Source organism: Callorhinchus milii, unplaced genomic scaffold (assembly GCF_018977255.1).
Source record: "Callorhinchus milii isolate IMCB2004 unplaced genomic scaffold, IMCB_Cmil_1.0 Scaffold3, whole genome shotgun sequence".
In the NCBI taxonomy this organism is placed as follows: Eukaryota; Metazoa; Chordata; class Chondrichthyes; order Chimaeriformes; family Callorhinchidae; genus Callorhinchus; species Callorhinchus milii.
Window position 1 is genome coordinate 52557279 of NW_024704744.1, and position 59330 is coordinate 52616608.

At 40.8% G+C, this 59330-nt stretch overlaps 1 protein-coding gene across 1 annotated transcript; it reads left to right on the top strand.

The window, feature by feature from the left end:
- Positions 1–1639: 1639 nt before the first annotated feature.
- Positions 1640–58899, top strand: slc16a10 (solute carrier family 16 member 10). Its single transcript, XM_007893990.2, has 6 exons — positions 1640–2175; positions 33190–33334; positions 35878–36304; positions 51070–51210; positions 52669–52897; positions 56445–58899. Exons 1-6 carry the CDS (start codon positions 1731–1733, stop codon positions 56681–56683), a joined length of 1626 nt encoding a protein of 541 aa, XP_007892181.2. The 5' UTR covers positions 1640–1730; the 3' UTR covers positions 56684–58899.
- Positions 58900–59330: the final 431 nt, after the last annotated feature.

Here is a 59330-nt window from a genome sequence, read left to right on the forward strand (position 1 = left end):
GCCTCACCTCAGCCCCACACGCCTCAGCCTCAGCCCCACACGCCTCAGCCCCACTCGCCTCACCTCAGCCCCACACGCCTCAGCCTCAGCCCCACACGCCTCAGCCCCACTCGCCACACCTCAGCCCCACACGCCTCAGCCTCAGCCCCACACGGCTCAGCCCCACTCGCCACACCTCAGCCCCACTCGCCTCAGCCCCACTCGCCTCAGCCCCACACCTCAGCCTCACTCGCCACACCTCAGCCCCACTCGCCTCAGCCCCACACGGCTCAGCCCCACACGGCTCAGCCCCACTCGCCACACCTCAGCCCCACTCGCCACACCTCAGCCCCACTCGCCTCAGCCCCACTCGCCACACCTCAGGCCCACCCGCCTCAGCCCCACTCGCCTCACCTCAGCCCCACACGCCTCAGCCTCAGCCCCACACGGCTCAGCCCCACTCGCCTCAGCCTCAGCCCCACACGCCTCAGCCCCACTCGCCACACCTCAGCCCCACTCGCCTCAACCTCAGCCCCACACGCCTCAGCCCCACTCGCCTCAGCCTCAGCCCCACCCGCCTCACCTCAGCCCCACTCGCCTCACCTCAGCCCCACTCGCCTCAGCCTCAGCCCCACTCGCCTCACCTCAGCCCCACACGCCTCAGCCTCAGCCCCACACGGCTCAGCCCCACTCGCCACACCTCAGCCCCACTCGCCACACCTCAGCCCCACTCGCCTCAGCCCCACTCGCCACACCTCAGCCCCACTCGCCTCAGCCTCAGCCCCACTCGCCTCAGCCTCAGCCCCACTCGCCACACCTCAGCCCCACTCGCCTCAGCTTCAGCCCCACACGCCTCAGCCTCAGCCCCACACGCCTCAGCCCCACTCGTCTCAACCTCAGCCCCACTCGCCTCAGCCCCACTCGTCTCAACCTCAGCCCCACTCGCCACACCTCAGCCCCACTCGCCTCAGCCTCAGCCCCACTCGCCTCAGCCTCAGCCCCACTCGCCACACCTCAGCCCCACTCGCCTCAGCCTCAGCCCACACGCCTCAGCCTCAGCCCCACACGCCTCAGCCCCACTCGCCTCAACCTCAGTCCCACTCGCCTCACCTCAGCCCCACTCGCCTCAACCTCAGCCCCACTCGCCACACCTCAGCCCCACTCGCCTCAGCCTCAGCCCCACTCGCCTCAGCCCCACTCGTCTCAACCTCAGCCCCACTCGCCTCAACCTCAGCCCCACTCGCCTCAGCCCCACTCGCCACACCTCAGCCCCACACGCCTCAGCCTCAGCCCCACTCGCCTCAGCCTCAGCCTCACTCGCCACACCTCAGCCCCACTCGCCTCAGCCCCACTCGCCACACCTCAGCCCCACTCGCCTCAGCCCCACTCGCCTCAGCCTCAGCCCCACTCGCCACGCCTCAGCCCCACTCGCCTCAGCCCCACTCGCCACACCTCAGCCCCACTCACTCACTCACTCACTCACTCACTCATCCACTGTCAAACTTCTCATTTTACTGCAAAATAACGGAGGAGGGTGTCGGCCGCGCAAGTGATCTGATTACTGCATTGCAAAGGGGGAAGCGAAGGCACTCACTCTCTCTCTCTCACACACACACACAGACACACAGACAGACACACGTGGTGCTGGTGGGAGGGGAGGGAGGGAGGAGGGGAGGAGGAGACCAGCCCACGGGAAGCCGCCCGATCCCGGATGGTCCGGGCGCCCGCAGTCAGCAGACAGCTGAGACGGGATGACAGACGGGACGATGGCGCAGAACGGAATCCAACCCGAGGAGAAGCCCCGGTCCCTGGTGTCGGCGCGGGAGGACGAGGGGGAAAAGATGAAGGAGGAGGCGGAGGCGGAGGAGGAGGTGGTGGTGGTGGAGGAGGAGGAGGAGGAGAGTGCCCTCAGGAGCCCAGAGCCTCAGCCTCTGGGCAGCGCGCAGAGCGGGAGCTGCACCGCGGCGGCGTGTGAGCCGAAGGCGCCCCCGGGAGCGGGAGAGTGGGACCCCTCCCGCCCCGGGGCTGAGGGCGGTCCGGTGCCCCCCGAGGGCGGCTGGGGCTGGGTGGTGATGTTGGCCTCCATGTGGTGCAACGGCTCGGTGTTCGGTATCCAGAACTCCTTCGGGCTCCTCTACGTCAAACTGTTGGAGGAATTCGGGGACAAAGACGACAGTCAAATGCAGTTTAAAGCAGGTGAGGCGCGTGTTTACATGTTTACATGTTTACCTCCCGGCAGCACCTGCCACTGCAGCAGACACTCAGTCACATTGTTTATATACATATATATATAATATGTACTTGATATAAAAACATCCTGTGGGGGGGGGGGATTCCAGTCTGTAGCTTGTCTTTTTAGATGCTGCAATGCCATGTTGTGTGTGTGTCTGTCTGTACACACGGTATTCCTCGTGTTGGCGGCGCGAAAAAAAACACGACACTAAAGCCTATTTTCTTCACTTTAGCATCCGGCCCTCCAGCGTCCTGCCACGCGACCGCGCCATCCTCCTCCACCGCCTCCTGCCTCACGAACCGCCAGCAGTACATCTGCACAAACGGCTTCTCCTCCAACTCTCACCCGGTTACCTGCGGGGTACCCCAAGGATCCATCCTTGGCCCCCTCCTCTTTCTGATCTACATGCTCCAGCCTTGGGGATGTCATCCGCAGACATGGGGTACACTGCCACATGTATGCGGACGACACCCAACTCTATTTTTCCACCTCTCTGTGCGACCCCCAGTCCCCTGATGTTCTGTCAGCCTGTCTGTCAGATCTCAGGGGCTGGATGAGCACGGATTTCCTTCAGCTGAACCATAGTCTTTGGCTCTCATCAACATCTAAAATCGCACAATTTTCACCTCCTCCACCTACCCGACCTCCCCCTAAAACTCTCCGAACCCGTATGCAACCTAGGCGTCAGGTTTGACCCCCAATTATCCTTCCTCCCCCACATCCGGTCCCTCACTAGCACTGCTTTCTTCCACCTCCGACGCATCGCCCTTCTCCGCCAATACCTCACTCCAAAAGTCGCTGATTCCGTGGTCCATGCCTTTGTCACCTCTCGGACGGACTATTCAAATGCTCTCCTCGCTGGTCTCCCCTCCACTACCATTCATAAAATCCAAATCATACAAAAATCTGCCGCCCGCAATCCCCCAGTCGTTGCCAGACTGCACTGGCTGCCTGTCCCAGAGAGGATCGACTTCAAGATCCTCACTCTTGTCTTCAAATCCCTCCACTCCTCTGCACCCCCCGACCTCTCTGAACTTTCTCCTCACAACAGTGCCCGCTGCCTTCGCTCGACCGGGACTGGCCTCTTCCTTGTCCCCCGAATCCTCCGCTCCACATTGGCAGCTGTGCCTTCAGCCACTATGCCCCGAGGCTCTGGAACTCCCTTCCTCACTCCCTTCCCCTCGCCCCCTCTCTTCCCACTTTCAGGTCTTGGCTGAAGACCTTCCTTTTCGACTGCGCCTTTGATCACCTTCCTCCCCCTTCCCCTGGCTTGGCCCCGGGATCCGTTACTATGAAGCGCTCTGAGACGGCGTCCGGCGTGGAGGGTGCTATATAAATCCAAGCTGTTGTTGTAATAATACAACTGCTTTATCTCAGTCAACGGATTGAGATGAACCATCCATTGGATCGCAGACCCAGTTCAATTTCGATTGAATTCAATGCCTGTGGCGTTTTATAGTCTGCAATTCTGTGTTTTGTTAAACCAAGATTGAAGAGCCCTTCTTTCCCCATTGATTTGCTGTGGATGTTGGTGTCATGGTATAGGTCATGCTGAGGACACAACTGGAATAACCACCACTCACTCCTGTTCTGTTAAGCCTTTCCATAGGGGCATCGATAGCGAGAGTACCTGGCGTCATATGTTTTGATCATTTTGAAAAACTCTTTTATTTCCACCAGGAAATTGGAATGATTGTGTTTGTATTGCTTTCTCTTCCCATTCAGATACTGTCTCCTGACTGTACTGTTCCATGCTCCCATGGCCTGACCTCGCTGTAATACAGATGTGCAGCAGCATTGACATGGACTTACTTTGAGCTAACTTGTAGCTGGTTAAGGAGCCAGTGGTTACACGGTTAACATCAGGAACAAACACACTCACATTTCCAGTGTTTCCCTGAATAAAAGACAGCCCAGAGCCCTGATTCATTCACACCTTTTTGAACCAAATGTCAAGTATGGTTACGTAGATGTTGCATTCAGATTCCTGTCAAAGGTGAAAGTGTGTCTGAATAATGTAGCCAAGAAAATGTGTACGTTTAACGACAAATATCACTGTATTTCATTCTCACCTGATGGATTGTCCATCTCTTGTTTTTTTCAAAAATACACACGTAACTGACAATTGTCAGTTATTGGTTGTGCCACTTTTGTTTTAGTTTAATGTAACCAATTTAATGTCACCTAATATATATAGGATACTGACATATACATATTTGTGATTTTTATGGGTTTGCAAAGTGTACTACTGCTCCAGCTGAATAAATCTCCATTCCTCCAGCATTGAAGGCTTTCTAAATGCCAGTGGAAATGAGTGCTGTGTTTCTTGCAGTCTTGTGCAATTGTAATTTGCTATGGTGATTGTATTTCAGAGACCTGTTCGATTGGTTAGTGGAGCCTTTGAAAACCAAATGCTTTGATCCACATTGTATGTAGCCAAGACCACATTTTGCATGTTGCCTGCCATCATTGGGCTGCACATATCGTCAACCCTAACCCCTACCTCCCCTTATCCCCACCTCCCCTTACCCCAGTGTGTGATGTAATTTATTTGAATATAACTTCTGGTAAATTGCCTGTTTTCTGGTGCACTGTAATGCATATACATATTTAATGGATAATCGTACCTCTGGCATACCTATTTTGTTATCCTTTTCAAAAAAGTTGACTATTTCTCCCAAATGGCTTAATGCACTAACATGAGGAACGTCACTACAAAAATAGTCACTGCGTGACTCTGAAGCACTTTGAGATGTTTCAAATTGATAAGGCTAAATTCTTCTTGGGAATGATATGGATGGCAAATTGGCTTAAACAGAGATTTGTTTATTTTCAAGGGAAATGTACATCAAGATAAGATGCATTTTTAAACTACATTGTGGGGTGAGTGATGTTTATGGCCTAGTTTCTTGCTGATGCCCATATGTTGTGAATGACGGAGTGAGGTTAGACTTATGGCACTGAATTGCTGTTGGCCTGTGTTGACTGTGTTTCCTGGCAGTCTTTACAAAGTTGTGTATTCATACATCACTTTGATAACTGCTGCCTGAACACCAATTAATGTTTAACTTAACTAAAATGTCAGTGTCTTGTTATTTCTTTAACAATGTTCAAAACAATTAAGGGTGATTTGAAAGAAACAGAATTTGTTTTTAACATTTTAAAAGCTGCACCTGCTACAGTTTGATTACATTGTACGTCAGTGTGTGAATTATTTTGAGTTTTAAAATGTAGCCAATTGAATGTTAGAGAATGAACAAATAGGATACAATAAATATTCTGACAGAGTGTGCTGGTCCACCTGAATATATCGTCTAGTAATGACAGCACGTGGAATTCATTTTTTAACTAAGTTGGAATTCTTGGTGTGTCTTTAAAACTGTTAGAATGATTGAACCACCCACAGACCTTTTTTACAATTAAAATTAAATTGCTGCTGCAGTTCTAGTACATTTTGTGCAAGGCTGACTATCGGGCGATCGTATCTCCTCAAGATGGTCTTGTGCTGCTTGATGTTGTTTTAGTTGGCTGTAGGCCTTCTGAGTTTTTAGTTGTACTATGTTAGCCTGACTGTTTTGAATCAGTACAAACTGTAGAACAACTGGCTTATTAGCATCATGCTATATTTTGGATATATGTACATATTTCTTTATGTTCACTTTTGCCTTTGTCAAGGTACAAACTGCTGCCAAAGTGAAAAAAGGAGTGAACTTTGAACTGCCAGTTATAAGAAAGCTGTCTTTAACAGTCTGCAGGAACAGTTTGGTAAGGTGTCAACTGTTAAAAATGAATTGGAATAATAGTAGACTACAGGCATTTCTATTATCTGAAGATAACACTTGTCTGCAGTTTATTTTAGGGTTTAGATCGAAACAGCAAGCAGTTAGATAATTGATGTAGTAAATAGTGCAGTGAATTGTGCATTCACCTGTAAAACACAGTCACTCCACTTTACAATACGTGGTGTGAAGCACTTTGGGATATCCTCCTGACATGAAAGGAGCTATACCAATTGCACTTATTATTATTATATTTAAAACTAGTTATTGAGGTGTTAATCAAAACTGTTCAAACATATCAATGTTTCTTAATATGAAGTGGTCCTGCAATTTATTCAGATAAGTTTAGAGTATTGTTTCCATTTAATGTATTTGCTCTTTTTGTGGAAAAGTAAAAGTAAGTTTTTTTTATCATAATACATTTTACTGTTAAATTCATTACTGGGTAGTATAGCAGCTACTTTGTCACATTCATCAAATGTTATTTTGTTGTAGAAATTTGACAGATTGCTGTCGTATAGGCAGGCCAACATTGTCGAACCCAGAGTGAGTGAAGGAAGGCAACGACACTAATCAATATTATTTTCAATCCTTACCATCACACTTTGCAAAGTTTTTATTTTAGAGATCGATAGCGTGGCTGCTGAATTAAACTCCTTTAAGGAGAACCTTAGTGCTCAAATCAGGCAAAAAAAAAAAAGCCTAATAGTTGATGGAAACTGTTTCTTCCACAAACACAGGAATTTTGTTGTTGAGCTAAGCAATCGGACAATTCAAAGTTCAGATGTCTGTGTTTGGGGAATTTTGTTTTAGCCTAAATGTATTCAAAGTGGATTATACTCAGACAGAGGATATTACCCGATATTTACGAGTTGCATTATGTGTCTTGCCTGTTGACTGAAACAACATTTCAGGGAAGAATTTATGGTTTTGTTCCTGCAAATACTGATAGCTGTGCTTTTTAGCTACTAAACACATAACTTTGTCACAAGAAAACAGAGTTCAGAAGATTGGGTTGAAGAATATTTTGAATCTTCTATCTTATGTTGTGGCGGGTTTATTTGGGGATTGAGTGGACTCTAGGATTCATTAACCTTGGTATCATGGGAAGGAGAAATTCATTACATTGGCTTCTGACAGAAAGAATTCTAAGATGATCATGATAAAATTCTTGTAGGTAGAAACCCGTTTCGAAGCACTCTGAGTCAAGCTATTACTACGGTATTGGGTAATTAAACCCTTAAAAAAGTGCTGAAATTCATCATTGCTACGTTTTTGCTGTAGTCCGCAGACAAGGGGTAAATTTCCACATGTATGCGGATGATGCTCAACTCTATCTCTCTGCCTCCACTCTCAACTCCAGGACTACTGGCGTCCTGACCGACTGCCTGTCCAACATTAAGTCCTGGATGAGGAATTCCTTCCTCCAAATCAACGTCAGCAAGACCGAGGCCCTCCTGATTGGCTCGCGCCAGCGCCACCGCACCTCGCTGCTGGCAGCATCAGCCTCCACGGCTGCACACTCAACCTCACTAAGTCAGTCAGGAACCTGGGTGTCTTGTTTGATGCTGAACTGTCCTTTCTCCCCCACATCCACGCCATGACCGGCACTGCCTACCACCACCTCCACAACATTGCCAGACTCCGCCACTTCCTCACCCCTCAGGCTGCCGAAACCCTCACCTACTCATTTGTCACATCAAGGCTCGACTACAGGAACTCCCTCCTCATCGGCCTTCCCAACTCTTCCCTTCACAACCTGCAGATCATCTAAAACTCGTGTACTCTCTCGCATCAGGCTCCGTGACCCCATCACACTCACCCTCGCCCGACTCCACTTGCTCCCCATCCCCCAGAAGATCGAGTTCAAGATCCTTGTCCTCACTTTGAAGGCCATCCATGGCCTTGCTCCCTCCTACCTCTCTGACCTGCTGACTCCCTATCAATCTGCCCGCTCCCTCCGTTCAGCGGGCTCCGACCTGCTCCATGTCTCCCGCCCGACCCGCCTTACCTTCGGAGTACGGGCTTTCAGCCTCTCTGCCCCCACAATCTGGAACTCCATCTCACGGGCCCTTCACCTCGCTTCCTCCCTTGCCTCCTTCAAGGTTGGTCTCAAGACCCTCCTCTTCTATCGTGCCTTCAGTCGCCCTCCCACCTCTCTGCCTTCCCTCACCCTTACACCACCCCTGACACCTGACTGTCCAGTGCCTTGGGACGTCTTCTGGACGTGAAAGGCGCTCTATAAATGTAATTTTGTTGTTGTAGTCCTGTAGCTCAATGGTTAAGAGTACTCACCTTGCAAGTGTAGGACTTGGGTTCGAATCACGGCAGAGCGAAATGTTGGGCAAGTTTCCTTACTCCACACGCCTCTGTTTACCCAGCAGTAAGTAGGAACCCGGTTGTTAGTCGATTAGAGAATTGCTTTTCCGGGGGTAATGATCCCTTCAAAAAAAACAATAATAATAATTTGGTCACTTAATCCTTGACTGTTTGTGGGACACTGCTGTGCGCAATTGGCTGCCACTTTTCGCCCACAAAGTATACAGTCAATTCACTTTACAATATGTTCTATGAAGCATTTTGAGACATCTCGAAGACTTGATAAGACACTGTATCAAATGCAAGGATTATTATAAATTATTATTATAAAAAAAGTTCTGCAGCAAAATCAGGTATTTGTTTCAAGTTCTCTGAGGGGCAGTGGTAAGTGAGCATTGTGGTCCATATCCTCATGTACTGTCTTGTGAATGATCCACACCCCTAGGTACTGGAAACTTAAACTGCCCCAATGGAAGGAGAATAATTAGTAGGGCTAAGGATCAGCCAAAGATAAAACTTAGGATACCACATGTGGTTAAATATATCCATATGATTACCTGACTAATTACTTGGGACGTCCTCCCGACGTGAAAGGCGCTATACAAATGTAATCTTGTTCTTCTTGTTGACTAACATAATGCTTTATCAAACGTTCAAGTAACTGTGATTTCGGTTAGATATGGAAATAATCTTGTGCATTTCTAACAACTCACCTCAATAATTCAAAAAATGGTTTTTATTTCAGATTGACTGGTTTCACTCTTGTCTTCTGTAGCCTTCAGCCCCCACCTCTGAAAGTCCCTTTCTCTACCTCTCCATCTTGCCCCCTCCCTATCTCATACCAAATGCTGCCGAAACTCAAATTCACACCTTTGTCACCTGCCATCTAGACTTTTGAAAATGCCTTGCTTGCTGTTCTTCCTAGTTCCACTGTCTAGAGGGAGCTTCCTAAATCAGTTAAAAAAAACATTTCTTGAGCAAAGGTCTCAATATGTTTTACATATGTTTTACGACTAAAATAAAACTCACCTTAAGGTCACACCACTAATATGGTCAACTCACTAATGTGGTCAGGTTTTACAGTCCTCTTATTTCATTGTTATTTAGTACGGGCTCACTCGTGAGCTTAACCTGCTAATGTGGTCAAAATTCCTCAGTTCATTTCCTGACATTATTAGTGCGTTTCTACTCTTTTTACTTTCGTTACTATTTTCCTGACTTGTAAATCCTTAAAGCCACCGGACTATTCTTTGCGAGTCAGCCACGTGATAGTTTTCAATTTTATGACTCCTACCCTAATTATTATTCAGCAGCAAACAGCATCTTTCAAAAAAATCAAGTTGGCAGTTTTTAATCTGGATTTGAAATGATTCCAAGTGTTTAGAACAGCACTAAAGTTGCTGACGCCAGATTTTCTTTTGCTGTGTGGTCTGAAGCAAGGGTTGTTAACCTTGACGTTAACCTTGTGCTTTTTATGATGTTGTTTATTCCAGGTAACACCTGTTCAAATGGTATGACCACATGGAGATATAATAATTTCACTGCATGTAGTCTGTACAGATGCTTGTGTTGGGTTGTGATGTTGGGGATTGGTGATCTGTTGCTCTGTAGCATATGTAGAATTCAATTCTAAATAAAAGTAAAGATCTGTACTTTGAGTAAATGGTAGCAGTGGAAGAGGCCGATATCTAGTGTTATAAACATTTAGTGTTATTGTGGAACATAGGTCCATTTAAATGAACAGTGTGCACTGTTATTATCAGAACTGATTTGGATGTTTTAAAGGTCATTGCATGAAACATAACTATTCATATTTTACACAAATCATAAATGCTTCCTCTCTCCCCATCTCAATTTGTTTTCAAATGTCTTGTTTGGAAGGCAGTAAAGTGCCCTGAAGTAGATTGTACCCACCCTCCTACACTCCCAGACAATCTCACCCTGGATTGCTGACTGAGATTGTGTTGAAATTATCACTCCCAACTGAAATCAGCTAACTCAGCATAGATAAAGGATTGAACTTGGGACCTTCCTGATCTTTTAAGGTTTAGTACATCATATGATGCATCTAGTTACAGAACCATCAAATATTACTTACGTTGTCCTTGATATGGTTTTTAATAGAAATAAGTATTATTGTAACTTAAAAAAGGTTACAATTGGAGATTTTAGAAGGCAGATCAAACCTAGTGGTAGAAAGCAAAGCTCTATCGCGGAGGGTGTTTCTAGCTTTACAACCGGGGGAAGCTTGTCTGACAATGCTCACAATTGCAAGCTAGGCAAGCTATGCACTTTTAAATGGTTAAACTCCAGGCGTACCCAAATACACTCTGGGGTCCCCAAATATTTGCTCTTGCCAACCAACACCTAATATCTTCTGGAATTAGGTAAGCAGAATATGCCCCTCCAAGGAGAGAGTGCACGCTGCATTCCAGATAAAGGGAAACATCTATGTTTAGGTAGTGTGAATAATGGAACTGTCTGGTTTGGATACTTCTAGGTATGACAATGGTTTCTGCATATGTCAGCTGCTAGGTTGACGAAAAAAAGTGGTAGAAATTAATGGAGATGTTCTATCTTTCCCATTGGAGAGCACACTGGATGTTGAGTTTTCTGCTGGATGAGGCAGGTGTGTGTCCGTGTGCTGAGACTGTTTCTGCTGTAGTAAGTGCAGAAACATGTAATAGACTTTCTGTCTATCGCTGGGGAAGGATGGGTTTGTAGAACTCTTTATTGCAAGGTGCACGTCTTGGTACTTAGCCATTCAATGCATTTAAAGGAGAATATCGAAATATATCAATAAGGAAGATCTGCCAGCAGGGAATACATTTATTAAACTGGCTATTTCATAATCAAACTGTCAGGACTGCTATTAAAGTGAAAACTGTAAAGAGTATTTTTGTGTGTTTGGAAATAGTTTAGCAGACTTGCTATAACACACAAGTACAGTACTGATTAGTGAAATGTTTTCTGTTGTTAATGCAAGCTTTCAAAACATCCACTGAAATGGGTTGGTGCTGCACATCTCTATCTGGAATGTTAGCAGGTGTTTAGACAGAGATTTGTACAGGACATCTGATGACATATGATGAAACTCTGTCTGTCCAGCGCCATGGAACGCACACTCTGGGGTCCCCAAACCTTGGTTAGCTCTTGCCAACCTTATTCATAGAATCATAGAATCGTACAGCACAAAAAGAGGCCATTCGGCCCATCGAGTTTGTGCCGGCTCTTTGAATAGAGCAATTAATGTCAATCCCACTTCGCAGCCCTTTCCCCATAACCCTGCAAACCCGTCCTCCTCAAGTACTCGTCCACTGTGTTTTTAAAAGTTGTTATCGAATCGGCCTCGACCACCCTTTCAGGCAATGCGTTCCAGATTCGAACAACTCGCTGCGTTAAAAAATTTCTTCTCACCTCCCCTCTGCTTCTTTTAGAGACTATTTTGAATCTGTGACCTCGAGTCACCGACACACCCACTAGTGGAAACAGTTTTTCCCTTTCTAACCTATCAAATCCCCTCATGATTTTGAACCTCTATTAGGTCTCCTTGTAACGTTCCTTGCTTCAATGAGAATAATCCCGGCCTCTCTAGCCTTTCCTCATAATCAAGGTCCCTCATTCCTGGTACCATCCTCTACATCTTTCCAATGCCTTAACATCCTTCCTATAGTGTGGTGCCCAGAACTGGGCGCAGTATTCTAACTGAGGCCTAACCAGTGTTTATATAGGTTAATCATAACCTCCTGACTCTTGTACTCTATGCCCCTATTTATAAAGCCCAGTATTCCATATGCCCTTTTTACAGCTTTATCTACCTGTCCTGCCACCTTCAAGGATTCATATACCCCCACCCCCAGGTCTCTCTGTTCTTTTACCCCCCTTAAGATTGTATTACCAGCCTATATTGCCTCCTCTCATTCTTTCTACCAAAATGCATTACCTCGCATTTCTCCACATTGAAACTCATCTGCCATGTGTCTGCCCATTTTATCATTCTGCAGTTGGCTACTATCCTCCTCACTGTTTATTACCCTACCTAACTTTGTGTCGTCCGCAAACTTGGAAATGGTGCTTGCTATACCCAAGTCCAGGTCATTTATGTATATTAAGAAGAGCAGTGGTACTAATACCGATCCCTGGGGGCGCCACTGTACACTTCACTCCAGTCAGAAAAGCAGCCGTTCACCACAACTCTCTCCTTTCTGTCTCCCATCCAGTTCTGGATCCATGCTGCCACCGTCCCTTTTATACCATGGGCTTCTATCTTTCTTACAAGTCTTTCATGTGGCACTTTGTCAAATGCCTTTTGAAAGTCCATATAAACTACATCAACTGCACTACCTTTATCCACCCTCTCCGTTACCTCATCGAAAAATTCTATTGCATTTGTTAGACAAGATTTGCCTTTAACAAATCCATGTTGGCTGTCCCTAATTAACCCATATTCTTCCAAGTGAAGATTTATTCTGTCCCGGATTATAGTCTCCAGGAGTTTCCCCACTACTGATGTTAGGCTGACTAGCCTGTAGCTCCCAGGTTTATCCTTCTGTCCCTTTTTGTACAGGGGAGTCACATTGGCCACTCTCCAGTCCTCTGGCACCACTCCTGTGTCCAACGAAGATTGAAAAATTGTAGCCAAAGCCACCGCTATTTGTACCTGTGCCTCCCATAGTAACCTTGGTTGCATCCCGTCCGGACCCGGCGACTTATCTACCTTCAGCGCAGTCAACCTTTTTAGTACATCCTCTCTGTTTATACTTATCCTATCCATTTCCTCTACCCTCTTCTCTGATACTGTGGCATTTGGTGCATCCACTTCTTTTGTGAAGACAGATGCAAAGTACTCATTCAGCACATCAGCTATGCCCTCTGCCTCCACAATAAGATTTCCCCCTTGGTCCTTAATTGGCCCCACCCTACCTTTGACTAGCCTTTTTTTCTTGATATGCTTGTAAAATATTTTAGAATTCCCTTTAATGTTACCGGCTAACCTTTTTTCGTACATTCTTTTTTCCCCTCTTATTTCTTTTTTCAAACCTCTTCTGCACTTCGTATATTCTATTTGGTTGTCTTCTGTATCTTGGGTTTGACATTTGTCATACGCCTCCTTTTTCTGCTTCATTCTAGATACAATTACCTTTGTCATCCAGGGAGGTTTGGAAGCCCTACTTTTCGCTTTTGTGGGAATGTATTTATTCTGTCCCCAAGGTATCTCATCCTTGAAGACTTCCCACTGCTCTTTAGTTGTTTTACCTGCCAATCTTTCTTTCCAGTCCACCTTGGCTAGGTCCCTTTTTAACTCACTGAAACTTGCCCTGAATATCTTCACCTTAGATGGTTCCTTGTCTCTTTCCATATGCACTCTGAATCTAATGATGTTATGATCACTATTGCCCAGATGCTCTCCCACTGAAACCTTCTCCACTTGCCCTACTTCATTCCCCAGAACTAGATCTAGCACTACTTCCTTCCTTGTTGGGCTGGAAACGTACTAATCAAGAAAGTTGTCCTGTATGCATTTTAGGAATGTTTCCCCCTCCTTGCCCTTTGCGCTGTTGTTTTGCCAGTCGAGTAGGCAAGTATTGCATGTGCCTAATACTTTCTGGAATTAGGTGATCAGGATGTGTCCCTCCAGGGAGAGAATGAGCATACCATTCCAACAATCTATCTCTGGGATTTGTAGGTGATTGGTTTCCGCATGTTAGACACCCGGCTGAACCCCCCCTACCCCCCCCAAAAAAAACATCAGATATGCAAAAATCAGTAGTTCTAGATGTCAAGGATTCTTTTCTATTCTACTTTAATACCATACCCTGCTTTTTCCTCATCGTGATGGTGCTTAGTTCCCCACTGGAGCTCTTTACTCTAATCCCATTAGCCTTCTTTTTCTCCAAGAACTATTTTTTTAAAAGTATTTATCCAATTCCATTTTAAACACAATTATGTTCCTAGCCATTTGTGGCAGACTTTCCACATTCTAACAACCCTTTGAGTATAAAAAAAATCCACTAGGAAAACTTAACTTTAATTCTTACTTGTACTGTGGCCTCTTGCTAACCCATGTTTTTTGCTTAATGCTATCTGCAAGGTAGCTGTGTGGAGCATTCTTACGCTACCAATCTTATTTTATCAACTTTTTCTCTTTTTCTCCCCTTTTAAAAGAACTGACTCCTTCTTCAGGAAGGAGGCTTTGTGCATAATTGGGATAGCAGAATACTACATAAGCAATGGGACCTCTTATATGGCAAAAATTGTTAAAGGCACATTACCAGCAGTCTGATGTTGATCTGATGTTATGGAGCCTCTGTTGGTCTATCGAACATTGTTTTCTTCTACCCATCTACGGTTATATTTCAGGGTGTCTAATGGTAATTCTTGAATTCTGGAATATAAATTCCACTGGAAGAATTTAGTGAAGAATACATTTAAAAAATAAAAATGTAAAACATTTATTTATAGGATATGATCCAATGACTACTGCTTTCAATTGAAGTGATCACTCACTGATTATTATATCACTGAAGAGCTGTGCCATAAAGAAATTATTGCTGTAAAATAATGAAAACAAAATAATAATAATAACGTGGTCACTCAATCTATGACTGTTTGTGGGACATTGCTGTACGCAATTGGCTGCCATGTTTTGCCCACAAAATATAGTCTATTCACTTCACAGTACATCCTGTGAAGCGCTTTGAGAAGACTCGAAGCTATGATAAGTTGCTATATCAAATTCAAGGATTATTATTACAATTACAAGACTTATTTTTTTGTCACCGTAAAGACTGAGCTCTATTCCCTAAGGGTTAATATTTAAATTGAGATGTGGATTGAGACTTCTCCGTGCAACAGCTATGTATTAGTTTAAAAATTTTAATTTAAAGAGACTTAATCTGTAAACATTAAACTCACAAAATTTCACTCCTAATCCGATCAGCATCATTCATTCCCCTCTGCATTTGTTCATTGTAAAAACAGTGACTATCCTGATGATTAATCTAAATGGGAAATGCAGAAGGAAGAGTGATTTGATCAGCATTCTTTTTGTTCATTGAAGAGGATAAGTGAATTATATTAGAAAAGCTGAGGATAATTGCTGCCACGCTTGAAGAACACCCTCATCAGATGATACACTGACCATGAGCAAACATTACGTCACCTGGAAACTTTCTAGGCGTCCGGAAAGGCAGTCCAGTTTGATTCTTCCTGACTGGCTCCCCTTGAACTGTAATTTGTGTGTGTACATCAAGTTAACCATGAGTGGCTTTTTGGAGATTAGTGAGAGTGACTTTGTAATATGTAAGTGTGCACAGAAGAAGCAAGTTGAGTTTTAGTTTTTTTCGCAAACAGCTTTGCTGCTGATTATTCATGAATAATAATAATCCTTGCGTTTGATATAGCGTCTTGTCACACAGTTGAGATGTCTCAAAGCACTTCACAGAATATATTGTAAAGTGAATTATCTGTAAGACATCTAGGATTTATGACAAAGAAACGTGAGTGGTAATGTTCTTCCTGCCCCCATAATAGTATCACAACTTCTCACATAATTTATTTTTAAGCATATTTTTGATGTATGTTTACGGGAGTGTTGCTTGGATATTTTTGGTCCTGCAACAAGTGTCCCTGTCTAGTGACTATTGATGGACAATTTGCTACATGTAACTATGGTCTGATAATATACATACAGTCAAGTATGCAAGGTAACATAACTTAATATTAGCCCTAACCTACAATAAATACAATTAGCAAATTGAAATAAAACCTTTTTTTAACTATGGAGTGAAAAATAAAAATTGTTTAACATAAGATGTTAAAACCCAAGGCCCATCTGCCTGTTCAAGTCGACATTAAAGATCCTATGGCAAAAAGAGAAAGGAGTTTCTCGTGTCCTGATCGGGAATCTCCCAAATTGGTCATTCACGGTTGTCTGTTGGACATTACTGTGAACAAATTAGTAGTCACTACACTTCACAGTAAATCCTATGAAGCGCTTTGAGATATCCTCCTGATGTGAAGGACACTGTATCTAATGTAAGTTTGTTTTCTATTCTGAGTTGTTCATACATTCTCTTCCTATTCCTCCTTTACCCCAACACTTTTCCTTCTACAATCTACTATAGAGTGGAACCTTAAGTGTCCACCATAATCGTGATGGAAACTTCCTGACCCAAAGGTGCAGGACTAGTGAATATGGTCAACTTGGGGTCATCACTCAGGTTCAATTACAATGTTATCTTGATTTAATCTGTGTCATTATTTATGTATCCCCTCTATTTGCATGGACCTAAATAGATTGATTCTATTTGGACAGTAATTGAAGATTATTTAAAAAAAATAATCAGGCAAAGTACAGAATTGAAAATGCTCAGTATCCTGTTCATCTATCTAAGTTACAGCATTGGAAATGAAACATGATTATCCAATCGCGATTCATTTGATTTCTCATTGGTGACCTTGCACTGTTACAGCTCTTCACTCTGGAGTACTGTCTTGCGAATTATAATATAGTTAGTGTAACTATCAGTAACATTGGAAAATCGTGCTCTGTATAACAGAGTAACCATTTGAAGCAGGTTTGGTCTGTCTGTTTTATCCATACAACTCCACATGAGACTATTATAGTAATAGCTAATTTCAAAGTGTTCAGTCAAGCAGAAGAGGAACATTAGTTCAAACACAGGTCTTGACTGAGAAGCTCAATATGAGAAAGTTAGGGGCATAGTGGCTAAAGCACCAATTAGTGCTGGTGTTTGAGCGGATTGCTTACCAATGGAGAATAGCTGCTGTAGTTGGTTAATGTGAGAATCTCCGCCATTATGGGGTCCTGTAGCATATTGGTTAGCGCACTCGCCTCGCAAGCGAAAGGGCCTGGGTTTGATTCCCAGGTAGGGTGAAACTTTAGGCAAGTTTCCTTGCTACACATTGTTTACCTAGCAGTAAGTAGGAACCCAATGGAATGCTTAAGGAACGCCACTTGAGACGTTGCAGGGGCTAGAGGAGAAACCATTTGTGGAGATGAAGTGGAGACAGTATGAGAGCTAGGATCTGAATCATTGAAGGGCAGAACCATGAAGGTTGAGGTGAGAAGAGAGTCGGTGGAAGAGGATAGAGTGATTAATAGTATTAAAGCAGTGTGAAAATACGGCGAGTTGTTGCTGAAAATGGGTTGTTGTTTTCCCAGTGGCAAAATGTGTTAAATTTCCCAGAATCAACTTGAATTAATGGCACAATAAGTTTGATTTGGCAGTTTTTCACATTGTGGTTCAAATTGCATGGTGCCCAAGGGAGATAAGAGCTCTAAGATCGGGAACAGTGTTTTGTACTTGGACTTTGGATTCCATTAATAAAGTGTTTATGTACCCAAACTGAAATTTGTTATAGATGATTTCCTTGTTTGCCTACAAAACGCCTTTTACAACAAAATTCTCACTTCATTTTTAATTAATCTTATTCTATAGACTATCTTGGGACTTTTACTTGACAGGAATATAGAAACTTAAATTGGTGTTTGATCATATGCTTTCAACTTTGCACTTATAACTTTGTGAATGGATTGTGCATTACCTTTAAAAATATATATTTTTTTAAAACGACAATGTTAAAAGAAACAAACAGGAACTTTTAAAAGAACGATCTCTCTCAATGCATCCCTCCCCAGCGAATTTGGTGTGTATCTCTTTGACACTCTCCTGTTTCTCCTCCCCTCTCCCCCTTCCTGTTCCTGCACAAGACGTTAAACCAAGGTCCCATCTGCCTGTTCAGGTGGATGTTAAAGATCCCTGGCACTATTCAAAAAGAGAAGGGAGTATCCATCTCCCAGTTTCCTGGCCAACAATCCCCCAAATAAAATTGGTTGCTCACTCCATGGATTTGTGGGACATCGCTGTGCGCAACTGGCTACTGAGATTTGCTCACAAAATACACAGTCAGTATAACCTGTGAAGCGCTTGAAGATGTATCAATGAAGTGATAAGGTGCTATATCAAATGTAATGATTAATTAATTACTTTTACCATTCTGCCAGGAACCTTAGCACTATAAAGTATTTCTGCTTAATTTTTTTTAAAAAAGTGATTTCATCCTCTGAAAAATATTCCCAGGCAATGCTGAAATTTTGTGCATCTGTTTTTTTAAAAAAAAAGTCTGGTTTGCTTTTGGTTTTAAGGACTAACAGCTGCTCATGCTTTTAGATATCTGTTGTGGTTACAAAATGATCTGTGAGTTCAATGAACTTGTGAATCCTGCAGATGCAAGGTGCTTTTAGCAATATGAAAACAAATGTAGTACTTCCTTATTTTACATAGAATATACTGTATATATTTCTCTTTTGTTAACTGAGAATCTGTTGTAAAAACCATTGCCATTCTTAAGAGGATCCAAACTAGACTGAGATCCACATACACATAGAAATTTACCATTTTCTGGAATGGAGTGCATGTGTTTTCTGTGGAGACACTTACCCTACTTACATAATTCAGGAGCGTATGAGGAAGATTAGAAGAAGGCAAGGTTTGGGGGCCCCAGAGTCTAGGAGTATTGCACTAAAAACACATAGCTTGCCATTGAAAACAGTGAAGAGAGACATTCACAAGCAGAAACAGAGAGTCACAGTCACTTAGACACTCACAAACACACACGCACATAGAGAGAAAGAGACACCCAGACACACTCACACAGACATTCACAAACACATAGAGAGAGAATACACTCAAATAGACACTCACAAACACATAGAAACATACTCACCAGACGTTCACGAACACATAGAGAGACACACTCACACAGAGACACTCACAAACATAGAGAGAGAGACACACAGACACACTCACACAGAGACACTCAACACATAGACACACAGACATACTCACACAGACACTCAAACACATAGAGAGACACAGACAACACTCACACAGAGACACTCACAAACATAGAGAGACACACACTCACACAGAGACACAGACACACTCACACAGAGACACTCACAAACATAGAGAGAGAGACACACAGACACACTCACACAGACACTCAACACGTAGGCACACAGACACACTCACACAAAGACACACTCACAAAGAGACATTCAAACACATAGAGAGACACAGAGACATGCAAACACATAGAGAAAGACAATCTCAACAGCAAGTCCTCCCGAGTGGAGTCAAGCCCATTTCCCGCTTGCACTGCACCACGCATGCACGTCCAGAGCTGCTCCGCCCACAGTTGGTCGAGCAAACAGCAATGCAGAGAGGCCCCAGTGCCACAAAACTCATTATTTAGCGGGTTAATAGTGGAGGACACTGTTTATAGCGGAATCTGCAGAAAAACATTGTGTTGGTCCAGGTCATTACACATTAGACATTCGACAAGTGCAGGTTTGAGCCCTCACTGGGTGGATAGCAGGTACAAGGAACTCCGTGCAAACCTTCTGACGAGCAGAACAACTCAGCTTGAAACACATGAGAGCATGACCACCATTCTCCTACCCACTGCTCAGACACAGATCCCTACCCATTGAGCAATGGTTTCACCAATTGAAAGTTCAGTTTCAGTCGCAGCTTGCCTCTCTGTATACCAATCACAGTGGAAACCAAGCCGTGGATGTATTAGTGTGTTGTTTGTGCAGTTTTTCCAAAGTGAATCTCTGTTGTCATGCGCATGAATTGAGACAATGCAAGATGTAGAGTCAAATGGTAATCCCGCAGGTTTCCTTTTGTATTTAAAACCAACAACATTTGAAACTTCCCATAGTACACGTTTGCTATGAAGCAGCACTGCCCCAGGTAATTGTACGTTTGTGTTTTCTTTGGAAGCTGTGCTGTTGTTACAGAAATCATTTCATAATTAATTAATAACCCGTCTGCTATTTTCCTTCCTTGGATTGCTTTATTCATTTGTCACTCTGCTTTATCTCTATCCTCCTTGGGGGAGGGGGGGACATGCCTGGCAACAGAATGTCGGAATCAAGCCAGCGCTCTGGCGGTCTAGGTAGTCCAGTTCCTGAGCCAGGTGGTCCGCAGTATTCCAGGGCACTGCTGATGACAGAACAGTCAGCCTGGCTCATTGGTAGGACCTGGAAGGGCAGACCAGTCACTGGGGCCAGGGAGTCATCCCATTCAACTCCTGTTAACCCTGCAGCCAAAGCCTTAATGGGTAGAGTGCTCCTAGTTGGACAAGCAGCAAGAAAGCTTGCCTGACAGCAATATCTATGGCAAGCTGTGCAATTTTAGTTGTGACGTCCTTCCAACGTGAAAGGCGCTATACAAATGTCATTTGCTGTAGTTGAAGCTGCATTCCAGGAATGAGCTAAGGATGTGTGTTATGCAAAAATATAGCCTATTGTAGTTGGCGTCATTGTACTATTCAATGTTACTCTACCACATGATTGGCATACAAGATCTAGAGAAATAATCCTTTAGATCTTTAGTTATGTCTCTGTAGACATAAGAGGACACAAATGCAGTTTTATTGCAGAGAAATAGTCTACAGAAGAACCCAAATATTGATAACGGTACTTTTCTAACTAATCATAAGGGTTGTAAACTTTTGACTCGATATTGGTGCCTGAGTCTTGGGGAGTTCTATCGAACTTGGGGCTTCCTGAAAGCTTTTTTCACTCAACAGGAATATTCTGTTGGCTTCTGCTTCAAGTTCAAAATGGCAATTAAAAAGGAGAGAGCAAATAGTTAGTATTATAGTTTAGCCTTTGACATTCTGAGATTGCATGACTAACAGTTTGATACCACTCTTATCTCACAAGGCAGTGAGTGGTTTAATTGCAGTCTGCTAATTATTAATATAGTTGGCATCCTGTGTTGTGGCTGTTCAAAGGTTCGCTTTGAATACTTACGCTTCAGTTCATTTTCTGCATTGCTGGCATTAATTCCATGCATCAATCTGATGCAAACTTGTTATCCACCACACTTGGGTTCTCAACTTTATGATAAATGCTTTCTTGAAACCAAGGGAAGAAGTCATAGTGATGTGCAAGACCTCATCAGCAAATTAGTCTGGACCAGTATAAAATTCTCTGCTTTCTGGTTAAGAATCTGATGGCAATCCAAACCATATGCCAGGTCATTTTAAATTCAGACTGTACAATGATATAATCTTCCAATGGCTACTCCTCATATCTAATACTGTATGTGAGCAACCCTCATAGCTAATACAGTTCCTCAAACTCTCTGTGCTTCAGAGTGCAACACCAAATTAGACCTTGTTTTGTGCAATGAAGCAGGGCTGATCAGCAAATTGGAAATTAAGGCTCCTCTAGGGCAATGTGATCATAATATGATGGAATTTAGCATTAAGTTAGAGAGAGTAGTTAAGTCTGAAGCAAAGGTTTTAAATTTAGGTAGAGTCAGTTTTGCTGGTATGAGAGAGGATGTAGCCAAAATAAACTGGAAAATTAGACTTAAGGATTTGACAGTAGACCAGCAATAGCAGACGTTTAAGGAGATAGTGCAAAATTCCCAGCGAGCACGTATTCCTTTGAGGAATAGGAATGCCACGGGAAAGGTGGCCCGACCGTGGCAAACTAGAGCAGTTAGGGAAAGTTAAAGGAAGAAGCCTATAAAACAGCTAAGATGAGTAGTAAACCCGAGGATTGGGAGAACTTTAGGGATCAACAAAGGAGAACCAAAAAAGTGATTAAGAGGGAGAAAATGAAATATGAGGGCAAACGAACGAGGAACATAAAGACAGACTGCAAGAGTTTTTATAAATATATAAAGAGGAAGAGGCTATAAAAGGTAAATGTGGGTCCACTACTGGCAGAGACGGGGGGAATTATAGTAGGGGACAAAGACATGGCAGAGTCATTAAACAAGTACTTTGCTACTGTCTTCACCTTAGAAGACACTGAACCTACCAAGAATAGAGAGGAACCCAGAAAACAATGTTAGCGAGCAACTTGGGGGAATTAATATTAGTAAAGAAATGGTTTTAGGTAAATTATCAGGTCTTAAAACTGATAAATCTCCTGGACCTGATGGCCTACATCCTAGGGTTTTAAAAGAGGTGGCTACTGAGATAGTGGATGGCTTGTCTTTGATCTTCCAAAATTCTCTGGATTCTGGAACGGTGCACATTGATTGAAAGATTGCAAATGTAACACCACGATTTAAGAAGGGTGGGAGAGAAAAGATGTGGAACTGTTGACCAGTTAGTCTGACATCAGTGGTAGGGAAAATTCTTGAATCCTTAATTAAAGATGTCGTTATGGGATTCCTGGAAGACCATAACAAGATTAGGCAGAGTCAACATGGCTTTACAAAAGGGAAGTCATGCTTAACTAATCTTTTAGAGTTTTTTGAAGATGTATCTAGCAGGTTAGATAGGGGGGAACCAGTAGATGTATTGTGTGCAGTTTTGGTCTCCTTATTTAAAAAAGGACATACTTGCCTTAGAGGGGGTGCAGCGTAGATTCACTCGGTTAGTTCCTGGGATGAGGGGACTGACCTATGAGGATAGGCTGAATAAACTAGGGCTATATTCTCTAGAGAACAGAAGAATTAGGGGAGATCTTATTGAATCATATAAGATTCTTAAAGGGCTGGATAAAGTAGACACTGAGGGTCTGTTTCCTCTGGTAGGAGAATCTATAACCAGGAGTCACAGTCTTAAAATTAACGGTCAGCCTTTTAGAACAGAGTTGAGGAAACATTTCTTCACTCAGAGGGTAGTGAATTTATAGAATTCACTACCCCAGAAGGCTGTAGATGCTCAGTCTTTGAACATCTTCAAGGCTGAGACTGATAGATTTTTAAAAAATAGAGGTATTAGGGGATATGGGGATAGGGCAGGTAATTAGAGTTAAGTCTGAAGATCAGCCATGATCTTATCGAATGGCGGGGCAGACTCGAGGGGCCGAATGGCCTACTCCTGCTCCTAATTCTTATGTTCTTATGTTCAAATTGTGATAACATCTGATTTTTTTTAAAAAAAATGTGTTGTTCTTATGACTTTATGAGAAATGAGTCTTACTTGATATCGCCCACAATGAGGCAATTCATGTATTTTCTTGAAGGCAATTATCGGTGCTGGGTGCTGGCAGCCTGTCAAAGTAGCCATTTTTTAGGTGTAAAATCTTTATAGTGTAAATGGAATATTCGACATCGCAACCAAGCACCTTCCAGCCCTCATCTTTTCATTCACCTAAAAGCTCCATGGAATTGAATGTTCTCTATCTCAGGAGGGCTGAATCCAACTCCAACCTCCAAATTTTGCTGAGATCTGCTAACTCAGCACAATGCAGCAATTGAAGCTTCTGACCCTTTTGTTTCTTTGTGGCTCAGTTCCACATTGGGTACACATTTAACTGGAGAAGGCACAAGGACTAGATCCTGTTTGATGCAATGCAGTGAAGGTTTATTCGGTGATGTAGCATAGCCTCACCTCGATGGTAAGATAGCATTCTCTCCTATTCTACGTAATACCAGAGTGGGAAGGAACACAGATTCTGCACTGTGTTTTGTCTTTGTATTGTCTTTGATTTTAAATTAAAACTTTACGGTGTTATGCCTCTAATTTTTTGAAGGCTTGCTAAAATGACAAGAGATTGAAAATTGTGACCAGACGTAAACAGATTTTTATTTCAATCCCTGTGAAATGATACTTCAATTTAAATAATTTAGAATGAGAGCATACAATTACATATTTCTGCCCTGAAACGGGGAAAACAGACATAATAAATAATCATTACATTTGATATAGCTCTCAATCATATCTTCGAGACGTTTCAAAGTGCTTCAAATATACTGTCAAATGAATTGACTGTGTAGTTTGTGGGTGAAACTACCCGACTTGAAAGGGATCCATTCTAATCTTATTATTGATTGTAATTTTTTTGCTCCAGTGCTCATACTTACTCAAGATGCATTTTAACTTTGAGCATTTTCTGGATCAGTGTGATCAAAAAGGCAGTGGAATCGAAAGAAACTCTTCAAGATCAATATCTTCCCCCCCCCCCCCCCCACATTCCCCAAAGCCCCACTCCATCGTCACCCAGTTTCACACAGTACTCCTGGTAATCTTTAGAATTGATCTGAAACATCTGGAAAAGTTCACCGGGTTAAGCTGACTTAAGCTTTTTTTGTTTGACCAACTTTGACTATTCATGGGTCTAATGGATATCGCAGCGCACAGGTTGTCAGCATTAATCATTAATTTGGGTTGATTTGACTGAGAAATGTGCAGATGATTTGCCTGCCAGTGTCAAAACACTCATGTCTTAAAGTGTTTTAATAAATATTTTGTTTTGTGTTTGTTGGCACTTATCTCTCTCAACCGTGTCCTTCGCTAGCAGGTTTGAAGCCTTCATGATTGAGTATCAAATGAGCAAAGCTTTGAAACTATTAGGCTATTCTACTTTTGTAATTTTTTAAAAATATTAATAAAACCTAGAGGTAACGTAATATCTAAATGTTGAGTTAAGAAGTTCTGATAATTGACTGTTTTGTATTTCCGACACTGTAAGTGTTGAGCTAACATACCTGAGGCCTTAAATTTCTCATGGTCTTTGCTTTAAGATCATTGCCTTAAAATTAAGATTGTATAAAATTTTGGTAAACTTAACTTCACTCTTCATTTAGAAGCCATATAAAAACCAACTTCCAAATCAAGAAAGTATGAACACAATGCTTAGATTTAATTTAGTTAATAAAAGTCTTGCAAATTCAGAGCATTAATTTTCACCCACAAAATATACAGCCGATTCACTTTACAGCATATTCTGTGAAGCGCTTTGAGATGTCTCAATAATGTGATAAGGCTCTATATCAAATGTAAGGATTAGTATTAACTTAAGTGCTGCACTGCTTGCCTCATATCTTAAAGTTATTCAAGTAAGTCCCAGGGCGCTTTCTTACTGGAACTTACTAGTATCTGTTGAATGAGTTACATCAAGCATTTGTGTGTGAGGTTACCTGAAGGGAACTAGACAGACTGAAGCATTCCATCATTGGGTGGGGATAAATTTGCCTGGCATATTTCTCTAGCTTGAATGGAATATTTTATCAGCTGAGCTATGAATCAAAAGGAGCAGTCAAAATCTTACAAAGTGAGGTTAATGGATTTTCTGCTACGCTGGTTACTGAAGATGTGAGGGTCAAAGCTAATAATTGCAAGGTACTGCACATTGGGAATAAAATGTAAGAGGCTGTTCATGAAGACACTTACAAGAATGCTAATAAATGTTATTAACATGCATTATCTTTTCTAATCTTTTCATTTTAAAACCAGGAAAAGAAAGTTCATTATTTGTTGATAATCTTCACACGGTGTCCTAAAAAAACTGCAAAATGTGCAGACTTGTGGGTTCATAGGTGGGTGGAAGTGACCTCAAACACCACAGGCAGCTAAACGAATACACAGTAAATGATTAATGTGTCCTAATGACTGTCTTTGTAGCAGCTGTTATAAATTATTCTTTTTCTGTTCCTAATTTTTAAACTATGACATGTATGTAAGGTGACAGACGTGGTGCAATCTTAAAGCAAAAGCTCTCGAGTATAAAGTCAAAAAGTATACAACAGCAACTTGCACTAAGTCAAGTACAGGTGACAGTTTCTTCCTCTGTCCTACAGTACATAGATTGGTACTTTACAAAAGAGCTCATCTTGTATATGAAGCTAGCAATGTGGAATTAACATTTAGTCCATCTTGCTGAGATTATTTTAAGGGCCATTGATCGTTTTCATTGCTTGCTATCCTTACAGATGAATAGAAGCTGCCTAGGTGGGCAGTTCCAAGGCGAGTTGGAGGTTCCTGGCTCGGACTTGCAAGATTCTCACCATTCTCTGTTCCCATCCCCCTCAGAGTCACTTTTAGGAAATCAGCATTAATCCTATCCACACCTGCAGCCTTGCCATTGCAGAGACCACCTCCTCCCAAACGATTGGGTCATTAAGGCCTTCAATCTCGCCCATGCCTCCCACCTGTCTTCCAGCCTCCAGGCAGATGGATTTCTGTGACAGCCTGTTGGATTAGATACTAATTCCACATAATTCTCCCTCCAAACTCCCAAGAATACCCTTGTGGGTATTGGCATGAGCCCAGAGGGGCCCTTCGGCCATGACTGACGACAGACCAGCCTGCGGAGGAAAGATTTGGGATCATTCTTGTGTAATTGTGCCCTTTTTTGCAGTGATGCAACCTATTGATTCTCCATCGATTTCTCTCATAACCTTCCTGGCTTTGTGCCATGCTTGGTAATAAATTGCCTTTGTTGCAGTGCTGGTTGCCTGTTTGTCCTTCAGCTGTCTGCTTGGTCTGACATGACTGGAAACACAAGGTTTAATCGGGACTGCTCTTTACTAGGTGTGGCTTAGCACAATGTCTGTATGTTTCATTATAACACTTAACCATTTCCTTTCAGCAGCGCATAATGACTGGGGATGATTTGTGAAGAGCATTGATGGGGAAATATGTAATGGATGCCTGAGAAATATTTTGTGATTATTTTAAGGAAATAATACCCCTTTTCTAAATATTAATTTCCCTTTGGCCACCGCTGGGCTAGAGAGAGTGACAGCCTCTCAAGGTTTGCTGCAGATATGAACGTTGCTCTTTAGTTAGTGGCTTTTAGTTGTATTGCCCTACTTGCTTGATGTCTATCCACAACAGTACAGCTGTGTGACTTATCATTTCCTGGTACTCCAATCCACTACGTCATGCTTTAGCTTCAATTTCTATATTTCACTGTCAAGGACGACCTCATATTGACAGAATCCTGGTAGTTGATGCAGGTGATGCACCATGAAATCCAAATCACTTTCACTGCACTGTGTCACTGCTCTTAAATGGCATCATTTTGTGTATTAAGGATGTTTGAAAAATAAAGGTAAAATGTGGTAGAATTGTGTCAAAAAACTCATATGAAGGAAAATTGAGAAAGAAAGGGAACAAGACATGGCTCAAAGAAGGAGTTGGAATAACTCGGATGAGGACAATGGGATTCAGCAAGTATATAAGCCTAGACTGAGACCAAATACAAAGGAAATGTGTGAGAAATCCTGATTGGAACATCCTTTCAGACGATATCCAGTGGAAGTAAAGGAATGTTAAATTTGAAACAGATAGGAAATAATGCAAGCAAATGCAGAAATGGACAGCAGGAGCCAGAGAGGAACATGGGATGGAGAACAAAAGCGAGATCACTGGACAGAAGGATGCCATAAAGAAAGGAATACAAAAGGACAAATGAACATCCTAGAATATGTGGAGAGAAAAGATTAAAACCACAGGTATACAGAAGATGGAATAAAAATGAACACCAAAAGGGAGAAAGAAAAGGGAAGAGTTTTGAAACAGATGAGAAAATAAGTTTTAAAAGAAAAATATCGAGACGGAAGGGTGATCAAAAAGGAAGTTGTTGGAAATAGATAAAAATCCAAGATCATATTGGAAAAGAGAACAAAAAGGAAAAATGTACAGAAGAACATCCAGGGAAATCAGAAAAAGAGTCTTAGAAGAACAGAAAGAGGAATAGAGAGATGGAAGAAAAATCGAGAGAAGAGAAAAACAAAAGGAGGAGACCAGATGAAAGAGAAGGAACATGCACGCACAAGATCCGAAAGAAAGATTAGACCACCAGAAAGGTTAGTTGAAAATGACTGAAGAAAAAAAAGGCACTAGAGAAAGGAAGATGTCGTATCACTTTAAGCGTTAAAGGACAATTAAGAAAGTCCCAATGAGATAAATACAGGCAGTAGAAAAGGGAAACTGGGAGGGGAGCAAATAGTGTGGGTATAGTGGTGGATTGATATATTTTAAGTTGAGATCAAAATACCGAATAACAATCTGTACTTTGGAGTGCATCTTATTACAAAATGCGTTTCTGAGAAAAAACAATGAATTATGAAAAGAGCGGGAGAGAAAAATATTCACAAAATAAATTTGTAGTTGTTGCGTACTCCTGGTAATCTTTCTGAAGGAGAATTAGTAGAATGAGGCCTTGCACAGCATGCAGCAGATGTTTGACTGCGCTCAGTAGATAATTGTAGCTTTGGCTGAATGTGGAGAGTGAGGGTTTAAAATTCTACATTTTGGATTTGAAAAACAGATTGAAATGTGCTGACTATTCTTCAGCTTACATAGGTCATGTCAAGAAACTGTGCACGTGACACACACAGTTATACTAAAAAAAAGTCTGTTTTTCCTTGCCATTTGTGTTGTTCATGCGGGAAATTAGTTGAGTGTTACGAGGCTGTTGAGTTCAATTTTCTGACCTCATCGCATGTAAAGGAATCATCAGCTAACACTGGGATGGGGGAAGCCTTGGTCTTTGTTACTTCAGCACCCAGAGGTTGCTGGTCAGAACCAGAGTGACGATTTAAACCTCGGGTGTGTATTGATCAGTGTCACCATGGATGATGGACTCAGCTCTGAGTTGCAGTGATTCAATATTACAGGGGATGCTAGACTTATTGCCTGAGCCGTCCAAACTTTGTGTTTAAAAAAAAACGGAGGGGAAAATTGCCATTTTGGACTGTATGTAGCTGAAGTTACATAATATGGGAAAGAAATAATACAAATGGATGTGAGGCACGATACAATTGTATCATGTGACTGCTAGTGAGGAGTGATTTGAGAAAAATTATTATGTCATATGACTGATAATGAAGAGGGATAAAAAGCCTTGTGTCACCTGACTGATATATCAATCCTGTTTCTTTTCCAGCCACAGGAATAATCCTATGATAATAGTCCCTTAAGAACCACCTCCTCAAAAAAACAATAATGATTTAGTCATTCAATCCATGACTGTTTATGGGACACTGCTGTGCACAATTGGCTGCTGCGTTTCGCCCACAAATATACAGTCAATTCACTGTACAGTATATTCTGTGAAGTGCTTTGAAACGTCTAGAAGCTGTGAAAAGCGCTTTATCAAATGCAAGGATTATTATATTTATTATATAGCGGCTCTTCACGCTGGACGGCAATTCGGAGTGTCTCTGAACACACACTATACCTATTATAATAATAACAATCCTTGTATTTGATATAGCGCCTTATCACGTCTTCGAGATGTCTCAAAGAGCTTCACCAAATATACTGCAAGTGAATTGACTGTATATATTTTGTGGGTGAAACAATTCACTTAACAGTATATTCCGTGAAGCGCATTGAGATGTTTTGATGCCGTGAAAAGGTGCTATATCAAATGTAAGGATTATTATAATAATATATAGGTTAATCGTCCTGCTTTGGGGCATTTATCTCTGATTTGAACCTGTGTGTTAAAAAGGGCACTTTATTCTATTTTACCATAGGGTATGTTCCCAGATGAGAGGAAACTGTTGTTTTCTGTCTGTTTGTGATTGATTTGCTTTTTACTACAATCATGCATTTCAGTAGCAAGACACTAATTCTTTTTGTACTCTATGTAGGGTTCAGACAAACTTGCTCCATGTGGGGATTGTTCACTGTTTCAAGATCTGCATTAGTTTACGAATGGGCAAAGCTATTTTAGCTTGTAAAATGCAAAAAACAATCCTCAATAGATATCAAACAAGTCAATTAAGTATTTCAAGGTCTACATTGGCTGTTAACTAATGTCAAGCAACTCGGGGTACAATAATAGCTCTTGCCAAGGGAATGGAAATTCAGCCTGTGCTTGTCCATGTTTCCTGTAGGTATGCCTTTTGATAGAAAGCAGTGAATCTTTTTTTCAGCCTGGCTTTCTCCTTCCCTCAGGTTCCCTGAAAGAACAGCCACCATTTTTCTAGATTGAGAATCTGCTGAATACTTCACTCTCACCTGAAAAGTCCAAACTATTTCAGGCTGACCTGGAGAAATCTCTGATATTAGCTGACCTAGCTACACTCCCTACAAGCCAAAGCAATTAAACAAAAGCAGCTCAGGAGTAGCCAAGAACACTGCGGGAAAATGCCAAAATCGCAGAGGCTTATTATGTCCCTATGGATCTGCATAACTGCACATCCTCCAATTCTACAAGATCCATCTTTTTATTTGCCATCATAACTCTGATCTCCAAAATCATAATCAAATCTATTTCAGTATCTGCGACACCACTCCCCGTGCTCCCCAATCCATGCCTGGCTCCTTGCCCCCTGTGACAAGCGATCAAGACGTGGCCAAGTGGCATATACCTGGGTAGCACAAAGGAAGACACCTGAATGCAACCAAATGTACCTCTTGCTCAGACCACCCAGTACTCTTGTGTCTTGCAATTCCATAGACTCCAGATGCTGAGTTGATATTTTGTGTTTTGATTTAATACATAAATATTAACCTGATGTATATATTATTTCCATTTGAGATTTGACCAAAAAATAACCCCCAAATCCTGTTCTACACTACCCAGCACCTCCTCCACGTCCCCTCTCAAGCACCCTCGATCCTCACTTCAGATGCCAAGTACGAAGATGTCCTGGACTTCTTTACCTCTAAGATAGATATCATCCACCTGGCTGTCTCTTTCTTCTCCCCTCTCCCCATGTCACCACCCCACATGCCGCCTTCACCACCCTCTCCTCTTACCACAACCCCCAACCTACATTCCTTTGCCCCTATCTCCCGCTCCTCCCTTTCCCCCACCATCACCCAGATGAAGCCCACCACTTGCTGCCTTTACGCCCCTCCCCAGAGTGCAGGAGTAATGGAATGTAGGGGAGCAGCATTAGGTGGTGATTAATATGAGTGGTGTAAAGAAATCTAAGTGGTTTTGATAGAAAACTGAATGGGACTTGGGTGAATATAATAATAATAATCCTTCCATTTGATATATCGCCTGATCAAATCGTTGAGATGTCTCAAAGCGATTTACAGAATATACCGTAAAGCAAACTGACTGTATATTTTGTGGGCCAAATGTATGATTTAGGCGATTATATGATTTATTAAGATAAGACGTAAGTAAGTTTTACAGTATTATTTATTCTTTCTGGACCTTTCACAGCTGACTATGTGGGCTGTCATTGTGAAATTTTTAATGTTGAATATTCCAACTTGCAGCTGTCTTTTACTGTTTTCAATCTCTTCTCTTACATTCTACATGCATAGACTTGTTTAATAAATTTAGCCTATTCACTAAATTGCAATAAAGGGCTGATTAACTTTTTCTAAAATAGCCAGCAGTTTTGACGGGATGACAGCCACTCTTGAAGTAGAGGGACAATAAGTGAAATTTTTTTTTTTGTCCCTTGCCTTGTGTTTGCTATTAAATGCTATCGGTCAGAATACAATTGAATATTTGCACCAAGTCCAGTATCCAGCAAACTCTTATATTGTAATTTTTGTTGTATGCCTAAAAATAAATCATTCACAATTAAGTAAACAGGATTGGGCCTGAGGCAGTTTCAGATGAGAAATTACATTCAATATTTATGACGTCATTATAACGTCAGCCTTCAAAACAAGGCTGATTCCTTGGAAATAAAATGCTAAAACAAGGCCAAACGTTGAGTTCAAACCTTTAGATAACCTATGCCAGGGACACGCAAATGTTACGCTCTTATATTTTGGAATAACACGCACAAGTTTATCTGCACAAATGCGCACTTTGTTTATTCACTTGTACAGTCTGTTTGCACAGCTCCCAAGTGCTGAGAAATGTCCTGAACTACATCTCCAATGTTGCTTCTCAGAACATTCAGTTCAATGGACCTTTTGACAAATGCTAGCAAAACATTGTTGCAAAGCTGAATGTTTGTGACTCTCCCTTAGTTAATGGACTGTTGACTGTTAACCTACCTATCAATTCCACCTTTTATTTTGTTTCTGATGGAGAATAGTAAGGAGTTCATTTTTTTTAATTTTCTGCTGTTCAGTTTTTTTTGAATAATTTGGAATGTTATTTAATATCCAAAGAGAATATTTGTGGATCGTCTTCATGATATTTGTTGCTGGTGCTACTGTGCCAAATGACATATTATTGTTATAATAATAATCCTTGCATTTGATGTAGTCCCTTTTAGGTCAAGCCCCAAAGCGCTTCACAGGATTTACTGTGAAGTCAAGTTAATCTGTATTCGTAGGCGAATGTAGCAACTTAATTGTGCACAACAATGTCCAACAAACAGTCATGAAATGGATGCGCAATTTTATTTGGGGGATTGTTGGCCAGGACACCAGGAGAAATTTCATTCTCTTTTTGAATACTGCCATGGGATCTTTAATGTCTACGGATAAATGGCACCTCGGATTAATGTCTTATCCGAAGGATGGCATCTCGGATAATCAGCAGACCCCTAGCACTGCAATTTAGTGTCAGTTTAGACTATGTGAGTCCAAGTACCGACATGGGACTTGAACCTGGATCCTGATTGGCAAAATTCTACCACTGAATCAGGCTGACACTCAAATGTATTGGACATTCAATTATGCACTTTTTGTACTTGCCCACTATGAATTGAAACTTAATTAAATGTTCAGTGATTCATATCATATTTGTCAATGTTGAAAATGAATAAACCATCGTCATAAAATTCACAGTAGATCTGAGTTCCCTGGAAGGCTTTCAAGGATGCAAAATTATCTTTAGATTAAAAGTGGGAATAGGCGTTGACTGATTTGATGAAAGGTGTTTCTTATAATTGCTTCTAATTATTCAATGCTCCTGAAGCAGATTATGTAAATTCCTAAACTACAAAACTCTTAAGGAAAACATCTAATACTGTGTATTTAATATTGTCACAGCACTGCTCAATTTCAAGGAAAAAAAGAAAATATCTTCAGAATTACTGTGTTAATTGAACTCTTTCCTTAGCTAACTATCCAGGATTGTGTGAAGTGGTCCATCCGATTTGATGCACATTTTACGAGTTTTGCAAAGGAGTTGGCTTGGAAATCCAGTGCCAAATTGTCATGCTACAATTCAGTGACTCAGGTTTATTTATTTTCTTTTTTCAGCGTGGGTGGGATCATTGTCCATGGGGATGGTCTTCTTCTGCTCTCCGATTGTGAGCATTTTCACTGATCAGTTTGGATGCAGGAAAACTGCAACCATTGGAGCTGCTGTGGCATTTGCTGGACTAATTGGGAGTTCATTTGTAAGGTGGGTCACAAGCTTTGTATTCTGATCATGGATTTTCTTGCTAGAGTACTCCTAAAGTCACTTCTATTAAATAAATATTCCAACATATTACAATAACCTCATGTTGAGTGTTTGAAAAAGTCATTTAATGCTTGAAGATTATTATTAATAATAATAGTAAAAACCTTCCATCTGATATAGAGCCTTTTATGCTGCGATGATGTCTCAAAGCCCTTTACAAGATATACTGTGAAGTGTAGTGACTGTATATTTTGTGGGCTAATCGGACAGCCCAATTTGCATCCAGCAATGTCCCACAAATAGGCATGAAGTGAATGACCAATTTTATCAGTGGGATTGTTGACCAGGACACAGGAAGAATTTCCCTTCTCTTTTTGAAAGGTGCCATGTGATTTTCAATATCCACTTGAATGGACAGAAGGATCTTAATGTCTCATCCGAAGGACAACAAAACATTTTTTTTTAAATTTTGTTGCACCAATTGACTTCCCTAAAGTGCATTTTTCACCATTTCTTGGACATAATTTGTCTTTACTGTCTTCCAGTTAACCCCAATGCTTGGCTGGGCACTGATCTGTGAGCAGCTTGGAGCTAGACAGGACATACACACAGTGCATTACTTTGAAATGGAAGGGGGGAGAGGAGTCAGCCCCACCACCACTGATAAAAGTGTTTGTAAATAAATGGTACACATTTGGATTGTCTTTTTCAGATGAATACTTGAGGCAAAGTGTAGAGCCGTTTCCTGGAAACACAGGCTTAAAGGAAATCTCACCTGAAGACTCAATACTTTATTTGTGCCCATTTCCAGAGATGTTCTGTTTCAGTCTGGAGAAGTCTAGCTTTGGATCTTGTATCAGTAGATCTTGTATGTGAACTGCTGCTGCTGATTGACAATGATAAATCTATGCACATCAGTGCTTGCATATTCCTGAAATAAGAGCCATGCACAGAGAAGTTACACCAGGTGCCCTTAATGATGCAACCAAGAAGCAATGTCAAGGATTACAATATCATCTGGAATCCCTTTTAATTTGTGGTTAATTACATAAGTATGTGTTTGCGGATGGTTAACTCCACCTGCAAATTAAGACATAATTGATCTATGCAGTGTCCAGTTTTAGCTACCTGATTTGCAGTATGCTACAAAATTGGCATCCAATAATCTACTACAGTGATTTTTTTTGTGTGTACGCCTGAAATGGGGAGTAATCTCCCTCCTCACATGTTCTCTTGATGACATTCCAGACTGGAGCTTCAATGTATGCAGCCATACGTTGAATGATTACAGTGGATGAAGTAGTAATGAGGAAGTTAATCCTGGCTTCTTGGTAGCAATCACATCTGAGTCAGAAGGTTGTGACCCTAAGCCCCAAACTGGAATTTTAACATTCCCGAGCTGTGGATGTCCTGCAGATACCATTTTTCAGATTAGACATTGAACCAAAATCCCGACTGTTTGGGGTGGAATTTAGTTCAATTGGATTTTAAAGATCCAATGGCACTATCCAAAAAGTTTCTGTGTTACTGTGTACATATTAATTATTACATTCGCCTACAAAAAAGTTACTTCACTTTATAATAAATCCTGTGAAGCATTTTTAAATTTCTTCCCAATATGAAAGGCTCTATGTCAAGGGTTATTGTTTGGCTCCTGATCTAATTCTTGTGATTGTTTTGAGAGAGCAGCACCGATAGATGTTTGGGACCATCTGCACTATATGTGTTTCTAGGCTCGAGACAGAAACAGAAAAGGGTGGGGAGGGGGGTGGGGGAAAGAATATTTGGACTATTTTTGTCCATAATTGTTGATACTACAGGGTTCATGTTTTTTGCTTATTTTTACATTGTTATTGTATTCCTGTAAATACAATTTTATTTAGTGCCTTTCACATCGGGAGGATGTCTAAAAGTTCTTAACAGAAACTCCAGGAATCCAAAATCTGACCAAGCTGGACCGGGCCCGAAACTAAAAAAAAAACATAATTTTTTTATATAAAATTCTGTGGGTCAAAAATTTCGGCGAGCCCTCATGTAGACTCCCGCTAGCTCAACTCTCCTATCACATGCCACTGCTGCGTTGTGCAGTCCACGTGATCCCACAGCTTCCCGCCTCACTTCCCTTTTTCTGGCATCTGAAGTGTGCTTAGGTTTGCCCTTTTTTGTATAGCAAATGCATTATCTGCATTTTCCGGCTCCTCATATGCATTTTTTTGCATTACCGGCATTGTAATTACCCTTATTTAGAAATTCTGGCTGGCTGAACTGGATCCCGCTCACACCTCGCCCTCACCGCCAGCCCAATAGTCCACTTATCCAATGTTTATCTGTACTGACTGTGCCTCAGTACAACTTTGGAGTTTTATAAAAGAGCTTCGCATAGAAGTAACATTTAAATTATCGGTTTTAAACATTTTTTATCTGTATAAATCAAGTCTTGCATGTTGATATAATGTACTAAATACTATGTTATGCGTATGTAATCTTGAATGTACCTTCAAATCTAATTCTGTTCATTTTCTCCCCTTTTGCTTTTGACATAGATCTATTGGACCATTGTACTTTACGTATGGGATCATATTTGGCTGCGGTTCTTCGTTTTCTTATCAACCTTCCCTGGTCATTTTAGGGCATTATTTTAAGCAGCGGCTAGGCCTGGTGAATGGCATTGTCACAGCTGGGAGCAGCATGTTCACTATAGTGCTACCCTTGATTCTGGATATTTTGCTGAATACTATCAAACTCCATAATACCTTCCGTGTTCTCAGTGTCTTCATGATTGTGCTGTTTTTGGTAGGGTTTACTTATAAACCCCTAGTTCCAATGAAGAGAGACAAGTCCGATGAAAAGAAAAAGCTGACCCTAAAAAAGACCTTAAATTTGAAGATCTGGAAGATCACAGGATACCGAATCTGGGCATTCGGAATCCCAGCTGCACTTTTTGGATACTTCGTGCCTTATGTTCATCTTGTAAGTTTTATTTTTTTTATTGCTATAATGCTTCATTCTGCGCTTACAGAATCTCCAGATCGTGATCTCCAGATCACAAGCCAGCTCCACAACCATTGGAACTGCCTGATGGAACTGGATCACCTGGGTACTTGATGGTGGATTGACAAAAAAGAGGTTGACCTTTCAATACATCATCAATGGAGATCACACTCCACTTCCCTGTTGGGCAGGAGAGGGAGGGAGGGAGAGAAAGAGAAATAGGGGGAAGGAGGGAGGGTGATCTTGGTCGAGCTGTGTGTCTAAAGGAAAGGTATTTATACCATTATAATGGTGCTAATGACTTCTGTAGTAGTGGCATTAGATGGAATTACCTCATTGTCTCTATTTTTAGGGATAGAAACAAAGCTGGATTTTCTATTTAAAAAACAACTGCTTTAGCACAAACCGAGATATGTACAAATATTTTCTTTTCATCCCTCCAATTATTGGGGTGGAAAGATTTGACCTTGTTACCTTGTTAACACCCAAGTAAAGGTTGCATGTGAGACATGCATGTGTACAGTTTTCATCGATGGTATGAGCCAATTCTCCTCTTGTTTGAATACTACTATTATGATATAGCTGCACATGGAGTTTCCAAGTATGGTTAGTAAAGAGAAAGCATACTGTATTTTGCTGTCTTGGTTTGAAAAAACACTTCTTCAACAGGATCGTCTCTCATTGTTGTTTTGATCCACCTCATTGATGGGTAGATATCAATGACGATACTTATCATATTATCATCTCATCCATTCTACTCCAACTGCTTCCCTCCCTTCTTCAACTGTGTCCTTCTTTCCTATTATATCTTCACTGAACTCCTTTATTAGAATTATTATTTTACCGCTGCCCCCAACCTCTGTAGTAAATTTCACAATGTGGTCACCTGACTGTCTGGTTCCATCTTTAGAAAACAGCTGCCAATCCCAGGATATCTAATCTCTGGATATATCTAGTATGGTAGTTTTTAGAGGGCCCGAGAGACATCACAAGATCCCAAGAAGTTAGAACGAAGAAGGTTCTAGCAGCAAACGTGCTGGGTGCTGAGAAAACCAAACATGAGGTTTCCTTGTTATTACAGTATAATATACTTTTATAAGTAAATAATTTATAAGAATGTTTTCTTCCATAGTTCCATAACTAAGGTGAATACTTTGTTCCACATCAGGGTTTTAAGCCATGGAATAATCTAGCGAAGGAGTCCGGCATTGCTTCTGATGAGATATTGTTTGAGGCCTGCCTGCCTATTCTGGTGGTTCCAGTGGTTGTTGAAGATCCCATGAGATTTTTTGATTGTGGGGCATTCATGCCACAGATTAGCTATCATGGTTCCCTACATAACTGCTATAGTATTTTCAAAGTAATTCATTGTTTGTGCTTTGAACTACATATTAATAATAATCCTTTCATTCAATATAGTGCTTTATCACATCGTTGAGATGTCTCAAAGCGCTTTCACAGGATTTTTACTGTGAAGTTAACAATTGTACAATTGTAGCCGAAAGTATCCCACAAATAGATGTGAAGTAAGTGACCAATTTTCCTGTGGGATCATTGGCCAAGACACCAGGAGAAACTCCATTCTCTTTTCAAATAGCGCCATTTAATGTCCACCAGAATAGGTAGACAGGACCCAGGTTTAATGTCTCATTTGAAAGATAGTTCCTCCAACACTGCAGCACACACCCTGCACTTCATTGGAATGTCAGCCTAGACCGTGAGTTGTTTTAATGTGGTACAGTACTGCATCAAATGCAAGTGTATTTTTATTTTATGACTTGGTGTGCCTTTGATTGGATTACCGTCTTCTTACGGTATTTACTTTCAGTTGCTGTGTAACCAGCGTTTAGAGCTATTTGAAGTGGCAAATGCCAACTGCTTGCTGAATAATTCTCATTGTGTGTGCACGGTAGCTGCAGAATAATGTCGGGCATCGCTATGATCAATGCCAGGATTGGATTGTGATCTGTTGCAATTTTTTCTTTTGATAGCATTTCAGCACTGTATTTGACCTACTTGTGCGCTACAGTACGGTCACTGTTCAAAAGTTCAGTTGGGGGTCTCCTCGTATTACTTCCTGGATTTGGCAGTTTTCAAAGTTGTATCTGTTTTCAACTTTAGGAACTGAACACCTGTTTCACTCTTTTCTTCCCTTCCATCTCCCTCCTCTGTTGTGAGATTTTTTTTCTTTTGTAAAGGTTATTCAAGCACCACAGCATGTTGCAGTACCATATGTCGGATTTTTTCTGCCCTCACTCCTGCCTGCTCATTTCCCATTTGAAAGCCACATGATTGATTGTGAAATTTTTTTTTTGCAGTGGTGTGCTTAGCAGATTGAGTATAATAGAGGAAGTTACCACATATCTTTGTTCTTACACTCTCTCCCCTCCAGTAAAGTAAAGGAGACAAAATAAATTATGGGAGATTGCTTCAGGCAGTGCCACATGTTAGGCTTAAAACTGCTGACTGAGACACAAGACAGTAGTCATTCCTGTTGCGGTTTCTTTTGGTTTCCAGTTCTATGAATCATAGCAAAACCTCTTAGTATCCAACGACATAAGCTTTGAGGATGAATTATCTTTGTGCATTGAAGCGTGATTATGACTCAACTAGTATCCAAATTTAGACTTGATATCAGGCTCGTTGTTCCACCAACAGGATAGGGTAGCTATCCTGAGCAAATTAAATTGAAATTGTAAAACTGACTCCTATTTAAAAACAATGTGTGACTCACAACCCCGTTACTCCCAACAGTGTTCATCAAGGAGGATTATAGAATGGCAGAATCTTCACTTTTGTTAAAATTCTGGACAGAGGTCCACTTGTAGTGATCTCTTTGCACATGAGGCTAGTGGTACCGTCTTGGAGCATTGAACTGCTGCTCCATACATAATGGGCTAAGTGTATGATTCCTCAATTTCCCCAAGAGAGAGTGGAAAAAATCAGAGAATGCTGACCTTTGGCTGCTCTCCTATGCTGCCTGGTGGCCTGTAATTATAGAGCCATTTTGACAACATAACAATCAGTATAGCGATAGTGCTCGTGAGCACTAGCAGTCCCATTCTAATGAGAATGGCATTTATCATATTGATCCCCCAAAAGAGGGTGAGAAACATGGATTTATCCACATACAAAATCTTTATTACAAGAGTTTGAATCAGATAGTATAGATGCATTCAAGAAGAAGCTAAAGCTTCACATAAGGAAGAGGGAATAGAAGAGTATGGGAGGGAGTAGAAGAATAGATGGAGACTTGTGTGGAGTATAAACACCGGCACTGACTGGTTGGGCCGAGTGGCCTGTTTCCATGCTTTACATTCTTTGTAACTTTATAATCCTGGAACTCTATTTGGCTGGACCCAAAGGGAAAACACTCCTATATTATCTCTCTTTCAATCAAATTCTTTGCCAAAAGACTACCTCTCGAATTTGATAACAGAATTTGCCTATATCAGTCCTTCGGTATCTATTTAACATATTCATCGCTCTCTGGTCCTTGTTACATAAACATCCCACATCAATTCATTGATCGCTCCTCACACTTTAACTCTGTGTCCCACACCTCAGTACATAATCATATGCATCATTTATTTAAATAACAAAGAATGTTTTGATCAAAATATCTCTATTGCTGGGAATTAAATATTTTGTATGGTAATGTTAAGCACTCCCAGGTCAGGCATGGAATTGGTTAACTCTGAGCATCTGCTGCTGGTCTTATTTTGAAGCAGTAGAAGTTGGCAGATAATTCTTAAATTTTTCAGAGAAAACCCCAACTTGCTGTAATTGGTCTAATTGTTTACATATATAGAAATGACTTTAAAAGCTTTATCTTTCCCTTTTAGTCATTGAGTGACAGGGATGCAGGTTAGGCTAGTTTTGTTTTGTCTTGCTCAATGCCAAGACTAATATACCATTTCCTTGCGTGTTTAATCTGTGTTGCATACATCTATATTTCTGTGCCCTATGTACACACCAAAATGAATACTAGGACCTCTGTATTGCTGCTCTATATCTTGCTGTCATGGAGCATTTGGGAGCTAACTTGCTTTCATTCTGTCTCCTTTCATGCTTGTTACTATATTAGATGAGCTGGGTAAATTTAGCATCTGTGTCAGGACATAGGACTGTTCATGCACACTTTGTGCATCAAGGTAGCAAAGCAACTTGGATACCAGATTAATAATCCTTGCATTTGATATAGCGACTTATTGTTGTCATGACGTCTCAAAACACTTCACAAGATATACTTTAAAGTGGATTGACTGTAGTTTGTGGGAGCGGCAGCTAGTTACGCACAGCAATGTCCCACAGACATTCATGGAGTGAGTGACCAATTTTATTTGGGGTATTTGTCGGCTAGGACACCGGGAGAAACTCCCTTCTCTTTTTCGAATCATGCCACGGGATCTTTAATGTCCATCTGATCAAGCAGACAGGACGTCGGTTTAACGTCTTATCCAAATTTACTGGGTATGGTACACCAATGCTAGTGCCATAACTAGCGATTGGCTGGAGAAATGGTCCGGAAAAGAAGGCTTCCGTTTTCTGGACAATTGGAACTACTATTGGGGGAGGTGGGATCTTTACCTTGAGGATGGGCAGCACTTAAGCAAGGCAGGGGTGAGCTTCCTTGCTAAGAGATTATCAAATACTGTAGGGGCGGATTTAAATGAGTGTCGAGGGGGGATGGGTATCCAAAGATAAATAATGGATTAGAGAGTAGAGGAAAAAGACAAGTGGGAAGTGTAGAGCAGGTACAAAGCAGACAATTTCCTCAAATGCATGTACCTAAATGCACGTAGCTTGGGGAATAAGGTTGATGAGCTGCAGGTTCAACTGGCCATAGGGGGTTACGATGTGGTGGCAGTAACCGAGACATGGCTCAAGCCAGGACAAGAATGAGAGTTAAATATTCCAGGATATAATGTGTTCAGGAAGGATAGAGAAGAAAGAAAAGGAGGAGGGGTGGCAATATTAGTTAAGGATACAATTATAGCTGTAGAAAGGAACGAGGCTCTGGAGGGCCCGACAACAGAATCCATCTGTTTAGAGATAAGAAATAAGAAAGGAGTGGTTACACTGATAGGGGTTTACTATAGACCACCAGACAGCGGGAAGGAGATAGAGGAGCAGATCTGCAACCAGATCGCGGATAGATGTAAGGCGAACAGAGTTGTGTTAATGGGGGATTTCAATTTTGCCAATATAGACTGGCAAAATAGCAGCGCTAAGGGCAAGGCAGGAGAAATTGTACAGGAAAATTTTCTTGAGCAGTATGTCTCCAGTCCTACGAGGAAGGTAGCATTGCTGGATCTAGTCCTGGGGAATGAAATAGGTCAGGTTGAACAGGTTTCGGTAGGGGAGCATCTAGGTAACAGTGACCATAATATTATTAGATTTAGATTACTCATGAACAGGGACAAAGTATAGTCAAGGGTGAAAATGCTTGACTGGAAAAGGGCTAATTTTGATGGGCTAAAAAGGGACCTAGAGTTGGTGGACTGGCAAGTAAGACGAGCAGGTAAAATGACTCATGAGCAATGGAAGATCTTCAAAAATATGATAGCTCAAGGTCTAAATAGATATATTCCCACAAAAGGGAAATGTCCGACAACCAAGCCAGCCTGGATGACCAGGGATATTCTGTCTAGGATGAAAAAGAAGAAGACGGCGTACGACAATTGGAAGATGCAAGATACTGAGGATAGCAAAGCGCATTATAGAGAATGCAGGAGTGATCTTAAAAGAGTGATAAGACAGGCTAAAAGATCGCATGAGAAGAGGTTAGCGAGTAACATAAAGGGGAATCCTAAAATATTTTACAAGCACATAAAGGAAAAAAGGTTAGTTAAAGGTAGGGTGAGGCCAATCAAAGACAATGACAGCAATCTTGTTGTGGAGGCAGAGAGTGGCTAATGTTACCCCCTCTACAAAAAGGGGCAGAAAGACAAACCCGGAAATTACAGGCCAGTCAGCCTAACTTCGGTAATAGGAAAACTACTGGAAACCATAATCCGGGACAGAATAAGTCTCTTCTTAGAGGAACATGAGGTAATCAGAGACAGCCAACATGGATTTGTTAAAGGCAAATCTTGCCTAACAAATCTAATAGAATTTTTTGAAGAGGCGACTGCGAGGGTTGATGAGGGAAATGCGGTGGAAGTTATTTACATGGATTTCAAAAAGGCTTTTGACACAGTACCACATAAGAGATTAATAAAAAAAATGAGAGGCCCACAGTATTGGGACAGTGGCAGTTTGGATTAAGAACTGGCTGAGTGACAGAAAGCAGAGGGTGGTGGTTAATGGGTGTTTCTCAAAATGGAAGGAGGTGTGCAGCGGTGTCCCCCAGGGATCGGTATTGGGACCACTGCTCTTTCTAATATATCTTAATGATCTGGACTTGGGCATAGAGAGCACTATTTCCAAGTTTGCAGATGATACAAAGTTAGGTAGGGTAGTAAATAGTGAGGAGGACTGTAACCAACTGCAAGCAGACATACACAGAATGGTGGAATGGGCTGACATGTGGCAGATGGATTTCAATGTGGATAAGTGTGAGGTGATACACTTAAGTAGGAAAAATGATAGGACTTGGTAGCTCAATCTTAAGGGGGGTGAACGTACAGAGAGATCTGGGTGTTCAAGTAAGCGAATCATTAAAGGTAGCGGAGCAGGTAGATAAGGCAGTAAAAAAGGCATTTGGTGTACTGAGCTTTATTAGTAGGGGCATAGAGTATAAGAGTAGGGAGGTTATGGTTAATCTATACAAAACACTGGTTAGGCCTCAGCTGGAGTACTGCGTCCAGTTCTGGGCACCTTACTTCAGGAAGGACATTAAGGCACTGGAAAAGGTGCAGAGGAGATTCACGAGAATGATACCAGGAATGGGGAACCTTAGCTATGAGGACAGGCTGGAGAAGTTAGGACTTTTCCCATTAGAGCAGAGAAGGTTACACCTGATAGAGGTCTTCAAGATCATGAAAGGTTTCGACAGCCGAGATAAGGAAAGCTGTTTCCGCTGGTAGGTGTGTCTGTGACCCGTGGTCAGTCTTAAGATATCTACCAAAATAAGTAGAGGGGAGGTTAGAAGAATTTTTTTCACTCAGCGAGTTATTCGAATTTGGAATGATCTGCCTGAAAGGGTAGTGAAGTCCGATTCAATAACAGCTTTCAAGAGAGAACTGGATAGGTATCTGGGGAAGACGGGTTTGCAGGGTTATGGGGAGAAAGCTGGTGATTGGGGTTAGTGAAAGTGACTGCTCTGTCAAAGAGCCGGCACAGACTCGATGGGCCGAGTGGCCTCCTTCTGTGCTGTAACATTCTATGAATCTATGAAAAAAAACTGTGGTGGAGCCAAAGTGAAGCTCAGTAAAAACATCATTTATTTTCAATTTAAGTCGAATATATTGCATCAGGAAACATTTTTCTCACTATTCCAGTTCAGTTATTATGTCTGTGGAACCAGTTCTCAGCAGGAGTCAGTGAATTTCATTTTTCAAGTGAACAGAGTATTGGAGGGGTGGGGGAGTACTCTTTAGCTTTAAACATATAATGCAAGAAGATCAAATGCTTCCCACAGGGAAACGGGAGTCACTCTAGCCTCTGTTATGCCAGATGGGATCTGGGGCTAAGTTACATAGCCATCCTCTCAAGCAGAGTACAGTATTTGCTGCAGTGAAAATGAGAAGAGGGAGAAAATGTATAAATTTATCCTCATATTTGCACACTAGGGCACAACTGAAAGCTAGTGAATTTGTATTTTCTTTCCTTAGAAATTAATTATTTTAATAATAAAATGGAAGTTCATTGTTCTTTCAGTTACTGTTCTTGTTTTATACATGAGTTAGTGAAAGTGTTTATTATTCCAGGAAAAACTACTTCAGGAATAGTTGCTTTGTGCATATTGAGATGACTTAATTGGTTAATACTTTAGTTATTGCACATTTTGAATTTAAGTTTGAATTAACAATCATTAGCTTATGTGGAGGTTAGAAGAAAAGTTCTCACTCAGAAGGTCAATGGAACGTGGAATACTTTGAAACAAATGACTTGAAACATTTTATATATTGTGTTTTAAAAGTGAATTGGATAAGCCTTTGAGAGGAACAGGAAAAGAGCAGGAAATTAATAATAGTTATAATAATGCCTGCTTTTGATATAGCATCTATTCTCGAGACAAAATCTCAAAGTGCTTTACAGGTAATTGCTGTAAAGTGTAGTGACTGTATTTATATGTGAACACATAGCATATTTTCCCACAAGAATGTCCTATGAGCATCCATGAAGCGAATGATCATACTGTGCTTCTGGGCAACCTCCTTGAAGGGGAGGTGAGCAGGGTCTCCTTCAAGATGAACTGACTCCAAAGTGATATGCTTAGCAACAGAATGCTGGAATTCAGGCAATCTTGGGTGGCAGTCTCGGTTGTCCAGTTCCTTCCTCAGGCGGGTCCAGATTAATCCAGGGCACTGCTGATGACAGCTCATTGGCAGGACCTGGAAGGGCAGACCAGTCACTGGGGACAGGGAGTCATGTTAACTCTGCAAGCCAAAGCCCTAACAGGTAGGGTGGTCCCAGCCAAACAAGCAGTGGGAAAGCTTGCGGACAGTGTTCTCAATGACAAGCCATGCAATTTTAGCTGGTTAGACTCTTATCAGTACTCCCAACACAACCTCTGGGGTCCCCAGGCCTTGGCTCTTGCCAACCTTTGCCAAATACTCTCCTGAGTTAGGTAATTAGGGTGCATCTCTCAGAGGAGAGAGTGCACATACTATTGCGGACACAGAAATTTCAATGTGTACATGGGATGTATAGAACTCGGTCTGGTTTGGATCCCTCTGTGCATGGTGATGGGTTTGTGTCAGACACCGAAAAGAAATGAGTGACCAAATTCTCTCAGGGAGGGGACTGAGAGAAACTCCTTTCCATTTTGGGTATTAGAGTAAATAGCTTCACTGAAGGCATTAGCACCAGTGTAAGCTCGATGGACTGAAAAGCCTTCTTTTATGCTGAGATTTCTATGATCTATACTGAAACTCTTAACACTGTTCTAACCTCAATACTTAGCAATTCTTTCTTCAGTGCATGCAAATAAGGCAAATGAATACCTTGTGCTTCAGAAGTAAAATTAATTTATTATTCCCTGTTAACCATCTAATTATTATTTGCTAATTACTTAATATTAGCCTCTCTTTTCATAGAATCATAGAAAGTTACGGCACAGAAGGAGGCCACTCGGCCCATCCAGTCTGTGCCGGCTCTTTGACAGAGCAACTGACTTTCACTAACCCCACTCACCAGCTTTCTCCCCATAACCCTGCAAACCCGTCTTCTCCAGATACCTATCCAGTTCTCTCTTAAAAGCTGTTATCGAATCAGACTTCACTGCCCTTTCGGGCAGATCATTCCAAATTCTAACAACTCGCTGAGTGAAAAAATTTCTTCTAACCTCCCCTCTGCTTCTTTTGGTAGATATCTTAAGACTGTGACCACGAGTCACAAACACACCTACCAGCAGAAGTCAGTTTTGTTCCAGCGCCAGTTTTACCTGTTCATGTTTTCATTTTAAATGACAGAGGGGAATAATTGATGAAGATTTAAACTGCACCCAACATAGGCATGCTGTCTTCACGTGGAAAGAATAAGCCAGAAAGAAACTCATTGTTACTTGTAAGAGCCATACTTGTAAGTCATAGAATGCAGTTAGTGAAGGAACATGATTTCTGATTTATCTTGAAAAGGGGAATTCTCTGTTAAAGTTTGAAAGCATCCGTTGGATGTTTAGTTTTTTAAAATGCGGTTGACAACAAAGCCTTGTTTTAAATTATTTTATCTCAATGTTACAGTTTTAAAAAAATCGTTTGGTGACTCATCTGAAATGCATCAGCTTTTACCCCAACTTCCAGAAATCTCACAAAGTTGTTCACAAAATTCTATGAGATTTTTGTGAGTCACTTGCGATGGCTGTTTACTGAAATGATAAAGATTTGCCAATTGCATTTTGCAGTACAATTACAGCAGCTTAAATGCTGGAGCCAATTAAAGCAGCTGGTTTTGATCTGTGCTTTCTGATGCAAGGGACTTAAATGTTCCAAAAAACCCACAAAACCTAAGCCAGCACCATCAGTTGGAAGGTGAATGTGAAATGCATTTTAGCTCAGAGATTATTTGAACGTCTAAATTGCATTGTTGATGTAGAGGTCAATGGGAAGGCAATATCTTCCAGCCAAGAATGTTGCAGCCTAAACAGGATATGCTCAATACTTACAGTGAATTTAATGGCAATGACTTTAGCTCTTGCTCTGAGTGCTCTGAGATGCTACCCTGCGTGGAGGGCGCTATCTACATTGCTGTTGTTGCTCTACAGATTGCCACTTTAGTGCGATGTTGGGAGAGTCCTGAATTATTGGAGGTGCTTTCCTTTGAATGAGATGTTAAACTGAGGTCCCCTCTGCTTGTTTGGGTGGGCATTAATGATCCCCATGTCACTGTTTGAAAAGAGAAGGGATTATTGTGGACAACAATCTTGCAGTTAAATTGGTCATTCACTTCATAGCTGTTTATCCGGCACTGCTATGCACAAATTATCAACTTTGTTTGCTTACAAGTATAGTAACTACACCTATCATAAAACTCTGCATTTGAGATGTTTCACCCTGATAATGCACTATATAAGATGTTTATTATCAGAGGATACTGAAAGATCCATCTCTGAGATTCAGTGAATATTGTGCCACAGATTTTCCCACCATCGAGGTAAAGGCCACTGGTATATCAGTTGGAATTGACCTGTCAATGACCGGTCCTAGAAAGTAACAGCACAGAAATGCGCCATTTGGTGTGTCAAATCTGTGCTGGTCTTTTTTAAGACACCTAGTGGTGAAAAATCTGGCAAACAAACATTATATGTTGATGTGTTATTATCTCTGGTTCAGTGGTACCCAAATATTCCTGGAGAGGCATACATTTACCCCAGAAATTTGCAACAAGTGGGAGGTGGCACAGCTCAGGGTACTCTGTGACAGCCTAGTTGGGAGTTTTTCCAAGTTGTGTCACCTATCCACCATGCCAGGTTGGAAGAGCTATTCAAAATTGGAAACAAAATAATTTCCCTACCGACAGCTCAATTACAAGAAACATAATTGTAGTCAAACCTGCTGTTAATTATCAGCTCAGGTACACATCTTGTCGTACTTGTTTTGCCTGGTGCCCCTGATTCCAGCACATAGTTTGTTGTCCTCTGCAAATGTGAGTACCATCAATATAACCTGTTAGACTCCAAATGGAGTTAAAATCCAATATGGTGTTCATTTGGTTTCTGGAAATAAGTGAGGGAGAAACCTCGGGAGAAGTTTCAGGGAGAGGGATCTTGAGCTTTATTTACTGAAGAGGGAGAAATACAGTTATAAAGTAATTCATTTGATAAAACAATGCCTAATGTGAAACAGAACTGTATAGACCAGTACGGTACCAAGTTCAGTTGCCCAGTCAGTATTGAGTTGGTTAAGCTCGGACAGTGTGATCATTCTGGTTGAGGCTTAGCACTCATTCAATTCCACACTTAACATTTATGCTCTGGTTTTGGATAAAGGCAAAAGATCTGTTAGTGTCAGAAAATATCAGCAGTGGAAAGATCGCTGATTAGATATGATTTTTGACACGCGCTGAGGAATATCAGGGTTAGTCCACGACATTGCAGATAATCTTAAAGTACCAAAATGATTAATATGTTTGGCTATTAGCTTGCTCTAGGGGTGTATTGGTGCATTTGCAGCCATTTTCACGCGCACTCCCTTGTTGTGGATTACTTGATGAGAGCGGAGAAGGAAACAAAACGTGTTTTGGCTTTGCTAGTAGCTTGCATTCTGTTGTGACCTTTCGTTTCCTTAATCTGAATAATAACTACATGATTGTGGTGATGACAGAATCAGTACAACAGTACAGGACAAAGGGGACGCACATAGAGAACATCAACATGTTTTAACAAAAAATCTTTATTCACACGCTCTCTCTTTTTTCTCTCTCGCTCTCACATACACATGCACACACAATCTACCTCTTGTGTGAAAACCTAAAATGAGATTAATATTCATCAAATGTAATTAGCACAACTATAGTTAACATTTTGTTTAGAAACCTTTTAGAATTTATATCATTTCTGCCCTTGATTGGGAAATGTGCAGAGTTCATGGGAAATATTTTACATTAATAAACTGAGTGTTCTGTTATACAATAGCTCTCCAAACTACTTTTTTTAAACAAAAAAGACATTTATTTCCCATTTCCTTTTTCATTACAGAATGTTTTCTATTCATCTTAGTTTCTAGTCTTGCCCTTTAACTCTTGAAGTGTAAAGGTAATTGCAGAGAGAGATGTACTTTTGATGTTAACTTCGCTATTTTCCACAAAATACCAGTCAGCTGGTCTTTTTGAAGGGATAGATTGTGGTTCAAGGTAGGAATGAGTTTGAAAGCAATTCTGTGGGGCACATAAAAGGGTGACTATATTACACTAGCGTACTATTGTTTCCCCTCTGAGTTGTACCTTCTCTTTCATGGATAAATCCATTGTCTTGCTGCACTTTGGATGAAGGGTTTAAAGCTTATGTCAAATATGTTTTGATTTCTTTGGCTGGAGTCTAATCAATGCTGAGCTGTCTTAAATTAATTTTATCCTATTAAAGCTAAATGGGATCCCCAATTTAATACTATTGAAAGCTGATTAGAATTGAGCTTTTTATGTTGACTGGTTTGTATGCACGGCAAACACACAAGCAAGCCAATGATTGAACATGCATTCCACATACTGCTTCATCATTGGGGGCACTGTGTTGATGGTCTGCATTACATAAAGGTATTTGTTGATCTTTGGTCAGTCGATTTGCTTCCAATTATCCAAAAATCTGTGCATCGCCCTGGGACATCTTTCTGAAGTGAAGGGCACTATACAAGTATAATTTGTTGTTCTTGTTGTTCATATTTGTAGCAAGGCTCTTTTAACTGGCACAGTAAAGCAGGAGATGCAACATAAAGCTAAAGTGTGTCAGTCTGGCTCAGTGAGTCAACTCTCGCCTATGAGTCAGATGGTTGTGGCTTCAAGCCCCATGTGAGGACTTGGAGCTCGTATGGCGTAAGCTGGTATTCCAGTACAGTGATGGGGATGTGCTGCGTTGTTGAAGGTGTCGTCCTTCAGATGAATTGTTAAACAGAGGTCCCCAATCTGCCTTTGTGCTGAAGCTCTCACTTAAATTTTGGCTTAATGTCCAGATGCACAATAAAGATCTCATGGGACGCAAGAAGCAGAGGGAGTTTCTCCTGGTGTACTAGCCAACAATCCCAAATAAAATTGGTCATTCACCATGGCTGGTTGTGGGATATCGCTGTGCACAAATTACCCTCCCACATTCATCCACAAAATAGACACTCCACTTTACAGTATATCCTTTGACGCATTGAGGTGTCCTCCTGACATGCAAGCTGCATTGTCTATATATAATGTTTATTGGATGAAAACCTAGAATTTTTTTTAGTTTGGTTAATGGAATGGGTTTGTGTTTAGTATTGCTCAACTTAAAATATCAATCATTTTTACATAATCTCTTGCATATTAAAATGTAATTTCCGCTTACGTTGTCTACTAAATTTAATAAATCTTTAATGTGTATTACAAGTTACTGAACAGGAGTTAGATCTGCCTGTACCAGTCTAGCTCCTCTGCTGTCATTTACTTTATAAACAGGAAAATTGTTCTAATTTTCTTGAATCTCAAATCCCACGCACTGTTCACTTGCCTCCCACCTTCTGTCTGAGCATTAGTGATTCAAAAGGTGCTGACTATCTGATCAGAAGGTATTCAGTCAGTAAAATGTGAATGTCAGTATTGTGGGACCCAAAGGTGGCTTTGATTTTAAAATTGCCAATTTTTTACGTTGATTTGCAGATTCATAGTTATTATCAGTATATGTGTGGAGAACTAGTGCTGAAGATGATGTACACATGAAAATTCTGGGCTAAATGCAAATTCCAAAGCACCCTGGAACAACTCTATCCTGAAGCTGTATTTCAGTGTTGATTTACAGCCTATGTAAAACCTTACATTTAGAAATCGAGGCAACAATGTTCATAATAAAGATTCAAAATCACAAAACAACAACAAATTATATTTGTATAGCACCTTGCATGTCGGGAGGATGCCCCAAGTGGCCTATAAAATAATAATCCTTGCATTTGATATAGTGCCTTACCACGTCTTCGAGACTTGAATGATGAAAGAGGCCCTTTGGCCCACTTAATATTTTCCTTCCACAATACCTACCCTACAGTCTTTCCAATTACAGCATCTAACTGTTTCTTTAAAATGTCCAGTGTCCAGACCTCTACCACAATTCATTCCAGCCATTGGCAACTCTGTGTAATAACAAAAAAACTTCCCAGTGTCTGTCCCAGAAGTAACTTTCCTAAGCGTTAACCTATTTTCTTTTGTTCTGGAGTATGTGAAAGTATTTTATCCATGTGGAAAGCATTTTTATTTGTGTAGATTTATTTTATACACCTTGTAAAGTAATGCTACGCTAATTTTCCTGTGAATAATATGACCCTAGTGCTAATGGTACACACCTGCCTAGCTGTACTGTTATCTGTTTGTATTTAATGTCATTGCCTGACTGCATTTAGTTTTGAAACTATCTGTTTCAACTTTATATATATATAAAAAACGATCTGCTTCTCTTCCCCAAACAGATGAACCATGTGAAACAAACATTCTCTGACGTTAATAAAAAAACTCTTCTGATGTGTATTGGAATCACATCAGGGATTGGTCGGCTAATCTTCGGCAGGGTAGCTGACTATATACCTGGTTTGTATAAAGTTTACCTTCAGGTAAGCTTACATTTAATAATTTCATGATCACCTGATATGAAAAAAAGATTAAATGTTTGTGCTCATTGAGGAGAGAGATGTGGTTCTACGAATGAACCAATTTTTCACTTCCTACACCTATTAAGTCATATTATTAATAGCTTTTAATTATGCCAGTGCTGTTAGATGGCCAGGGGTAGAGGCAGCTGAAAGTTTCGGTCAACCTGCAAAGTGTTCAGTATGAATGTGAGCTAAAGCCTTGCATGGTTGTCTTGTCTCTTGGTGATGCAGATTGTAGGTTTGCTTCGATCAAGAAATGTAACGGTTCAGGTTCCTGCACTGACTTTTTTTTAAAAAGAACTTTTAGCATTGAATGGGTGAAATTGATTATTTTATTAATTGGAAGCATTGCAGTAACCTCTGAAACAGATGTTTTTTTAACAACTGCCTCTGTGCCAGCTGCACTCTGTGAAGCCACATCTTCAAAGTGGTCTTGCTATTGACACCAGCATTTTACTGCTTGTGAAACATAAATGTTATATAAATGCCTAAAGGTGTAAAACCAACTGGGATATACAACAGCAACAACTTGCATTTATATAGTGCCCTTAAAGTGGGGCAGCATCTTGGACTACTTAGCCTGATGCTGAGCCAATTTGTAGATGAGTGAGAGGATCTTGAAATCGATCCATTCAGTGATAGGGGCCAGTGGAGCCTGGCGCGGACTGGTGTAAAGGGGTTATGGAGTTTAGTGTTGGTGAGAATACGGGCGGCGGAGTTCTGAATCAGCTGTAGTTTGCGATTGTGCTGGGGAGACCGGCGAGCAGGTCATTTGAGTAGTTGGGGCAGGAAGTGACAAAGTCATTGTGCGCAGTTTTGGTCTCCTTATTTAAGGAAGGATGTACTTGCCTTGGAGGGGTGCAGCGTAGATTTACTAGGTTAGTACCAGGGCTGAAGGGGATGAGTTACGAGGATAGGCTGACCAATTTGGGCCTATATTCTCTAGAATATAGAAGAATTAGAGGGGTTCTTATAGAAACCTATAAGATCATCAAAGGGCATGATAGAGTAGATAGTGGGAGATTGCTTCCCCTGGTTGGAGAAACTAAAACCAGGGGTCACAACCTTAAAATCAGAGGCCAGCCCTTTCGCACTGAGTTGAGGAAGAACTTCTTCACTCAAAGGGTGGTGAATGTATGGAACTCACTACCCCAAAGGACTGTTGACGCTCAGTCCTTGAACATATTCAAGACTGAGATAGATAGATTTCTTATTGCAAAGGGGATTAAGGGATATGGGGATAAGGCAGGGTCAGGTTATTAGTTGGAGTTAGATTGAATGCTGGGGCAGGCTCGAAGGGCCGAATGGCCTATTCCTGCTCCTACATGTTATGTTATGAAAGCTACATTCTTGGAATTGCCTAAAAAATAGAAACTTTCAAAGATTTGAAGACCAATGTCTTTTACTTTTCATCTCCAGGTGTCCTCATTCGTCATGATTGGCCTGATGTCTATGATGATCCCATTATGCAAAAACTTTGGTGATCTTATTGCCGTCTGCCTTTTAATGGGTTTGTTTGACGGCTGCTTCATTTCCATCATGGCACCCATTGCCTTTGAGCTTGTAGGTGCAGAAAATGTATCTCAGGCAATAGGATTCCTTCTTGGATTGATGTCCATACCAATGACTGTTGGTCCACCAGTAGCAGGTATGATGCACTTATAATTGTCTTATGAATAATATGTATTAGATTATTTAGTGACAGTAATTATAATGTTGAAACTTGTAATGCTTTACAATACTTACTGCCAAGTATAGTGTCTGTTTTTGTAGGCAAACGAGAACCATAACTGGCTAATTTATCAGGATTATCGGCCAAGACACGGGGAAACATTGGAATAATGTCATTGGATCTTTTATCATTTACCTGAAGAATAGACAAGATTTAGGTTTTTTGCACCTTATTGAAAGAATGGTACCTTTACACACTTCAGCGCTATATACTTTGCAAGGATGGCAAATACCTTTAATCATCATATTGGAGTCCTAATAAAACAAACTCAATTTCTGTGTATTGAGCATTTACAATTTTGCGCTTGCACACACCAGCAAATTTGTGGCCTGTTTTTAGTCTTATTAAAAAGCCCATCATGTTATCAGTTCTACAACAAAGGCAAAATGTCAAATGGCCCAACAGCTTTTAACTAACTCAGGGAGTGAATCTGGTATGAAACACATTCTCTTCAAATGACCGCTAAAGGATGCTGTTGGGAACAGAACTTAGGGTGCATCCCTGGCAGTGAATTAAATGGACTGGTTGTAGCAATTCTAGTCTGTGTCCCACTAGTGAAGTAGTATTTATTTTTATATAGACATCCAGTTTGGCCTCATTCCATTGGAATAATTAGGAGTAATGTGCTGAGTGAATTGATTGATTGCACAATGCTGTGAATGGGATAAGCGGATGGGAACTGACATGAAAGAGATTATAACGCACAGTCACCACTACTTAAATTGAAGAAATGTAATTAACAGCAGATAACACCCAACTACAAAAGCTGAAAGGAACAAGATTAATGTTAGTGGGAAAGGGAGGAACTGAGACAATCTAATCTAATTCAATGACACTGATTCCTTACTGTGTATAGGAAATATAATCAATTCAGATAAAGAAGGGCTTTCGGTTCATTTTTGGCTCAACCATCCAGAATATCCACAACAACAAGCTTTTTTCTAAGAGTCCAGTGTCCCAGCCTTAAACAACCTTCCCGGTATCCTGTTAATTACCCGCTGGGAAAAGAGATATTTATGGTGTCCTGAAATTCATCTTTTGCAACCATATATCCACTTGTCCTCCTGTCTTGGTGCAGCAAAAATAATTTTTCTGTGTTCACGTTCTCAGTCATATTTTAAATGTTGCTATAAGCTCCCCTCTGAGAAGTCTTCTGTCAAACCTGGAGGGAATTCATGTGATCTTTAAAGAATTGAAATGAGCCAAAGGCAAATTCATTCTTCCCAAGGCCATTTTCATCGCTGAAGCCAAAGTGTTAAGCTTCTGGCAGGCTGGGGGGTGTTGCATTGTTGGAGGTTCCGTCCTTCAGATGAGACCTTAAATCAAGGTCCTGTCTGCCTGTTCAAGTGGATGTTAAAGATCCCATGGCATTATTTGAAAAGAGAAGGGAGTTTCTCCCGGTGTCCTGGCCAACAATCCCCCAAATAAAATTGTTTAATGGCTGTTTGTGGGACATTGCTGTGTGCAACTGTGCTGCTGCGCTTGCCTACAAATATATTCACTCCATTTCACTGTTCTCGAAAACTCTATCCTGTGTGAAGGGCACTGTATAAATGCAACTCGTTGTTGTTACATTGCTGGAGGTGCTGTCCTTCAGATTTTAAACCAAGGTCCCACCTGCCAGCATAAATGGATGTTAAAGATCCCGTGGCACATTTTAGAAAAGAAGGAAGTTTCTCACGTGTCTTGGCCAAGCATCCTCTAAATAAAAATGGTTACATGGCTGCTGTGTTTGCCTACAATTACAGTCATTGCACTTGACGCAATTGTTTGTGAAGTGCTTTGAGATGTTTCAATGTTATTGGCACTATAGCAAATGTTATATTACATATTATAAATATTATCCTCAAAGGCTAATTTCACATAAAGCAGATGGTAAAGAATGAAAGAAAAAAGCTTTGGATAAATGCATATTTATTTTAGAATTTGTTTCCTTTTCAATCCCATGAATCTGTCTCTTTCACGTAAAACAATTAGAAATCACAAATTTTATATAATTGTAAATTTGCATTTGATATAATTCCTTTCAAGTCAGGAGAATGTCTCAATGCTTCACAGTAGTTACTGTAAAATGTTGTGACTGGTTGTTGTAGTTAAAAAAGCAAATCTGATAGCCTATTCACATCAGAAATATGTTTGAATAGTACATTCAAATTAACTAGGAGAGTTCAAATATTACAGCTTTGCATTAATCCAGTCAGCAGATTTGCGTGTGTGCTGCATATGGCATGGAAGGAGTAAGCCATTTTATGCAGTAGATAATACGGTCAGAAATAATTCCAAGTTCAAAGCTATGCAAAGCAGTGTCATTAAGATCAATTTCTTGGGATAAGGGAACTCTAATCTAATCAACTGGTATAAATGAACTCATCTGGGGAATAATCTACAGTTAAAATTCTTTTGAACCAAAATAGATTGGAATCACTTTCTCTTAATTATGTTGTTGAAATATCTGTGTTCTGTCCTGATTGCTGTAATTTAATTCAAAATTAACATTTTTAAAAAAATGCAGAATATTACCAAAAATTTCTGAAAGTTGAAATAAACTATATTCATAGGGGTTGCACTTTTTTGTAAATGATTCTGAACATGGTCGAGGAGATTTGTCTGGCATGATTGTGCCTTCTAATTGAGCTGCTGTTTCTTGACTAGTTTTTTTTAAAAGTTAACCCAGCAGAAAAAGTTTTATGGATGATGCACAACTCTCAGTAATAGCTGTGCCTGAAATATCAATATTACAAGCCATCCTGGAGTATTCCGATTTTGCTAATATTACTTATGTTAATTGGTACATTATTGTTACGGTAAAATATTTTTGATTAAGAGGGTGAGAGTCTTCAGTGAGTATATTCTTGCAATCCAATTTAGCCTCATTGTGTGACCAATGTGAGTCCAATAAAATGTTTGCTTGCACGACACAGTCCTATAATTCTGTAGTGAAAATGCCATTGTAAGTATGGTACTTGCAGTTTTGGACATGTTTTGGACTTGATTGTAATAGGAATAACTAGTATGCGTATAATACGATGTGCTTCTTACCACAGTTTATTGCAGAAAGACTTAATAATATGGCTGATTTTTTGCTACGCGGTATAAAGTCATGAATATGAAGATTTCTCCACAGTACAGTGTATTTCATTATTACAACAACTTGCATAAATATATATAGCTCCCTTCACACGGGGTAGCATCTCCTAGTGCTTGACAATGGCTTAGTTTGATGTTGACCCGAGGACAAAGGGGAGGTGACTGTAGACACATGTCGAAGAGGAAAGTCTTCAGGTGCAATCTGAAGACAGGCAAGGCGGAGAGTTTAAGGCAGGGAGTTCTAGAAGGGTGAGGCACAATTGCTACAAGTATGGCTGCCAATGGTGAAGTGGAGGGGTTATGGTCGTGCAATTATTGAAAATGGGCAGCCTAGCCTTTAAATATAGTAACTCATTCCATGGTTTTGCTTTCACAGGTTTTCTACGCGACACTCTTGGTACATACGATCTTGCATTTTACCTCGCCGGTGTACCACCTATGATTGGAGGAATCATTCTTTGCTTCATCCCATGGATTCATTACAGAAAGCACAAGAAAGGGGAATTGGAGAAAAGTGAGGCAGGAGAAGTAGGGACCAAGATGCTGGATCATTCCATGAATGTTCTTGTTCCTGACATCAGTGAACCATACAAAGAGTGTGTTTCTAGTATTTAATATCAGATCCCTCCACAATGGACTGTGAAGACTTCAGGTTTTACAAATGATTCTATTTTATGAGTGAAACTTTTTATATGACATTTTAGGAATACAGATGTAGGAAAGTGAAAAACAAACGTTAAAATAATTGGAATTCTACCCAGAAAAGGTCTTTGTATCATGCTGCTTCTCTTATATGTCATGCCATTTCTTTACTAATCTTAGTTGAACTTCATAGCTCTGAAATTCGCTGCAAGCCTATAATCCAAGCTTGGTTTGTAATCATACCATCACAGACCTGGTTTAAATCTTTAACTACAAAAATTAGGATACCACGACACAACTGGGGAAAAAAATAGTTAAGACAATCCATATCTTTTTCCTTTTGGGGCGAGAACTTTTCAATGTATCTAGTTGCTCCAGTGCCATCTTAAGAGCTATGTTTAACTGACTCCTATGTTGCTTTTGCAGCTTTTGAAATCAGTATGTTTCTGTCATACAGTATCTATAAACGTATGCTTCATAAATTTTGGGTACTGAATATTTATAGNAAAAAATCAGTTAAAGGTACAGAACCGCAAAACATATTCTCAATCTTGGAAAAATTCAACAATACTAACTTTGTTTTCCAGTGCAAATGCATGACAGTGACGGATTCAACACTGGTCAACATATCAGGCCCATACTAATTAGTGTATACTTACTGTAGAAGGTGCATATTTGAGGCGGCTGGATTATAAAATTCAGCAGAACTGCATTACCACAAAAACTGCAGGCATGACTGATATTTTGTTCTGAAGGTTCTTGTAATCCACCCAATTCACAGTCGTCTCTTAGTTATACAGTATTTTTTTTACGTGTTGCAATTCTTTTTGTATATACCGTATGTAGGTTTTAAAATGCAAAAATATTATCCTCCAAAAATTGGAAAATTGTTGCCTGGTTCAGACACCTCAGCAAAATTGAAAAGACTAGAGGGGAAGGGCTTATTCTGGGGTTTGAGATTAGGTGATTTTTGTCTAGTTATTTTTTAATTACAAGTGGTATTTGTGACTTGTTCAGTGTAGACTGCTCTCTGCAATGGAATATGCCAATGATAAACCACTGCTGAAGCCAGCAGCATCATATGAAATGAAGCGCATTGTGGTACAGGTGCACTCTAAACCAGAACTGGAGAAGTATTAGTGTGTAGCAGATAAATATTGAGAGCGTTGTTAGCTTTGGTTTATCTTGCAACTAAAGCCATATTTAAAAAAAAATCTAACCAGACTAAGGGTGTGCAGACTTAAAAGATGAATTAGACATTTCATTAGAATCATTGCAAAGATGAGCATCACGTCTTCTGCAGTATCAAATACTTGCCATAGTTAAGTGATAGAAATTTGGTTTCTTTTGAGGAAGAATCGATAGACTTCTGGTAAGTTAAATGAAAGCTAAAAGTCTGATGGAAACGTTATGCATCATTTTTCTTTTCCTCACGAATTATATCTTAGCAATGATGTTGCGATTTTAACGGACCAGGTAACTTGCATTGTTGTAAACTTAAGCTTGTTGTAGTTAAATATAGCTATATATATCCCAGTCTTTACAGAGTGCACAGTTTAAAGACTACCTCATCTCTTATTTTGTATTGGCTTTTCTGCAAAAGTAAGCATTGAATTGGAGTAGTAGATTATGGTTGACAATGTACAACAAAATGTATTATGAATCAAGTCCTTTTAGCCTAATCAATCTGCTACCAGGCTGAACATTTAATACCAAATACATAGTCCAAAGGGGATTAATCTGACAATGACACAGTTGCACCAGGAGTATTATGCCAAATGGGTATTGTGAAGTCTGGTTGCTAAACACATTATTTTCGTAAAAGACATTTCCTGTACCTGAGGTACTAATGAAAAAATGTCTATCTGCGAATCTGCTTTAACTGCGATGCACGACAATCTCATAATGAGCCAGATGTTATTGCAGTCCTGATAATTCTTGGTCAGAACTGTTCAATTCCGAAGTCTACATACAAAGTTGCGTAAATAACTCCTAAATAAATAGATGACTGCCATCTATTACATTTGAATATTCCTACATCAATGTGTTGGTTCAGGAAACTGTAATAATCTATTGAATCCCTCAAAATTCTTTCATTAGGTTGTCTACAGTTCTTAAATTAACATTTTGTACTGATTATATTGGTCTATTAAATTGAAATACATTCCAATTCAGTCCCACTGGGTAATAGGAGAATACGGAACTAAAATTGGGAAACTGTTTTCATTCTTGATAGAAGTGGCTATATGGGCCATTGGCTATGAAAGCGATTTCCCATAATTTTACTTTGTAGTGCTGTCTATACTTGTGTGGGATACCAAAATGCCATGTACCCTTCAACTGAGGTATTCTGGCTCACTGTGTTTTTGATGTTCTTGAAGGTTTGTCAGATTGAGCCAGCACATCCCTTTCAAATAGTCTGGTGATTAGGCATAACTTACGTTATTTGAATCCATCAACTTTTCATTGGATGGATTCAAATCTCCAAATTGGCATAATTATTCCCTCCAAAATGTCACACTGGGGATTTTGGAGTCCCCTGCAGTATAATCATGTTCTTAGTTTTAAGCGTTCTCTGTAACTATTTGAATGAACAAGGCTGAAGCCACAATTAGTAATT

Bases quoted from the DNA above. Each gene is read 5' to 3' on its own strand.
- slc16a10 (XM_007893990.2), top strand. From the start codon at position 1,731: ATGACAGACGGGACGATGGCGCAGAACGGAATCCAACCCGAGGAGAAG. The intron at 33,335-35,877 runs GTGGGTCACAAG...CTTTTGACATAG, and splicing joins ATTGGGAGTTCATTTGTAAG to ATCTATTGGACCATTGTACT. The intron at 36,305-51,069 runs GTAAGTTTTATT...TTCCCCAAACAG, and splicing joins TCGTGCCTTATGTTCATCTT to ATGAACCATGTGAAACAAAC.